We start from the raw sequence: 70,027 nt of genomic DNA, 5'->3' as shown, positions 1-70,027 counted from the left end.
TCAGTTCGACAGGGACGTCCGCCAGGGCGGCGAGTGTCCCGGAGCCGGACCGGGCCTCGAGGGCGAGGGACACGGCTGCAGCCACGGGGCTCCCACCAGCAAGTGCAGGACGGCGGCGCCGGGGGCTTGGGCGGTGTCTGACCCAAGGCGGGGGGTGGGGGGTGCTGGCAACTGTCAACCTGCTCCTAAGATCTCTCGGAGCCGAGCCGCAGACCGGTTCTGAGCGGGCGCCCGGGGAGGCCGCCCGAAGGCTGAGCAGCTAGAGGCCACCTGCAGGCATGCGGGCCCGAGCGCGGTGGGGGCGCTCAGGAATTCCCGCAGCGAGGTCTGGGGTGGGGGGCGGAGGCGGGGGCGAGGGTCCCGGGCCTCACGCGTGCAGAGTGCGCGCTTTACCACAGAGCCACATCCTGGGCCTCCTGCTTTCTTTAAACAGCCCAGAGGGGAGAGAAAGCCCTGGAAATGCCCGAAGTCTAAAGAGGGAGCGGTCAATGTCATTGGGACTCCCGGGGGCGCATGGGGTCGGCGCTGCCGCCCGCCGGCCGACTCGAGCGTGCCCCCTGGCGGCGGTGCTGATAGCCCGGCGTCAAGTCCGCTGGCTGGCGGGCAGTCAGCGCCGCGCTGCGGGGGGCGCGCAGTTCTTGAGCGAACGGCCTTGATCTGCTTTGCAGTCCTCCAGTTTCGCCCCGCTAGGAGGTGGAAGGGGGCGGGCCCCAGGAGGGGGTCAGAATGAGCGATCCCCGAGTCCTATAAGAAGGTGAAAGAAGGGGACCCGCAGGGCTCTTAGAGCCGCTTCTGCCTGGGCCCAGGTGCACCTGCATCGCACCTTCAAGGGGATCCCCGCTGTGATGCCGGGAGCGGTTGACAGGGCAAACCTCTAATCCTGCATTTTCTTCTCTTAGTGACTCAGATCCAAGGGGAGGGTCCAGGGTCTCTTAGCCTCTAAGAACCCATCTCAAAACCTCTTCTGTGGCCACCCCGCAGGCCACTAGATGCCCCCCCACCCTCCCCTCTTGGCCTCGTCATCCTTAGCACCTTAGATTAGCAAAGGTGCCTGTGAAGTCGCCTCCCTCTGCTGCACACAGTGGGTGCTCTGTGTGCACGGGAGGTCGGGGGGGGGGTGTCATTCATTCACCTTCAGGGCATTCCAGGGAGCACTGCCGACTGAGCCCAGTTCAGGGAGCCATCTCAGATCGTTGGAGACAGGCTTTGCCTGAACGACCCTCGGGATACATCTGCAGCACCTCAGGGTCCCCAGAGCTGGGAGCAGCACCTCAGCACTGCTGGCCATGCCCTGTCTCTAAAACAAACAAAAAAAAAATTTTTAAATCAACCAACAAAATAAAACCCAAACCCACTTTGAATTTTGTCATTGCTGTCATCTGACCAGCCAATCATATTTCCTTTTGTTCTGTTTGGGGGGCCACACCCGGCAATGCTCAGGAGTTACTCCTTAATCTGTGCTCAGGGATTACTCCTGACTCTGTGCTCAAGGAACCAGATAGGGTGCCAGGGATCAAGCCTGAGTTGCCTGCAAAAGCCTTAACCTGCTGTACTATTATTCCAGCCCCAATCTATGTTTCCTTTATATCTCAGCTAAGCAGCATGAAAGTTCTTAGGTATTTTGGGGGTGTGTGTGAAGGGGTGCTGGTGTTGTGTGAGGTCACACTAGGAAGATGGGCCTAACCCCGCCTAAGGGTACCCATAGAGACATCGCAGAAATTCCTGGTGAGTCACAGGTGTGCCCGCCCCAAGTCTGCTTGCTAATCATCTCCACACTGACCAGGGCAGCCTGCTTCAGCTACAGTGCCATGCAGGGATGTCCAGCCCCGGGTCCAGGAGCCTGGACATCTGAACAGGGGCAAGGAGGGGTGCAGAGCAGCTGGTTGGGGTGGCACTGATGTTGTGGCTGGGGCACCTGCCTGGCATCGGCACTCCCAGAAGATCCCCTCTCCTTCAACCCCCCCCACCCTGGGCTCCAGGAATGCCCACCTGACGACTCTCTGGGCCTAGATGTCCTACCACCTGTTGGGTGGAGCGACATCTGCAGTAGGTTGTGTTTGTTTTGTTTTTATGTCTTTGGTTGTTGGGCCACACCCGGCGATGTTCAGGGATCACTTCTGGTGGGCTCAGGGAACCACATGGGGTGCCAGAGAGAGAACCGGGTCAGTTGTGGGCAAGGCAAGTGCCTGGCCCATTCTACCATCACCCCAGACCAGTGTCCACAGTGTCTGACCTGGCCCGTGGCGAGCATGTGGTCAGGGTCCCTTTCTTTCCTTGGGGCTGTTCTCTCAGCCCAGCAATGACTCAGGCTTGTCTGTCAGAGGCCCAAAGTGTCCTGGTAGCTCAGAAATGGCTTCAGATTGGTCCCCATAAACATGAGAGCCGCCCTGCCTAGGAGACGGCTGAGGGGAGTTTGTAGGGTGCAAAAAGAGTTCTGGAGGGACCAAAGTGATAGATCAGTGGGTAGAGCACTTGCCTTGCACACGGCTAACCTGGGTTCAATCCCTCATGCCTCGTGCCCCTCAGGGTTCCCTGAGCCCTGCCAGGAGTGACCCCTGAGTGCAGAGCTAAGAGCACAGCCAAGTGTGGCCAAAAGAAAGACACACACACACACACACACACACACACTCACACACTAAACAAAAACAAAAAGAGTTCTGGGAAGCAGTGTTTGGATTTTGAAAATGAAGCCTGTTCTCTTCCTTTTTCCTGTTTTTTGGACCAGGTGGTGCCTGGGCTTGATGCCTGGAGCTGCCTGGATCGCGATCATGTGTTCGAGGCTGCCCAAAGACCAGCTGAGGGGAGAAAAAGCCAAGAGAGAAGGAAGCTGAGTTGGTACCTCAGCGTCTTTGTTGACTCCAGAAGAGCCAGGTGTGGCTCTTGGAATCAACTTCTCCCCCGTTGCCTAGGCAACTCCAGGCTGTTCCCTGTGGCCACAGGCTCCCCCAGGCGAGCTGTTCCTCCAGCTCAGACTCCGGTCAAGGGCAGTTGGATTGAAGGCCTCTGATGGATTCACACCTTAGAGCATGGGCTGCTGTGCTTTAGGGCTTCCTCCAAAAGATTGTAGTTGGAGCCAGGCGCTAAGACTCTGGCTCCAAGGTAGTTTTTGAGGAGAAGAAGCAGCCAAAGGCAGTGGAGCAGAAGCTGAAAATGAGCCCCAACTAGAATTCCACCTGGTGCTGCCTCTGTCTGTGCCTCGAGCCCGCATCTCGGCCACTATGGGCCCCAAGAGAATCTTCTGGGCCCACGGGCAGCTTTGAAATCAGGCAGAGGTGAGGGTTGCCGAGTTTCCCCTCTGCAACACTTTGAAGATACTGGAAGTCTCTGAAGGAGCTACACAGTACAGGACAGTGGGGAAGGCATTTGCCTTGCACATAATCGGCCCTGGTCCCATCACCAATAGTGCATATGGTTCCCTCAAGACTGATTCCAGAACACAAGCCAGGAGTCAGCCCTGAGCACCGTTGGGTGTGGACCCCCCCCCCAACCAAACACAAAACCAAAATTGCCCAAAGGATGCCAGGGAGAGCGTTTACAGAGAACACGTGGGCGGTCTGAGGTCCAAACCCAGGAAGGCTCTGCTGCTGGGAGTAGCCCCTGATCACTGCTGGGTGTGACCCAAACAAAACAACAAACCTGGGCAAGTGACTCCCCTGGGCTGCTTCCTCCTCAGACCCTGAGGATCCTCAAGGCACTGAGATCCTCAAGAGCCCAAAGGCTGCTGCTCCTCCGGACGCTTGCAAATGGGCCTTTTGCCGATTTATGGGATTTACAAGCACCGCTGGGCCCCCACCTGTGTCTCAGCTTCTGGTGCCCGGACCCGAACCGTGTCCCGTTCCCCCGTTGCACACATCTCCTCTCCAGCACCCAGGACTCGTGTCTGCCCTAGTCTCCCACTCTCTTTGCTTTAGGCATTTATATTCCACACATGGAGAAGCCTCTCAGCCGTTGTCTTTCCATTAGGGGCTTCCCTGGTTTCACATCAGCTTCTAAAGTTCCAGCCATGTTGCCTCAGACTATTGTGAGAAAAAAGGGTCTAGGTCTTGGCAGACACCTGTGGTCAGAGGCCCGGTGGCCACTCTCCTGCTTTATCCTCCCCTGACCCCTTCGTGGACTCCAACCTGGACCTCCCCAGCTACCTACGCATCTGTTCTGCACATGGAAGATGTGGAAGATAAGAGGAAGTAAGTAGTTTGGCCCAAACCATTTTTCTGCCTTTTTTTTTTCTTTTTGGGTCATATCCAGTGATACACAGGAGTTACTCCTGGCTCTGCACTCAGGAATTATTCCTGGCAGTGCTCAGGGGACCACATGGGATGCTGGGAATCGAGCTTGGGTCGGCTGTGTACAAGGCAAACGCCCTATTCGCTGTGCTATCGCTCCAGCCGCCCCCCCACAAACCTTTTTTCTTAATTTTTTTTCTATAGAAGATGTAAAGAGGGAGGGGCTGGGCAAAGCCCTGAATCAGGCTCAACCTCCACCCTCATCCCCAATCCAGGGTCCACTGTTGCTTTGGGGATGAGGCAGGAGAAGGGTTGGACAAAGCCCAGATCTGAAGACAGAAGCATAAGGGGGTGCCCTCCTGTGCCTGCCTCTGCCAGGGGCTCTTGGGTGATCAGACTTCCTGCTTGGCAGAATAGGCCAGCACCAGCCTTGGGCCTGGAAACCACTGTGGCCGTGATCCACTGGGATTCCTTGCACCACCCAGGCCCGGAGGAAGCAGACGGGAGATTTGGGGTTCCTGATCACCTGCGAAGGTGATGGATGACGGGGTGGCCCCGCAACAGTCGTGGGAGTCGTGGACACCAGCGTGGGACAGAGGGGTTGAGAAGAAGCTTAGGTGCTAGGAGAGTTCTGGCAGGCAGGTCAGGGCAGGTCAGAGATTAAGGGGTCCTTTTTTCAAGGGGAGGAGCCACTCCCTGCAGTGCTCAGGACTGACTTCTGGCTCTGTGGTCAGGGATCACTCCTGGTAGTGCTTGGGGGACCGTATGGGGTTCCAGGGATTGGCCGTGTACAAGGCAAACGCCCTCCCCAATGTCCTCTTGCTCTGACCACTCAAGTGCTCCTTCCCAGCACAGTGCGTAGAGAGCCCCAGAGGACAGAGCCAAGTGCCCACCCGTCTTTCCTGTGTGTCTCCAGGTCAAGCACTCACCCTCTCTGGGTCCCTCTTAGATGGAAGAAGAGGCCAGATGCATCTGATGGCAATATTTCGAGTACTGCCGCCCTCCCTTCATTCATGTGGCCACTGGACCCTGCCATCAGCAGGAATTCGCCCCCTAGGAGAGAGGCGGACAGAGGGTTGGCAGTGCCCCTTCCCTGGTGCTCCCTGCAGACCAAACCTGGGGGTGGGGGGCGGGGAGAGGAGAGGGATGCCGGGGAGGAGCCAGCGTGGCCCTGGCGAAAGTGCAAAAGTGCCAAGCGTTGCCAAGCGGAGTTTAAGCCTTGCTTCGGCGCACAAAGCCTCCTCGCGTCGGGGGGCTTGACCCCGCCAGCCTCCTGAGCCCGGGCCTGGCGGGAGGAGCTGCCCCCGAGGGCCGGCCGAGCGGCCGGCTGCGAAGTGGCTGGGAGGGGAGTTTCAGTGATCCCCAGCCCGGGACGCAGGGGGGCGGGGAGGGGGGCGCGGCGGAGGGGAGCGGGAGGTGGGGGGCCCCCGAGAGAAAGGCCTCCCGCCAGGCGTGTTGCCGGGAGCCCGGCTGGGCGGCGGGAATCAGCCCTGCTCTTTTCACAGTGGCCTTTGAGCGCGGCAGAAAGCCGGCCCACAAAGGGGGACATGTGTTGCTGGGCGTGTAAGGCGCCGCCCCCGCCCGCCGCCGCTCGCAGAGAGCCCCTCCCGCCCCAGCCCTGCCCCCACCCCCCACCTGGGGGTTCCGGGGGAAGGAGAGTGGGGGCCCGCATCGGGAAAGGACTCAGGGCACGAGCTGGGCTGGCCCCTGCCACCACCGCGGGGCTCAGTCAGAGAGAGCAGCAGGGGGGCCCGGGAACCAGGCAGGAGCCCCTGGGGGTGGGGGGCGGTGACGCCCCCTGAAGTCCTCAGGGATGCTCTGCAGGCTGACTTGGGGCTGCTGCGGGTCCTCGCAGGCCTCAGGAGGGCGAGGCCTCTGGTCTTCTCAGGAAGCCGCGGTCGCCCTATCCTCCTAGCCGCTGACCCAGAGAGGAAGCGGAGAGCCAGGCCCAGACCCCTCGGGACTGCTGGCTGCTGTGGATCCCAGACGCAGGCACACACCACAGCAGCTTTGGGTGGGGCGTGCGGGCGCCTGGGAGCTGGGGCGAGCACCCCGGGTTTTATTGGACCACCCATCCTCCCTTTCCCTGCATCTGTCTGCCCTGGAGAAAACAAACTGCCAAACAGGAGCCAGCGCAGGGCAGCCCTGCAGGGGGTCGGGGTGGGGCCTTGGTGGAGGATGCCAAAGCCCCAAGATCCATCCTCAGCTCCGCAGGGACCCCGAGAGGCGGTAGGAGCCTCCAGCACCAGCAGGTATGGGGCCCCCTACCCCCAAAGAGATAGCGGGTCAACCCTCCTCCGACTTCTCAGACAGACAGACAGATGGACTGGACGGTGGTCAGAGGCACGGGCTACCCACTGCACACTGGCTGCTGAGGATACAAGCTTAGAACCAAAGGAGTCATGGGCTTCCCTGAGACCCTTCCGCCCCTCTGTCCCTGCATAGAGATGTTTTCTGTGGGTCCTGGTGGGATGAGAGGGCTCCTCTGGGAACACCCCCCCTCCTCGCTGGAATCAACTAACTGGGGCCATGGGAAGGGAGGGGGGACTTTTCCTCCCATTCCTGCTGCAGTAACTCTTGGGGTCACAGTGATGGTGTTCAGGGGGACCATACTCCTGGCTCTGCACTCAGAAATTACTCCTGGTGGTGCTCAGGGGACCATACAGGATGCTGGGACTCGAACTCGGCTCTGCCGTGTGCAAGGCAAGCGCCCTGCTCTGCTGTGCTATCTCTGGCCCCTCTCAAGTCTTTTCTTGACCCCTTTTGAGGCCAGGGACAAGCTCGATTCTAGGTGGTAACTCTCAGACACATCTCCAGCTCGAGGCGGGGTGGCTGGAATGGGGTGTTGAGGCAGTGCAGGAGTGGGGTGGTGACAGAGAAGGGGAGCGGCAGGCTGGGAGTTAGAGAGTCTCTGGAAGCCCACCCGACCTCAACTGTATCCTCCAAAATCATCCAGGAATTTGCTTCCCGGCATGCCCCTCTCCCCCAGGCTGTACTGACCCACAGGTTAGCCCATCTCCCCTGTTCTTCATAAGAAACAGAGCCATGAAGGAATTAATCTTCTGGGACCACACTCACCTCCGGCAGAAGCCTCCCTGATTACAACTCCCTTTGGGTTTTCTGGCTCACTCGTGGATTCCTGAAACAGAGGAGCCCTTAGTCTTCACCCAAATTGATACCCAGGACGGAGGAATGACGGTCAGCGAAAGAAACCGAGACACAGGAAGGAGATGAGGCCAGAGAGAGAGGACAGAGGGCAGGGTGCTTGCCTTGTGCACAGACAACCCATTTTTCATCGCCAGTATCCCATATGGTCCCCCAAGCACCACCAGGAGTAAGACCTGCGCACCATTAGGTGTGGCCCCAAATAAAACAAACAAAAGAGCGCAGGGAAAGGAACAAACAGGATAACTTCTCGGTATCTGTACTGCAAACCATAATGCCCAAACCAACCGAGAAAGTGCCTGCCATAGAGGCAGACTGAGGGGGGAGGAGAGGTGGCGGGAGGGAACCTGGGGACATTGGTGATGGAAAATGTTCACTGGTGGAGGGATGGGTGTTGGGACACTGTATGACTGAAACCCAACCATGAACAGCTTTGTAACTGTAATGATAATTCATGAACTTTGTAACTCTCACAGTAACTCAATAACAAAAGAGGTGGGGGGATGGGGAGGAGATGGTTAAGATGGAGAGAGGAAGAGAGGAGGAGAGGGAGAGAGAGGAAAGAGAGAGGGAGGGAAAGAGGGAGGGAAAGGAAGAGAGGGAGGGAGAGAGAGGGGAGAGAGGGAAGGAGAGGAAGGGAGGGAGAGAGAGGGAAGAAGGGAGGGAGGGAGGGAGGGAGAAAGAGAAAAGGGAGGGAGGGAGAGGGAGAAAGGGTAGGAGGGAGAGGGAGGGAGGGAGGGAGAGAAAGAGGGAGGGCAGGAGGGAAAGAGGAAGGGAGAGAGGGAGAGAGGGAGGGAGGGGGAGAACCCTCTGGTTGGAGGAACAGAAGCAAACTTCAGCTTGTCCAGCCCCTATAACTCCTAACCTTGCCCTTGGGCCTTTGCTAACCACAGCTCTTCACTAAAATGGACCCAGAAATAATGGGTGGAGCCGGACACGGGGTTCGCCCCTCACTTGCCCCCTTCTTGTGCAGGGGGATGGGCGGGAGGGGGGTGGCCCTTGGAAAGTGAGATCCCGCCTCTGGGCGTTCCCTTGTTCCAAAGGTGTGTCCGCAGGCTGCGAGCAGGAGCCCAGGAGGATGATCGGGGCGCAGCGACACCTGCTGGATGTTCTCGGCGTGGCAGCAGGGAGGCGCTGAGCGCGTGCTGAGCGGGCCAGGGTCCTCAAACTCACGCCATCCGCGTCCCTAGGGAGAAGCGCCCAGTGTGCTGGGAGTAGAGGCATTGGGCTTCCAATTAGGGTTCGTAGAGATGACGGGGCCCCAGGGGCATGAGCAGCAGTGCGCCAAACGGGCTCTATAAATTTTTGGGTTTGTTCTCAGTGTTTGTTCCCAAAGAGGAATAGAAAGAGCTATGCTTGGAATAACCTGCTTCACTCAAATGAGAGAAAGAATCCGAAGTTCTGACGTCCCTCGATGATCAAGAATCAGGGACGCTGTCTCATTTGCCAAAGCGTCAAAAATCAGATGGGCTGGACACGCAATGAGATTTGGAGACGACCGCTGGACTAGAGCCATTACCGACTGGATTCCACAGGTCGTCAAAGATCGTGTGGCCGCCCACCTGCGAGATGGTCAGACTTCGTCAAGACCCTGAATGATTGGTTTGAGGCTGTTTGTGTTCCTAGAACGAGCAGATGGCATTGGGCTACACTGGCACGTAACAGGGACCGATGGAGACATTACTGGTGCCTGCTTGAGCAAATGAGTAAGGATGTTAAGTGATCAAGTTCTCAGGTGTTTGGGCCACACCCCTTGTTGCTCCAACCCAGGGCCAGCTGCAGGCAAGACCAGCACTTTAACCCCAGCTGTCTGTGGGGCCCTGTTCTTTTCATCTTTCTTATCTCCATTCCCTTCCCCCCTCCCCACCCCATCAGAGTCACACCCCTTGCTTGCAGGCTAATCGGGGCCTACATTTTCCCTGTCATGCTCACATTCAGGGCTATGGACCCAGAGTGTCTCACTCCCAGCCAGCAGGAGTATGAGGGAAGGCAGTGGCAACCCCACGGGGAAGGGTGAGAAGGATAAAAATGCTCCCTGAGACTCTGTGACCCACCCAAAACACAGAGGACCGACTGAGCCTTTAAGAATGCCAGACCTGGGATGGCAGGGATAGTACAGCAGTGGGGAGGACATTTGCTTGCACACGGCCGACATGGGTTCGATTCTGGCATCCTATATGGTCTCTCAAGCACCTCCAGGAGTAATTCCTGAGTGCAGAGTCAGGAGTAACCCCTGAGCATCGCTGGGTGTGACCCAAAAAGCCAAAAAAATAAAAAATAAAAAGGCCAGGCCTAGTTGTGTAGGTTGCCCACTGCTAATGTGACCTCTGCCCTCAGAGGTGCCCTTCACATCATAGGCAAATCTGCATATACTTCTTGGAGGAGAAGAGATATTTATTTATTTTTCTTTTTTTCTTTTTAATTTTTATTAGTGAAACACCATGAGGTGCAGTTGTAGATTTGCAAAGTTTTGTGCTTGGGTTTCGATTATACAATGATCAAGTACCCATCCCTCTACCAGTGCCCATTTTCCACCACCATGGATCCCAGTATCCCTCCCACACCCATCCCCCCCATCCCACCCTGCCTCTGTGGCAGGGTATTCCCTTTTGTTAGGAGAAGAGATATTTCAAGGCCACTCGGAGGGCCTGTATGGGCAGCAGAGCCCTGCCAGCTTCCTACATCTGCCCCATGTCTTCACCCAGATCTTTGCCCAAGGGGCTGAGCAGGGGTGCCCTGGAAGTGGCTGGGTGTGTGGGTGAAAAAGATCCCTCTTTTTCTCACCTCAGAGACGGAGGATGTGGGACTCCGATGGTACTCAGGACTTACTCCTGGCTCTATGCTCAGGAGTCAGTCCCGGCAGCATTTGGGGTATGTTACTTAGTGCCAAATCAAACCCGGGTCAACTGCATGCAAGCAGCCTGTCCCCTCTACTACCATCTCCAGCCCCTGTAGATTATTTTTTCATTAAAATAATTTTGTTGCTGTTTTTGTTTGTTTGTTTGGGTGTGTGTTGTGTGTGTGTGTTCAGCTGTCTTAGTTTTGGTCTACACCCAAGGATATTTAGGGCTTACTCCGGTATCTGCACTCAGAAATCACTCCTGATGGTGCAGGGGGGACCATGGGGATCCATTGCACCCTCACCACAGAGATTTTTTTTAAGTAGCATCTTTTTTGCATTTGTTTTTTGAGTCATACCTGGCAATGCTCAGGGACTACTCCTGACTCTGCACTCAGGAATTACTACTGGCAGTGCTCGGGGACCATATGGGATGCAGGGGATCAAATCTGGGTCAGCCGTGTGGAGGGCAAACGCCCTCCCCGCTGTACTATGGCCCTGGCCCTTAAAGTAGCATCTTAACTCATTAGAGAAAAGCTCTCTGCCAGTACCATGGAGGGCCTGCAGGAAGCTCAGGAATGTGGGAGGGAGGATGGAGAGCAGGAGGGCTCTGCAGGAAGGGGCAGGAGGAACTGGAGACCCAAATCCCCAGCTCTCTGAACGCCTTTTTTGTTTCTTTGTTTGTTTGTTGGGGCACACCCTGCGGTGCTCAGGGCTTACCCCTGACTCTGTGCTAAGGAAGCACACTGGTGAGCTTGGGGACCATATGGAATGCCGGGGTAGGCAAGTGCCCTGCCTGCTGTACTGTCGCCCCAGCCCCCCACTCTGGAAGCCTCTGCGAACCACTTCATCTTCTGAGCTCCGGATTTGCCAAGTGCAAAGTAAATGGGCTGGAGGGACCCCTCCCGGCGCCTCCCGCTCCACTGTCAGAGTGCAAAATGCAAAGTAAAGGGGGTTCCCATCAGGAGCCCCAAGGTTGCGCCACAGTCCGCAGCAGCTCTGGAAACCAGCAGGGGGCGCTCCTGCTGAAGGCTGGTGACCCGGAGGCCCGCCGCTCTGCCTGGCCCCGGTGTGGGGACCTCACTGTCCTCCCTTCTCCGTCCTTCCCAGTCCATTCCGGTCACTTGCCTTCCCACACTTCCCCTGCCCACCTCATGTGCTGAATTGACAGACTGGGACGATCCTGGAATGCAGGACAAGTCACGGTGCATCTCCGTACCTCAGTTTCCCCGAGCACTAGGTTGAGTGACGGGAGCTGTTGGGTGGAAGGAGGTGTAGGGCCACTTCCCAGCCCTGGTGGCTTTTTCAGTCCTCTCAGTGCGGGGCTGAGGCTTAGGGAGAGCCAGAGCCTGTCCTCACTGTCAGGGTTAAACTCTTCCCAGAGTAAAAGAATTTCTGGGTTCTACACGGCCCTGCCACAAGTGCTGCTCAAACAGAGAGGGGGCAATGATGAGTTTGAGTCAGTCTCCTGGAGTGACCTCCCTCCGCCTCCTGCTTCTCTTCCTCCTCTTCCTCCTCCACCTCCACCTTCTCCTCTTCACCTCCTCCTCCTCCTCCTCCTCCTCCTCTTCCTCCTCTTCCTCCTCCTCCTCTTCCTCTTCCTCCTCCTCCTCCTTCTCCTCCTCCTCCTTCTCCTTTTCTTTACCCCCTCTTCCTCCTTCTCCTCCTCTTCCTCCTTCTCAACCTCTCCTCCTCCTCCTCCTCCTCATTCATCTCCACCTCCTCCTCTGCCACTCAGATCTTATTCCTGGCTCTGTGTTCAGGATTCACTCTTGGCAGGCAGGGCTTCGAGATGTGTGTGTGTGGGGGGGAGGGGTTTGCATATGGGATTGAACCCAGGTCAGCAGTGTGCAAGGCAAGCTGTCCTATCTCTCCAGCCTCTCACACATCCAGTTGCGGCCTCCTCCTTCTTCTCTTCCTCTTCCTCCTCCTCCTCCTCTCCTCCTCCTCGCTCTCTTCTTCTCCTTCTCCTTCTCCTTCTTCTTCCTCCTCTTCCTCCTCCGCCTCCTATTGTTTTTCCTCCTCCTTCTCCCCCACAAATTAAAAAATTACAAATTATTAATGATTAAGTTTCAGGGGTACAATGCTCCAACACCAATTCCTTCACCGGTGTCCACTCCATTAATGTTCCCAGTTTCACTTCCCTCACCCCCACCTTCAAGCTGCCTCTACAGGCAGCTTTTTCTTTTCTTATTCTTCTTTGTTTTTCTTTCTTCACTTATTTTTTTCCCCTTTTAGGCACTGTGACTTGCCCTTCTGTTACTGATAGGGCATCGTGCTGATCACTTTCCCTCCTTTGAGACTCTGTCCTGGTCCCGAGTGGCCACTTCCCTCTGTCACTGTCCTAGTGGTCCCTTCCCTGACCTATCACTCATCCTGCTCCCTGTGGCGAGCTTCCTACTAAGGATCAGTCTCCTGCTCTTCATTCTATTGCCTTTGGCATGTTATTCCACTCCTATGTTTCTTTATACCCCACATATGAGTGAGATCATTCTGTGTCTGTCTCCCTGTGACTCATTTAACTCAGTTTGACACTCTCCAAATCCATCCACGTAGCAGCAAATTCATGACTTCATCTTTTTTTTTTCTCTTTGGGTCATGCCCAGAAATGCTCAGGGGTTACTCCTGACTCATGCACTCAGGAATTACTCCTGGCAGTGCTGGGAGACCATATGGGATGCTGGGAATCTAACCTGGGTTGGCCTCATGCAAGGCAAACCCCCTACCCGCTGTGCTATCACTCCAGCCCCCATGACTTCATCTTTTCTTACAGCTGAGTAACATTCCATTGTGCAGATGTGCCATAGCTTTTCTTTTACTCAGTCATCTGTTTTGGGCACTTGGGTTGTTCTGTTTTCGGCTATTGTGAATAGTGCTGCCATGAACATTGCAGTGCAGATGGCTTTTCTGTATTGCGTTTTGCGACCCTTGGGTTATATTCCCAGAAATGGAATTGCTGGTAGTATGGAAGCTCAATTCCTAGTTTGTTGGTTTTTGGTTTGTCTTTTGGAAGACTTGTTTGGAGGTTCTAGCAGGGGAGCGCAGCTACTCGTATACCCTCGACCAAAGACCGGTCCGTCTCTATCGGGGAAGGCCGTCCTCTTCGACGGAGTGCGCAGCTTTGGGAGGGACGCACATGGAGCGGTGAGGGAGGAAGGGGACACCCGCCTAGCCAGCCAGATGAGCCGAATCAACCCTGGCGATCAATGGGGTGACAGATGTCGCAGCCAGATCGCCCTCACATCCTTGGAAGACTAGATGTGGTGCCAGGGGTCAAACCCCGGCCTGCTGTGTGCAAAGCAAGTACTCTGCCTGCTGTACCAGCTCTCTGGCTCTGTAAATTCTAGTTTCTTTCTTTCTTTTTTTTTTTCCTTTTTGGTTCACACCCCGAGATGCTCAGGGGTTACTCCTGGCTCTGCACTCAGGAATCGCTCCTGGCGGTGCTTGGGGGAACCATATGGAAAGCTGGGAATTGAACCCGGGTCAGCCGCGTGCAAGGCAAATGCCCTACCTTCTGTGCTATCGCTCCAGCCCCCATCCTGGTTTCTTGAGGAGTGTTCATATTGTCTCCAAAAAGGCTAGAGCAGTCAGCAGTCGACATTCACCAGCAGTGAATGAGGGTCCCTCCCCCGTCCCATCCCCATCCACACCAACACTGGTTGTTGTTCTTTGGATGAGTGCCAGTCTCTGTAGTGTGAAGTGGTATGTCATTGTTGTTTTGGCTTGCATTTCCCTGATGACTAGTGATATAGAACATTTTTTTCATATGTCTTTTATCCATGTGTATTTCTTTTTTGTTGTTGTTGAGAAAATTTCTGTCCATCTCTTCTCCCCATTTTTCAATAGGGTTGGATTGTTTTTTTCTTGTAAAGTTTACCAGTATTTTATATAACTTAGATGTTAACCCTTTATTAGACGAGTGGTGGCAAATAATTTCTCCCAGTCTGTAGGCTGTCTTTGCATTCTAGTCATCATTTACTCTGGGGTCAGAAGCTTCTTCATTAAATGTTCCACTTAATTTATCTTTTCTTCCACGTTCACCTCTATTTCTTTTGTTTGTTTGTTTAGGGCCCATACCTGGCAGTGCTCAGGACCTGCTCCTGGCTCTGGCTCAGGGATCACTCCAGGCAGGGCTCAGGGGACCATATGGGGTTCTAGGGATTGAACCTGGAGTGGCCATGTGCAAGGCAAGTGCCCTATCCACTCTTCTAACCACTCTGCCCCATACGTCTATTTCTTAAGAAAGTTGCGTCCTTGTCCTCCTCCTTCCTTTCCTTCCCGGGTTTTTCTTTGACTAAGCTTTCACAGCTGCGTCTCTGTGGAACATTCTTCCATTAGAGAACATCAAAGCGGAGACTCTGGTTAGCTCTTCCCCTCGGGCAGGCCAGCAAGAAACCCAGGCTGGGCTAGGAGAGAGGAAAGCCGTTGCGTACTCCTTGGCCACGATGAGCCAACGCTTCTAGAAGCTTCCCTGGGAGGGACCATGCCTATGGGAGCTGGGAGCCCAGGCCAAGCTAGCACTGCCTCCTGGTGTTCAGGAGTTGACTGGGGCACAGTGAGCAGCCCTTTGAATTTGGGGTTGCACACCCAGTCTTATCCATCCCCCTGACTCTGAGACAGAACTGGCCCACTCACAACTTCCTCCTGTTCCAACCAGAGTACACATCTTTCCCCTCTTAAAGTTGATCAACTCAAGACACTTTGTGGCCATCAATACATAGGCTCCTTGAGCTTCCATATGATTCTGCAATACCACTTCTGGGAATATATCCCGAGGATGCAAAGAAGCACAGTAGAAATGACATCTGTACCTATATGTTCATTGCACTGTTCACAATAGCCAAAATCTGGAAACAACCCAAGAGCCCTATAACAGATGACTGATTAAAGAAACTTTGGTACATCTACACAATGGAATACTATGCAGCTGTCAGGAGAGATGACGTCATGAACTTTGCTTATAAATGGATAGACATGGAGAGTATCACGCTAAGTGAAATGAGTCAGAAAGAGAGGGACAGACATAGAAGGACTGCACTCATTTGTGGAGTATAAAATAACATAACATAAGGCTGACACCTAAGGATAGTAGATACATGGGACAGATAGATTGCTCCATAGCTGGAAGCCTGCCCCATGAGCAAAGGGGAGAAGGCAGCTGGAATAGAGAAGGGATCACTAAGAAAAAGATGTCTGGAAGAATCCGTAGGGATGGGAAATGTGTGCAGAAAGTAGACATAGAACCAAACATGATAACCTCTCAGGGTCTGTATTGCAAACCATAATGCTCAAAAGTACAGAGAGATTATGGGGAATCATGTCTGCCATGGAGGCAGGGGGAGGGTGGGAAAGGGGGGTATACCGGGGACATTGGTGGTGGGGAATGTGCACTGGTGGAGGGATGGGTGTTTGATCATTATGCGATTGTTACCCAAACATGAAAGCTTGTAACTATCTCACGGTGATTCAATAAATTTTTTTAAAAAATCATCTATTAAAGAGAATAGTGTAAGTCTACAGACAAAAAATAAAAAAATACATCGGCTCCAACTGTTCTCTCATCTGTCCCTTCACCTACTGACTGATCTGTCCTGTGCAGGGAAGCGCAACCCCATTACAGGGCCAGATAGGAAAGAAAAGAACATGGGAACAGGGACTCGGTCCATGAGCTAGGTGGACTGTCCATCGCCCATGCACACTCAGGGGACAGTCCCCGGCACTGAATGAAGCAGAGCCACTGAAGTCTGAAACCCAGGGAGGGAGGGAGCACTTCAGTTGCAGTCAGGTCCATCAAAGCGGGTTTCCAGGTAGCAGTGGTGGCCGTGACCCAGGGCAGGTGGTATAGCCTTGCAGGGCAAATGGACAGATACCATGGGAGAGGTGCTTGAAGTTATACCTCCACCCCAGCCAAGATCTTTCCAGCCAAGTCTTCAAGTGCTAGCTAGCACTGGAGATTTCTTTTTGTGCATCTGTTCCCTCCCTGCTCTTTCCTCTCTTTTGGGGGCCAATGGGGTTTGAAGGGGCCCATATCTGGCAGGCTCAGGGACTACTCCTGGCTTGGTGCTCAGGGAATCATGTGGTACTAAAGATCCAACCCGGGCTTCCCACATGCAAAGCACACGCTCCTCCTTAATGAACCATCTCCAGCATATCTATCTCAAATGTTAAACACACTCCCATAATTTTTTATGGGAGATAGAAAAAAGGATATAAACAAAATCCCCCACATTCCCAAACTCCAAGACATCCCTGTTTAATAGGATGTTCTCTTTCTTACTTTTTTGGTTTTTGGGTCACACCCAGAAGTGCTCAGGGCTTGCTCCTGGCTCTGAACTCAGGGATCACTCCTGGGAGGCTCAGGAAACCATATGGGATGCCAGGGATCAAACCCGGATTAGCGCATGCAAGGTTAGTGCCCTCCCTGCTGTATGAGCTCCAGCCCTGAAACCCCCCCCCCCCCTTTTCCCTATGTTTTGGGTCACACCCGGCAACGCACTAGGGTTACCTCCTGGCTTTGCACTCAGGAATTACTCTTGGTGTTGCTTGGGGAACCATATGGGATGCTGGGAATTGAACCTGGGTCGGCCACATGCAAGGCAAATGCCCTACCTGCTGTACTATCACTCCAGCCCCCCCCCTTTTTTTTTAAAAAAAGAAAATGTTTTGGTGTATTTCTTTGTCATCTTTTGTTGCAGTTTTCAGTGGGTTTGCATCCACTTGTGTGGTAGCTGGATATGGGCTTTCTCCACTTTGCTCCAGTCTCTTCTCGGTGTGATGTGCCAAGTGCCACTGAGTTCCAGGGGGAAGTCGCTCACCTTTCTGGAATTCACTGTCCTGTGTGTGGAACAGGGACAGTGTGGCTTCATGTGCTACCTCACACAACATCCTTCAGAGCCCAACAACACACAAGTGACTTCCCAGTTCAAAGGTGGGGTCAGGGAGCCCGACATCTGGCAGGCCAAGGGCGACTCCTGGCTTGGTACTCAGGGAACCATGTGGTACTGGGGATCAAACCTGGGTGGCCGCCCATGATGGGGACAGAAGCAGTTATGAGGCCGCAGCTGGAAGAGGGGAAGGGAGGCCAGTGAGTGGACAGGAGCGCACCGGCCCCACCCCGTCCTGCCAGCTCTCTTCCAGCCTGCTTTCCCGGGCAGCCTGACCTGGACACTGACCCTCCATGGAGCCCACACAGGCATCCTGCCCACTTCCCATTGGGCCTGTGCATTCCCAGCAAGGAACTATAAGTAGGCCCAGAATTCCTTGGTTCTGCCAGCTCACGGACTGGGTGGAGTGCTGTGGGGCTGTGATTGTGGGCTTAACTGGGGATAGCGTCCTCCGTGTCCTGGGGATAGTGTGGATGTCCTGAAGCTTTGGAGCGTGGTTTGGTCTGGGGACAAGGTGGGGGACAGGGAGCAAGAAGTGTGGAGGTGACCTACAGCTGGATTCTGTGCATCAAGTCAGCCTTTCAGTCACATCCTCAAGTCCCTCAAAGTATGAGTGTGTATGCATGGTATGTGCACATCCATGTGTGTGGTATACAAGCATGTGTGTGCGCCTGTGGTGTGTGCGCCTGTGGTGTGTGTGACCCACATGTGTGGTGTGCAAGGATTTGTGTGTGTATGTGGTGTGTCTGACCCATGAGTGTGGTGTGCAGACACATGTATGTGGTGTGTGTGACCTATGTGTGTGGCGTGCACGCATGTGTATGTGTGCATGTGGTGTGACCCAGGTGTGTGCTGCAGATGCACCTGGGGGCCTGGTAGTCTCCATCCCCAGCCCCGGCCGCCTTGGACTGGCTCACGGAGGCAGGTAGCTGCATGCGGAGGCCTAAGAATGCTTCTTGTGCATACCTGTGTGGACGTGTGGGTCCGGGAGCAGCTGCCGGGCTGCCCAGGAATCTCGGCATCCATGGGGGTGGAGCGGGGGAGCCTGGACTTGTATGGCAGAGTCAGTGCATGTGGCGGAGGGTGGGTGAGCGGGGGCAGGTGCTCTGGAGTGTGCACCGTGCAAGATCTTAGGACACTTTCGAGCTCCACCCCCTTAGAAGGCCACAGACCCAACCTCCAAGCTGGTGCAGGCAGTTTCCAGAGTGCCAAGTAGGTGCTGACCCTTGGCAGGAAGTAAAATTCAAACCCTCAAGGGGCTCAAGGGCATACACTATTTATGACTGAAATCTTTGGTTCCCGAGGGCTGCCCCTCCAAATCTAGTCTCAGGCATGGTGTGGAGACCCCTGCTCCCATTGCTGTGCCCACACTCAGTCTGGGTGCTGGAGAGATGCTCAAGTGCCAGGGGTGAATTCTACCAAGGCTGCTGGGCATGGGCACGGGCTGCTAGGGCCTATCCTAAGCCACGAGCAGTGTGTGGTAGTCCCGAGGGAACTGGGCTCTGCTCCCATCTCTGCTCCTTAGACGTTCCAGTTCCCTCAACTCTCAGAGTCTCAGTTTCCTTCTCAAGGCAATAGGGCGAGGAGGCATGAGGCTTGGGTGAGACCATGTGCTGGGTCTGGCACGTGCGCGCGCGCACACACACACACACACAACCTACACTCACACACATTCATAGTACACATTGTTGTATTCACACGCAAACTCATTCACACACTCACGCACTCATACACACATCCATGCATGCTTACACGCTCTCACACTCTTGCACACTCACACTCACACACGCTCATACACACATGCTCACTCACACTTACACACTCATTCACATACTCTTGCACTCAGACAGACTCAGCCTGGCTCCCAGGAGCTGCTGTGGGGGTGGGATAGCATCCCAAGGGGCTGCCCCTGTGGCTATCCTGTGGATGATTGCCCAAGAGGACAGGAGCCCAAGGCACCACACAGGCAAGAGTCACCCCTGCAGACAGAGGCCTGGGAGAGCACTGAATCCTGAGCCTGTGGAGGTCAGGAACATGCCTGGGGGGTACTTGCTATGCGTGTCCCACTGTCAGGCCACCTCTGTCCAACCTGCAGATCTCTGCTGCGTCTTTGACTTTTTGGCAACCTGGGCCTAATGGTCAGAGGTTGGTAAAGACTGAAAAACTTTTGCTTTGGGAAGCTGTAGTGACATTGGGTAGGGCATTTGCCTTGGACACAGCTGATCCAGGCTCGATCTCTGGCATCCCATATGGTCCCCTGAGCATCTCCTGGAGTAATTTCTGAGTCAGAGCCAGGAGTTATGCCCTGAGCATTGCCAGGTGTGATGCTCAGTTTCACTTTGTTTCTTTGGGAGGTGCTCCCCGCAGCCCTCACCCCCTAAGCAGGTACATACTTGTGCATGTGACCTGGGAAATAGGACCAGGGGGGTCCATGCTCCTGTCTTGGGGAGCTTCTCCTCCTCTCTGACTCACACTGGGGCAGCTAAGTGGCCTTCTCCGAGCTGCCTAGAGCTTCACTCAAGGTCTTAGCTCCGCCTAGCTGGCAGCACCAGTGAGCAAATCTCTCCTTTCTGTGATAACTCCAGGAAGTCATGTAACAGTAGTGGAGCGGGGATATCCACAGGACAGAAATAGACAGATTCCCAGAACCTCCCCCACTCCAGCCCCCAGGAGCTATGGACCCTTATCAACACACCACAGCTTCTGCCTGCAGCTGTACCCATCCCATACCCAGTGCCAGCACCAGCTAGCCAGTGGCATCTGTGCACAACCCCCTGAGATGATCTGTCATCACCCCCATTTATGTCATATCAGGGCTCATCATTTACATGGCTTCACTCCAGGTCTGAGATTTTTTTTTCTTTCTTGTGTTTGATTTTTGAGCCACACCCAGCTGTTCTCAGGGCTTACTCCTCATTCTGCACTCAGGGATCTCTCCTGGCTGGCTCAGGGGACAATACGTAGTGTTGGGGATCGAACCCAGGTTGGCTGCATGCAAAAAAAGCACCGTACCCCCTGTATAATCACTCCAGCCCTGAGATTTAACTGGCAGAGCAGTTAAAACTCCTTGATCATCATTGTTCATTTGGCAGAGAAGTGGAGCTCGGCATCTGGGGGCTCCCTCTGCTAAGCCTGGCACAAAGTTCCCTCATTTCTCCCCTCTCTGATCTCTCAGCTGGCATCCTGCTGGTGCCCAAGAGAAGCCGGGTCACTGTCATCTTATGCACTGCACTCCCGGCTGGGTATTCGGAAATGCTGGAGTCAGATCTGGACTTCTCGTGCCCCTCAGTTTGCTTTGCTTGACTTGGGGCAGTATTGGAGACTCACTTCCCATCCTGCTCGCTTGTGCGGCTTGTTCTGTCTCCCTCAGAGATAGGAGCCTCCAAGCCATGTCCATGATCCCTGTACCTTCTTGGCTGCAATCGGACTCAAACTTGGGAATTAGCCAGACATTAGCTACGAGATCTTCCACTGAACGCCCCCAGGCGTGTGACAGAGATTCTGGAATCCACACACTCCCTGTTCCCCTCCCCACCCCAGAATGTGGATTTGTTTTGGGGTGCAACGCTGGTGTTCGTCAGGGTTTGCTCCTCGAAGTGCTAGGGATTTAGCCCCAACTTCCTGCAAGCCAGGCAGGCGATAACAGCGCATTACACGCTCACCTATTACCCCGGGACTCCCACCCCAAGAATCTGGATTTTCATCCCGAGGGCGGCAGCAGCAGCAACAGCAGCAACAGAACCGAGCGGCGACGCAGCACGGTGCGCCTGTCCCTCGACGGACGCCCGACTTAGGAACAGGGCGCTCCTTTCCTCCTCCACTCGACAAAGGACACCCTCGAGGGGTAGACGAGTTCGAGCTCTCCGCGCTGCGTGGTCAGCCCCAGAAGTGCGACTCGGCATCAGGACGCCGCAGTGCCGTCGGGGTCTCAAGGCTAGGGCGGAGGCGCGCACCAACGCCCCGCGCTCCTCCTCCGCCGACCACCTCTCTGACCCTCACTCTCGGACCCACGGGCGAGAAAATCCTACGCCTCCTCCATCTGGCTCCAAGAAGCACAGACTCCCAGTCCCCACCTGACTGCCCCACCTCCACTCCTCCAGATCCACAGGGGGTGAGTGGGGCGGGGGGGGGGGGGAGACGCTCACCTGGTAGGGGCCGGCAGGCGGGTGTACGGGGCGTGCCGCGCAGGGGATCAGCCACACCCACAAGAGGGCGGGGATATAGCGGCGAGAGCCAATAGGGTGGGGGGCTCGCCACAACCCCCGCCCCTCCCGGTGTCCCGCCCCTCCCCGAGCCCCGCCCCTCTGGCTTTAAGGCCCTGCTGGCGGCTGGTGGCGGCGCTGAGCGCGCGAGCGCCGCGAGGAGCTGCGAGACGGTGCCCACCGCACCATGCGCCCCCCGCCGGCCCTGGCCGCGCTCTGCCTGCTGGCGCTGCCCGCCGCCGCCGCCGCCGCCTACTTCGGGTTAGTGCGCGCCCGCGCCCCTCTTCCGGCCGCCGCCGGGTTTCTCCCGCTGGCCGACCCGGGTGGAACCTGCAGCTCAGCCCTGCGCCTCGGGGGGCGGGGAGGGGGGGCCTCCGCTCACCGTGGAAGTTCGCACCCCATCACCGGCCACGGCTGCTCTGGGGGGCGCGTCCGATGCTCTGGTTCCCTCCCCGCCGCCTCGGTCCCCGACACCCCCCTGACCAAGCTCTCCTTGCGCCCCGTGTGCATCTCAGAACCTGGTCGCGTCTGTCTACTGGAGCACCGGGTCCCTGCACCTCCAGAGGTCTCTCCTTGTCTCTCTTACCTCCCGGGGTCCAGTGGCGGTGCCCGCAACCTAAGTTCTGTCCAGCCAACAGTCCTCGACTTTCAGCGATTCCCTCCCCACTTGCTGCTCAGCGGAGCCCCGGAGGTGGTTGGGTGCGCGCACGCGGAGTGTAACCTAGGAGGCCAGGGCAGGTGATCACGCACGTCCAAAGGGAAAGGGGAGAGGGGACCCTGAGCATGGGAAGTAACAACCCCAGTCGCCGGAGGAGAGTGACCCCTCGTTTGCTGGGGAAACCCGACAGATCTCAGCCCTGGAGTGGGGTTCCTTCTCAGGCTTGGGACGCAGGGAGAGGGGTGAGGGTGTTCGAGCCGGGAGGTGAAGTGAGGCGGGTCCCTGCTGGGCAACTGTGGGCCAGGAGCAGGGAATGTTTTAGGGCGAGCTTTTCCTTCTTCTGGGCGTCTGAACTGCAGGAACTCGGGGTGAGAAACGGGCCCTGGTACTTCAACACTTTCCTTCCTAATCCCGCACCTAAAACGGCTCCAGGCACCTACAGTGCAGATCAATCTTGCCACTTCTTGTGGTTTTCACCCTGAATCCAGGTGAGGGAGGTCTAACTGCCTGGGAGGCAAAGGTATGAGAAGGTAATTAAGGGCCTCGGACACTGTGACCTGCCCTCCAGGGCTGGTGGTTCAGAGAGGGGACAGGAGAGCCACTCCCTCTGGGCAGTTGGGCCTGGTTTCCAGGTGCCCCCCTGACGACCCCCTCTTTGGCAGTTGACAGTGGCTTCTCTCTAGATCCTGGCTTTGCACTCTGATTTCTGGTGGTTTGAGAAGACCACTCTATCTCTAGCCTCAGTTTCCCTTTCTGCCTTTTGTAGAAAGAAGGGGCTGAACTTGATCTGGGTGACTCAGACTGGGGTGCAGGAGCTACTTGGGCGGAGTCTGGGTTTCAGCCCTCAGCCCTGACACTTGCTAGCTCTGTGTTCTTGGCCATTTCACTTCGCTCCTCTGTGCCTCAGTTTCTCCTCCGTGGAATGAGAATAGTGCCTAGTTTATAGGAGAACTGTCTACATCAGAGCAGTGAGACACCCTGTCTGGTATGCACTCAACTATATTATTATCATTGTTGTTGTTGTGGGGGACTCCCAGGAGGTGTTCAGGAGCCCAGGGGACCCCACCAGCAACTCTCAGGTAACAGCAGTTCAATGCGAGAGCCAGCAGGCCTCCATGCTGGAGTAAAACTGGGAGTAAACATCCCTTTCTCTTTCCAGGTCATTTGCATTTGAAGTCCTTGGTCCAATTATCAGATGAAGTCTGTCAGCATCTTGACAGAAAATCCAAACCCGAGAGTGTGTCTTCTTGGGGCCTTTGAAATCAAAGAAGCAGAGACTGAGAGTCGCTACGCGGGGGTTGGAGATAGTACAGGACTAAGGTGCTGGCCTTGCACACGGCCGACCTGGGTTCCACCTCCCGTACTCCATGTACCACCAGGAGTGGTCTCTGAGCACAGAGCCAGGAGTAAACCCCGAGCACTGCCAAATGTGGCTCCCCGACCCCCGCAAACAGAGCAGCTACCAAAAGAGTACCTGGTCCAAAGCCTGTATTATTGTTCCCATTTTTCAAAGGAAGCGATCCTCATCTCTAAACCATCGTGCCTGGCATCTGTTTGGCTCTGGGTGATAACACGGTCCCTAGTATCACAGCTGACAAATCCCTTTCTGCTGTGGTTTCTCTCTTGCCTGATCAGCAGGGCCACTTGTGTGGTGTGTCAGATGGGTCAAAGTAGCTCTGAAAGGAAGCTGGGAATCAGAGAGGTCTGTGACTCAGTGAGTTGGTGTGGGGAGGAGGGTGAGTCGAGGACAGCCTCTGGCTGTAGAGGGTGGGCCAGGGCAGTGTCTGGTCTGTAGTGCCTAGAGAGGACACCCTCATCCACCCACCCATTTTCCTTCCTGTCCTCAGCAGTGATGGAGGCTCTGAGTCCTTCCGGGGTGTCTGGTGCACCACAGAAAAAGACCCTGAAAGTGGGTGGCAGACAGATGATGAAGAAGCGCCCTGGGTTTGTCCTGGCCCTGGACACTCTTGTGTTCTTTTTATTTTCTTTTTGGGTCACACCCAGTGATGCACAGGGGTTACTCCTGCCTCTGCACTCAGGAATTACCCCTGGTGGTGCTCAGGGGACCATATGGGATGCTGGGAATCAAACCCAGGCGGGCTGCGTGCAAGGCAAATGCCCTACCTGCTGTGCTATCACTCCAGCTCCCACTCTGTGTTCTTAGTTCAGTGACTTGCCTCTGAGGTTGTTCCCGCACAGACTGGAGTTAGCTGAGAAGCTCATCGTTGGGCTCAGTTGCCTTAGGGATTCAAAGATAAACTTCAGTGGCCCCCTTTTTTTTTGGCCACACCCAGTGGTGCTCAGGACTAACTCCTGGCTCTGCACTCAGGAACTACTCCCAGCAGACTCAAGGACCATATGCAGTGCTGGAGATAAAACCCGGTTGGCCCCATGTGAGGCAAGTGCCCTTCCCACTGTCCTATTGGTCTGACCCTTCACGCATGAAATGGCCTTTTATGCATGAAGATGCACTGGGACAAGGCAGGCACAGAGCCGCCTCCTAGCCTTGTCCAGCCTTGAAGTCATCCCAGTAACTCCATAACTAGAAATAGATCCCGGGAAAGCAACTTGTATTGTTTTAAGTTATTATGTGGATGCAACTTTTAAAAGCATGCTTCCCTTTGCTGGTGTTTAATGTATGACCTCTGCACAGGCCAGGTTTCATTCCTGAGACAGAACTGAAGCATTTATAGACCCACGGGCTTCTGAGTCAGCTGGCCCTGGGTTTGAATCCCGGTCTTCTCTCTCAAAAGCTTTGTAATTTTGGTCAAACATCTTAACCTTGTTGGACTTTGGCTGATAATCTACATCTTGTATGTTCACTTGTGTTTTTCTTTGGGACTAAACCCAGCCATGCTTGGAGAGCTGGATTTGGTGCTCAGGAGTCATTCTCATCAGTACTTGGGGACCCTGTGGTGGCGTGGATCAAACCCAGGCCTCCCACATGCGAAGCCTGCCACTGAACAGTCTCTCCAGGTTTAACATGCCTTAACGCTGGTGTGAGGGGCCAGAGACATAACAGAGGGGTTAAGGCACCTGTCTTGCATGCAACCAACCCCAGTTCAACTGAGATGAAGTGAGACTAGGATGCCTGGTGCAAACAAGTGTTCAGGAGAGACTCATTATTGGGGGAGGGAGTTCTTGGACTGTGGGGGGGTCATCTTGTGGAGAAATAAAACATACAAAAAATTCACTTCACCTACAATTCTATGTTCTGTGTGCACCAGTAAGCATTTCTGTCAGCCCAAAGGGTCTCCCTCAGCTCTCTGCAGGTAACAGCTCCCACCCTGCCCCCACCCCCAGTCCCATTCTGTGGTTCCTGTCACTCTAGGTGGGTTTTGGCCAACATAGAAGTTCTTATAAATGGAGTTGTGAGGTATGTAGCCTTTGAATCTGCATTCCATTGCTCAAAATCATGTTTGGGGGATGGTTCCATGTTTGTGCACGGATCAGTTCACCTTCCTCTTTATTGCTTGGTAGTAGTCCACGCGTGAATGTGCTGGGACTTGTTGATTCACTAACTCAAGTTGATGGACTTGACGATTGCTTCCAATTAAGGTTTATTCCCAGTAAAGCTGCTACTCTTTTTTAGATGAAAGTGCGTGTCCTTTTGTGAACCTGTTTATTTGTTTAAAGCAAATTTCCCTTGGACAGATTTTCAGGACTGTATTTCTGGGTCCTCTGGTACCATGTTTAACTTTGTAAGGAAGTTCTGAATCATATTTCAAAGTGGTTGTACTGTTTCACACGGTCCTGTAGTCTGGACAACTAATATGAGTCTTAATACCCATTTCAGTGAGTGTGTGTTTGTATCACATTGTGGTTTTGGTTTGCATTTTACCATTGATCAGTGGTGTGGAGAACATTTTTTTTCATGTGCTTATTAATTACCTCAATGTATTTTTCAATGGGTTGCCTTCTTATTGAGTTATAAGAATATATGTATATAGATAGATTTTTTTGATAAAAATTCTTGGTCAGGAACGCTTGGCAATCCCTTATCCCTCTCTGTGGCCAGCCTTTTCCTTTTTTTTATTGGCATGTTATGAAGAACAGATGTTTTAATTTTTGTTTGTTGATTGTTTGTTTTTGTACTAGGGATAGAACTCAGGGCTTCATACATTCAAAGCATGTCTTCTGTCACTGAGCTATTTCTGCAGCCAAAAGCTTTAATTTTGAAGTAGAATATTTCAACTTTTTGGGGTATGGTTTGTAGTTTTTGTCTCTTGTCCAAGAAATCTCTGCCTACCAGAGTTTTCAAAGGCTTCTTCCAGTGTTTTCTAGAAGCCTTATGATTTCATGTTTTTTTTTTAATTGAATCACTATGAGATACACAGTTACAAAGTTGTTGTGATTGGGTTTCAGCTATACAAGGTTCCAGAACCCGTCTTGTATACGTGGATCTTGTAATCAGCTTATATGTGTGAACCTATGATTCATATGAAGTAGTTTGTATGTCTAGTAGGAATTAATATGACATCAGGGTTTCTTGTTTTCCATGTGGATAGTTATGTGTTCCAGCACTCTGCTGAAAATATTGTTTTTTTCCTATTTTCCTAGGAAACTTTTTTTTTAACTTCTAAGTCACACCCAGCGATGCTCAGGGGTTACTCCTAGTTCTGTACTCAGGAATTACTTCTGGCATTGCTTAGGGGATCACATGGGATGCCGGGGATTGAACCCAGGTAAGCTGAGTGCAAGGCAAATGTCCTACCCGCCGTACTCTCACTCCAGTCCCTCTACTCTCCTTATTGCTAGTTGATACAAGTCATGAGGGCCTTTTTCTGGACTCTCTCTTTTGTTGCATCCATCTATATGCTAATCTCAATGCCAATACCATACTTGCTTATTGTGGCTCTACTGTAAGTCCTAATACTAAATTTTATAAGTTCTCTAACTGTCCTCTATTCACAAACTTTGGCTATTAGAGGTCCTTTCCATATATACATCAGAAAAATTGTTGGGGGAAGATTTGGGCCATGTGCAGTGGTGCTAGGAGCTTACTCTGGCTCTATGCTCATGGATCACTCCTGGCAGTGCTTGAGAGACCATATGTGGTGCCAGGGATTGAATCTGGTCCAGCCACCTGTAAGGCAAGGGCCTTACATGTTGTTATATCTTTACATAAATCTTAATATCATCTTGTCAAAATGTATAGGAAAGAGTGCTGTACTTTTTTGGGCTTATTTTGTGCCACCCAGAGATGCTCGGGGGTCACTTCTGGCTCTGCACTCAGGAATTATTCCTGGCAGTGCTTGGGGGACCATATGGGATGCCGAGGATCAAATTTGGGTCAGCTGTGTGCAAGGCAAACACCCTACCCACTGAGGTATCGTTCTGGCCACAAGAGTGTTATATTTTGAGGGGGGTAGCATTGACGCTGTAACTCATTTCTAGGAGATTAACTCTCTAACACTGTTAAGTACTGATTTAGCAACTGTCCTTATCTCTCCATTAAAGGCTTTTAATTCTTTCTTCCAGCATTTGGGATAATTTTCAGGGTACAGGTCTTGCAAATATTTAAAAAATGATTTCTAAGTATTTTATGTAGTGTTTAGAAATTAATTGGGTTCCAAGAAAAAACAGGGTTGGAGGGAAGAAAGTGTAAAAGAAAGTTATTGCTTTGGGTGGTAGATGGAAAGCCAAAAAATGATAAGAATCATTGTGTTTGGGGAAGGAATTCAGGCCGGCGTGTCCCTGGCTGAGCTGTAAGCCCCGAGGAATTGAGCTCCAGAACTGCACTCAGGGTCAAGCCAGCGTCCTCAGGGATAGCGGTGGAGTTTCTGGGACTGGAGAGGGGGAAATGCTGCAGGACAGAGGGGTCCCCTGGCTGGAATCTCCTGAGAAGGGGCAGAAGTTCTGGTGCCACGGGGCTTGAGTGCTCAGGACAAAAGTCAGGTTCAGGGAGGAAGTGAGGGTGATTTTCAATGTACAGGTCTAACAAATATATATTTTTTAAGGCTTCTAATTATTTTATGTATTGGATAGTACATTTTTTTATGAAATGACAAACAAATAATACTACCCACTTTAGGGAGTATATATTGGTATCACGTTGTGGTTTTTTTGGGGGGAGGTGGGGGCCACACCCAGCGATGCTCAGGGGTTACTCCTGGCTCTTCACTCAGGAATTACTCCTGGCAGTGCTCGGGGGACCATATGGGATGCTGGGAATCGAACCCGGGCTGGCTGTGTGCAAGGCAAACGGCCTACCTGCTGTTCTATTGCTCCAGCCCCACGTTGTGGTTTTAATGTGCATTTTACCATGAGCCCGCCCAGTCCTGCATCTGTCTGGCGCTCACGGAGCACTGGGCTTGGAGACACACAAATCCTCCAGCCAACCACTCCCCAGTTGGAACCCGGTGCCAGCAGTGCTGTTCTGCCCCGGAGTCCCCCCTCTGTGAAGTGTGCTGATCCCTTCCCCACAGGTGGTGGTGCAGATGCAGTGACTGGATGTCAGGAGTCTGGGAAGGCTGGTGGGGCAGGGGCTGGAGAGAAGGTTCAGGACAGATTCCCCACCACCAGGCATGGGTTTCTGGGTGACAGCAGGGCGGCCTGCTCACATGACTCTCCAAGGTCAGACATGAGGAGTTTTTGAAAGAGAAGCCGATGCATCTAACAATGCATACTATGTGCAAGGCCTGCGCCTGGCCCAGATTCCATCCCTGGCACCACTCAAGTGGCCACATGGACGGCTGGAGCAGCACCGCACCCTTGGGCCCAAACACTGAACCTCAAGATCACTGGGAGTGGTTCCGAGCCCCTCTGGGCACCATTTAGAACCCCACCCCCCCCACACACATACACACAAGAAATCTAGTGGCATATCTTAGCTAAGCAGTAGCTTTGGTGACATCTGTACCTTGGCTTCATCTATGCTACCGTCACCACTCCATGTCAGGCCAATCCTTTTCAGCTTTGCACGTCACATGCACGATGTCACTTAGCCTCTGAGACCACCCTGGTGGCAGGTGCTGGCATGATGATCCTCAACGCCAGGTGAGTGGGGGAGAAAGTTCAGAGAGGCTAAGTCCCTCGGCCAAAGTCACAAAGCTTGGGCCCGAGCAGTTCTACAATGGGTAGGGCATTTGCTTTGCACGTGGTCAGCCTCGATTCAGTCCCTGCCATCCCATATGGTCCCCTGAGCACTGCTAGGAATAATTCCTGAGGGCAGAGCCAGGAGTAACCCTTAGGGACTGCCAGATATGGCCCCCCAAAACAAAAACAAAAACAAAAAGGTGCAGGGATGCTGGAGAGATATCACAGCAGTTAGGGCATTTGCCTTGCATATGACTGACCCAGGTTCAATCCCTGATATCCCATATGGTCCCCCAAGCACCACCAGGAGTAACTCCCAAGTGAACCAGGAGTAACCTCTGAGCATTTCTGCACTTGGCCCCAAACCAAAAATAACCCCCCACCTCAAAAAAAAAAAAACCTAACAAACAAAAACACAAAGTGACAGATCTCGTGGCTCACAGCACTGCCCCTGGGCCAACCCCTTCATCTGTGCCCACCACAGGCTGCCAGGTAAGCCCTGGTTCAGGCCCCTCTCCTGGGGCAGCTCTGACCTTGGTCCCTCCCTTTGCTCCCCACGCCCAACCCCATCACCTCTACCCTCAGTTTGCTGCATGGCATTTCACACACTGCATCTTAAACTCCCATCTCGCTGCCCAGTTTCTCAGTGCTCAGGCCTCCAGTTCAGGCCAAGCACCCTGTAGGCCTGCTGGCGGCATCCCCTTCCCTGTCCCTGGTCTTGTTCACCCCCTGAAGTATGCGTCTGGGGGTGGGCAGCTCCCTCTCCCTGTTCCTGGCCCTTCCTCCCTGTCCTGCTCCATCAGTGCTGTCGGCAGAGAGAGGAAGGCAGCAGGGCAGAAAGGGGGAGACTCCACATTTTGCCCAGTCCTGGAATTGCCAGAGACAACGGCAGGACAGCCTGCATCCCTGCGGACACGGTCCTCAGGCGGCCAGCGGTGCATGCAGAGAAAGACGAGCTAACGCAGCTAACGGTGCACACGAGAACTTTCCTAGCAAGGGCCAAGCTGCTGCCCATAACCAGACACTTGAGACGAGCGCTTCTGCAGAAAAACATACACGCTGAGATAAACAGAGACCAGCTAGATTCTCCAGCCTGGCTCCGGTCAGGACTTGCTTGTCCTGAGAGTTCCCATATCTGGACCCAAACTGCACAGTGGCCGGAGCTTTCTAGAGCTTGTGCTTGCAGAGGGTGGGGTGGGGGTGGACCCGCAGAAGAGCTTAGGCACGCTTGCCAGAGGAGCTTCGGGAAGGAGCAACCTTCCAGCCAGGTCCTGGGATGGTCAGAGCAAGGCACTGCCTGCCCGGTGCACTCATCGCCAGGAACCGAGGGGCAGAGCGAACTGGCCTGGCTCTCCTTGTCCCCACATTGCTGCGTCCCGCGGGGGCTGAGCAAGCCAGTGATCCTGGGGTCTCACCATCCGTGGCAGGGTGAGACTTGACATTGGGGTGAGCACAGGCCAGCAATCCCCGACTGAGCACCAGGAGGCTTCTTGAGCACCCTTTCTTCCCTCCCTTTCTCCCTCCCCCTCTTCCTTCCTCTCCTTCCTTCCTTTCCTACCTTTGCTCCCTCCCTCCTCCCTCCTTCCCTCCTTCCTTCCTCCCTCCCTCCCTCCTTCCCTCCCTCCCTTCCTTCCTTCCTTCCTTCCTTCCTTCCTTCCTTCCTCCCTCCCTCCCTCCCTCCTTCCCTCCTTCCTTCCTCCCTCCTCCCTCCTTCCCTTCCTTCCTTCCTTCCTTCCTTCCTTCCTTCCTTCCTTCCTTCCTTCTTTCCTTCCTTCCTTCCTCCCTCCCTCCTTCCCTCCCTCCTTCCCTCCCTCCCTCCCTCCCTCCCTTCCTTCCTTTCTTCTCTCTTTCCTTCCCTTTTTTTGGGAGGGGCATATGTGATGGTGCTCAAGGGTTCCTCCTGGCTCTACACTCAGGAATTACTCCTGGAAGTGCTTGGGGGGAACTTGGGGAACCATGTGGGGTGCCAGGGATCAAGCCCAAGTTGACTGCATGCAAGGCAAGAGCCTTCCCTGTTGTACTATCGCTTTGTCTTTCCTTTTTTTGGGGGGGGTGGCGCTCGGGGTTACAACCAGTGGTGCTCAGGCCTACCTCCTGTCTCTCTGCTCAGGGATCGCTACTGGCTAGACTTAGGGGACCATATGGGATGCTTGAACCCAGCTTGGCCATATGCAAGGCAAGCGCCCTACCCATGGTACTATGTCTCCAGCCCACTTCCCCTGCAGTCTCCCCATCCTCAGTTAGACATGTGCGGTGAGGGCCATGTTGCCTCCCTGATGTGTTACATTGAATCTATAAGCAGGAAGCCACATTCTTAATAGAAGCAGTGAGGACAAGGGGTGCAGGCCCAGCCCCATCACGCACCCTGGGTCACCTGGTACATAGGTGAACTCCTGCTGGAACTCCAGACAGGTCAGAGCACAGCCCTGCACCTTGGCAGGCCATGGGCCCCGTGCTGCAAGAGCCTCTGGGACAGCTCCCAGGAGCCCGCGGGGCAGAGCCTCTGGACTGAGTGTTCTGGAAGGAGTTCTCAGCCCTCAGCAGGCGCAGAGGTTCCAAGGATGTGCACTTGAACCCAGCCCAGGAAGATGGGGGCAAAGTTCACAGGCCCAGAGGCGAGGGTCCTTCTGCACAGAAGGCATCCTGCCTTTGGGGGCTCTGTCGCCTTTCTCTAGGGATGGCAGCTGTGCCAGCTGGTGTGTGCTCAGGGGTGAAGGCTTCCTCCTGCTCTCCCGCCCGTGCTTGGGCGCCTGTGTGGGGAACAGGAGGAGGATGGGAGACACTTTCCACACAGATGTGGCGCGTGTGTGCTGTGGGGACCATGCTGCCTGCTTCACTCCTGGCATGTGGCTAATCGATCCGTGCCATCCTCAGCGGGCGGCCCTGTGCGGGACCCATCTGGGCTTTGCTCAGAGACATAAAGCTGCCGGCAGGACTGGCTTTCCCTCCGTGCTAGTCAGATGGGAACCCGACTCAGTCCTCCAGGGGGTTATGAAGTCCAGGGGTTCCGAGCTGGGGAGGACACTGGCTGACCCCAGGAGAGGTGGAGGGACCAAGCACGGAGGCAGTGAGTGCTGGGTATGATTCCAGGTCATTGTGGATACTGGGCCCTGAAGCTGGCATCCAATAAAGTCCTTTAGTCCTTTCGATTATTCACACACACACACACACACACACACACACACACACACACACACACAAAATTTTTTTGTGTTACTGGGAATTGAACCCAGGGCCTCACCCATACAAAGCAATGCCCCAGCTTCTGTTACATTAATATTTAAGTGAGTAATTAGCAGGGATGGAAGGAGTAGACGAGGTGGGGGAAGCTGGGGGCTATCTTGGGGACCCCTACTCTGGAGGTGCCCCGTGACAGGAAGCCTGCAGAGGAGAAGGGCTGTATGAGCAGAGGGAGGGGCAGGACTGCCCGGGCAGGAAAAGTGGCTCTGGGGGCACCCTCTGGAGAATGACTGCCCAGAAGCTGGCCAGGCTCTGGGAAATGTGGGGAGTGGAGAGGCGGGAGGGGTGGGCTGGGGTGTGTGTGCTTATGTATATTGCATATGGATGCACATGTGCATATCGCTTGTGCATGTGGGCATATTGTCGTGTATGTGCATGTGTCTATGTGTGTAGGTGCAGGTATATAGCCACATTATATATTGTGCACGCATATGCCCGTGCATGTGTGTGCGTTTGCAAGTCTAGATATGTGTATGTGCGTGTGTGTGTGTGTGTGTGTGTGTGTGTGCGTGCACTGCCGGCATGTTTGTGCACATGAGTATATGTGTGTGTGTGTGCACAGGCTGCCAGGGACCAGCGGGGCCTGCAGGGGTGGACGAGAGGTCTGAGATGAAAGCACAAAGGGGGCACTCACCATGCAAACGGGCCGCAGCGGAAGTCTGTTATCAGGGGCATCTAACAAGGCTTCACGGGGCCAGGCCAATGCTCCAGGCAGGGCAAAGCTTTCCTGGTTCCCAGGCATCTGCCTGAAGTTGGCATGGACCCTGGTGCCAGGCACTGCTCCTAACCCCTCCTGCTCAGGGTCTAGTCATGCTGGCATTACTTGGTGCCCTGGGAACCTCGTCCTGTGCCACCCACCCACATCCTGGGGTCGCTTCCTCTGGAGCCCTCGGACCCTCTGGAGCAGAAACAAAGCTGAGGAGGCGGGGTGGGAGAGAACAAAGACTGGGGCACCCCCAGCTGATGGGAAAGGCTCCCCCCGGCCAGCTTCTTTCCAGCCAGCTGAGGCTTCTCTCTAGGTGCTCCTCCTGCCCTCTACCTCCCAGGATCCCCCAAACAGGTAGGTAGGACTTGTGGAAGTCAAGTGTTCCTCAGACAGTGCTCCTCCAGATCTTGCTGTCTGCACAGCTATGGATCATTCCTGAATTGGTGCGAAACTTTCTTCTCCTTCCCTGCTCCTGGGGCCAAAAGGGGGTTATGAATTGTATTTGTTTTTGTTTGGGGGCCATGCCTGGCAGTGCTCAGGGATTAGTCCTGGCTCTGTGCTCAGAGATCTCTCCTGGAAGAGTTCATGGGATACTATGTGGGGCTGGGGGTTGAACCTAGATTGTCCACATGCAAGGCTAGTGCCCTACCCGTTGTTCTATCTCTCCAGCCCTCAGAATCTTACTGATGTCAGTCAAGTCCCCTCCAGGCTATGTGCTCCCCAGGACAGGAGCACGTCCCAGCAGCTGGCACATAGCAGCTGCATAAGAGTAATGCTTTGGATCAGAGACATAGCACAAGGGTCAGGGCACCTGTCTTGCATGTGGCAGACCCTGGTTTGATCCCAGACACTGCATATACTTCCCCAAGCACCTCCAAGAGAAACCCCTAAGCACAAACAGGTGTGCTCCCTCACCCCCCCCCCCCATGAATGGCTCTTCCCTGAAGCTTACCACATGCAGGCATGAGTGGGCAATGCTCATAGTTTAGCACATCTGACGTGTGCAGCGAGCCAGCAGGAGGGGCAGTGGCCGGCCCCTGCAGTGTGGACCCCTGTATACTGCCACTGCTACTGCTTATGTCTGCTTGTGAGGTGGGATGCACTCAGGAGCCAGGTGGCAGCCCCAAGGACACTACACTCTGAAGGTCAACAAATCCTGAGGGCTGGAAATTGGGAGGGTAGTGGAGCCCAGGCTACAGGGGTGAGTGAGTTTCTGGGTGAGCTCCAGCTCTTCTCGGGAAGGAGGGTCCCTGGAACTTGCTAACAAAGCCAGTCTCCTGGGGAGCCATCCCATCTGGGAGAACCATCTTTTGCTTCCTTTAAGGTCACCCAGGTGAGACCACTTTAGCTAAAACTGCACACAGGGTGAGTGATGGCGAGTGTGGGAGGAAATCCAGGGGGACTCCTCAAATTTCCTTACTTGAGGGGAGATAAGGTGGCCGGGGAACTTGTCAAGGGCCTTTGGGTTAAGAGGCAGCTCCGTGTGGGGTGGGGGCTCCTGATCTTGTTGCCAGTTTGACATGGGCCCAGGGGCAGAAAGCAGAAGGCACAGATTGGAGGCAGAGGAAGGATAACAAGCTGATCACATCCAGGAGCGGGGGGTTGGGGGAACCGGAACAATAACATAGTGGGTAAGGAGCTTGCCTTGCATGCAGCCGACCCAGGTTCCATCCCCGGCACCCAATACGGTCCCCCAAGCCTACCAACAGTGAGCCTGGAGCACAGAGCCACGAGTAAGCCCTGGGCACTGCCGGGTGTGGCCCCCAAACGAAAACAAAAACAGGACTGGGGACTGGGGGGGCTGGAAGTCAGCTTGAACGGGTGGGGCCCAACTGCAGGCAGGAACTGAGGACAGCACCAGGGCCAAAGGCAAGGGAGGCTCGAGGGGGGCTCAGGGACGCTGAGTTACCCAGAAACCCAGAGGTGGGAAAGGATCAGCAAATTCTCAGATCTGCCACCTACTGGTCAGCTCAGAGCCTGTCACTGACCAGAAGGGTGGGAGTTAGAGGTCCGTCCGTGTTGCACCCCCTACCTCACGCACTTTCTGCTCTGGCTGCATGCACTCCCAGCACAGCCAGAGGCAAGCTCATGCCTGAGGCTCTAAGGGCAGTGGGTGACGGGCGCTGACAGAGGGGTGCAGCAGACTGGCTCATCGGGTCAGGGCCAGAAACTGTGACTTGGGGAGGGAAGGGGCCTGTGCCTGCTGACCCCAGCACAGACTGCACTGGGTGCTCCTGCAATTCTTTGGGTGTCAAGGAGAGGCCATGGGATGGGCCCACACAGGCTTCAGCAGCAGGTCAGGGAAACGGGCTGAGAGGTTCATAAATATGACGGCTCTATTTCTTCAAAGGAAATAGGACTTGAGCCTTGGGGATGGGAGAGAGAACTCAGTGCTAGAACAAAGAGCACAGGCTTTGCATGCAGGAGGTTTGGGTTTGATCCCCTGAGTCACCTGGTCCCCAGGCACCACCAGAAGTGACCAATGAGCACTGAACTAAGAGTAGCTCCTGAGTACTACCAGATGTAACCCAAAATCCAAAAAAGAAGAAAAGGAGGAGGAGGAGGAGGAGGAGGAGGAGGAGGAGGAGGAGGAGGAGGAGGAGGAGGAGGAGGAGGAGGAGGAAGACGAGAAGAAAATATCACCAAAAGGGAAACGGAACAAGGGAGATTTCTCTGACTTCCGCTGGCCAGCCCCAGGCGCTAAGCACAGCCTTGGGCAGAGCAGGGCCCAGCCTGGCCCGAGGCTCCTGTGCGCTTGGCTGCCTTTCCTGACCATTAATCGCTACTAAGTGTCATTACCACTAATAAAATTAACCGACTTTATACTGGACTCCTGGGGCCATCAATCACAGGGTCCATTACACGAAATTATAATAACCAGGTTCCTGTTGATGGGGGTGAGGGTGTTCTCTGGGCCGGCTGGCCTGTGCAGCTGAGGGCATGCTGGTGTCCTACCGCTGGCACTCAGGGCACCATAGGGTTACTTAGCCCAACCCCGAGCCTGGAACCTGGACTTCAGGAAGGACTGGCCTGGAGCAGGAGTACAGCACACTCCAGGAAGACCCCAGACTGCCTCTCTCTCTCCAAATTCTCTCCCCCACACCCTTTCCCTCTGTGCATTCGATTCTTCTGCTTTGCGCCAGCTTCCTCTGCCGACCTTCCGAGTTGCAAGCCCAGTCACCCGAAGAAGGGGAGAGAAAGCAGTGGTGAGTTGTAGGAACTCTAATTCCCAACTCTCGGAGGAAGTCCTGATTGGCCCACTGCGGGCCACGTGACCCTCACTGGTCCAATCAGTAGGCCAGAGCAAAAGCTCAGGTGACTGAAAAGGGCCAATAGGGATGACCTGGTACTGTTGCCTTGGAAGTGGCAGCCTTGGAGGTATCAGTAATAATTGAAAGGGCCTAGAAACACACATTCATAAAGTGGTGGGTTAGCATAGGTGACAATAAATCTAACAGCACGTACACTGTAGCACTGTAGCACCTTCCCATTGTTCATCGATTTGCTGGAGCGGGCACCAGTAACATCTCTATTGTGAGACTTGTTGTTACTGTTTTTGGCATATTGAATACTCCATGGGCGCTTGCCAGGCTTTGCCCTGCAGGTGGGATACTTTCCGTAGCCCGCTGGGCTCTCCTAGAGGGACAAGAGGAGTCGAACCGGGCTCAGCTGCGTGCAAGGCAAACGCCCTACCCGCTGTGCTATGGCTCCAGCCCACGTGCACAGTATGTAAAATGTACTTTGCAAACTGTAACTTATAATGTAGTGGCTATCACACCAGAGCTGACCATGCACTTTAAATGTTCAGCTTTCTTTTCATTTATTATTTATTTTAGTTTTGGATCACACCTGGCGATGCTCAGGAGTTACTCCTGGCGGTGCTGGGGGCCCATAAGGGATACCAGGGATGGAACCCGGATCAGCCGCGTGCAAGGCAGACGCCCTACCCACTCTGCTATCGCTCCGGACCCTCTTTGCTCAGAGTTCTCATCCCCCCGCCTTGTTCTCTCATTTGTGCTCTGTCAACTGTGACAAGGAGCCCTTAATTTTTGAAACATGGGAGCCGTGTGGGCAGGGGTTCAATGCCAAGTTCCTGGTACAGAGAGGAGGGTGTTTGAGGGTTGGGCAAGCTGGACGCAGCCGGGGTGAGACTCCACAGTTGGAGTGGACGCGGGGTTCTGCACGGGACCACAGGGGTCAGGCTCAGGGGTTTCCTGCGAGGCTGTGGGGAGGAGTTTTGGGTGCAGAGCCAGTAGACTGGAAATTTACCCATTTTCCGCCAGATTAATGATTAACGGGCCCCTACTCTCACCCTGTCTGAGAGGGAAGCCCAGGGCCAGGCTGGGCTCGGGAACGTGATAGCATCAGTCTCTCCGCTCTGAGCTTTCGAAGATAAGCGTAGCGGCTGCACCCAAGGAGCTGGAACCCAGAGGCACTTTCTGGGCCCTGGCCCCAGGAGGGGCAAACAGGCGGTGTGGCCTCCGGCCAGCTGTCCTCACGGGCGGGTGGATGTAAACAGGAGCGCTCTGCCCCCGCTCTGTAGAGCGTGGCCTCTGCCTCTACCTCCCTGTCGTCTGCAAGTGGAGGTGGCAAGCGCCCCGCCCCAGCAACTCCTGGAGACTTGCTCATGGTTCCACCTGACATGTTCTAGAAAAGCAGCTGCTTCTTTCAGCCGGGGTCATGCCCATGCCAGGGTGCGGGGTGCAGGGCAGAGAACATTCAGCGCTAGGAGACGCATCTCACCCATGGCCTCAGAGCAACGGGCAGGCAAGTTCTAACCCTCGTCCACCAATCTGCACCTCACCCTGCGATCTTGGAAGCCTGCCCACGTGAGAGAGACAGCCTCTTGCAGGAGGAAAGGGCTTTGAGACCCTGCAGCTGGCAGGAAGGGGGGTGGGGGCCAGCAGGTTCCAGGTACTGTGGCTGGTGCAATTCAGGTGTTCCTCTCGCAGCCCGAAGGGGTAAGGGTGGCAGATGAGGAAACCGAGGCCTCCTGCGGGCTCACAGCTGGGAAGAGGCAGCCAGGCTTCGAGCTGGGCGGCTAGACTCCCGCCCTTGACTCTGGCTAGAGTAGAGCAAGCAGTCTGGAATGGATGCGGGTGGACACTCCGCCCCCACCTTCCCTTCCGTCCTTCTTTCTGTCCCTCCACGTGTCCTTGCTTCTCTCACTAGGCGGCCTGTGATTCACTTGCTCTTGGGCATTCTGAAACGAGTTAGGTGTGGGGTTGCTCGGGCTGCAGTGCCACGGGTGGCAAAGACGGTGCCAGGCAAGGCAGCAGCCCGTGTTCCACACGCCTCCTCCCCACTCTCCCAAAGGCGGGAGCCGCACAGGAAGGTGGTGAGCGAATATGCAGGTTCCCAGGGCTCAGGCCTGACCCAAAGAATCCTAATGGCCACATGTGGAGGCTGGGAATCTGTATTTGGGAGAGGTTGGGTCACACCTGGCAGTGCTCAGGGCTTACACTCCTGGTCGGTGCTCAGGGATCACTCCTGGTGGTGCCGGGGATCACTGCTGGCTCAGGGGACCAGATGGGGTGCTGTGATTCAAGTCAGGGTTCACGTGTGCCAGGGAAGAGCCTTAACTCCTGCAGTCTCTCTCCCCTGGAATCTGTATATATATATATATAATTTTTTTTAGTAGGATCCCAGGTGAGTTTTGAAGATGAGATGTGCAGAGCAGGGGAGGGGGAGGAGCGTGGTTTGGTGTCCAGCTTGTGTCTGGATGCTCTCTGGCCTTTAATCAGCACCTTGATGACCCTCTTCAGAAAACAGGGACCTTCTTCCTGGGGCTGCAGGGCACTAGGGAGCCCTGGGCGCCCCCTCACCCTTCCTGCCTCATGTTCCTGGATTGTCCCCGGGTCCTGCCCCATCACCGCCTCTCAAGCTCACCCCTGTTCCTCTCCGCCCTCCTCTAGCCTGACTGGACGGGAGGTGCTGACACCCTTCCCAGGCCCCGGGACAGCGGCCGCCTCGGCGCAGAGTGGGGCCCACCTCAGACAGTGCGACCTGCTGCAGCTGTCCCGCCGCCAGAAGCAGCTGTGCCGCCGGGAGCCGGGTCTGGCCGAGACACTGCAGGACGCGGCCCACCTCAGCCTGCTCGAGTGCCAGTTCCAGTTCCGGCATGAGCGCTGGAACTGCAGCCTGGAGGGGAGGACAGGCTTGCTCAAGAGAGGTGGGAACAGGGTTGTGGGGTGGGCGGGGGAGGAGGGTTGGGGAGGAGGATTGGGGTAGAGGGCTGGGGAGGAGGGTGGAGCAGGAGGGTTAGGAGGAGGGTGCTGGGGAGGAGGGTTGGCAGGAGGATGGGGAAGAGGGTGCTGGGGAGGAAGGTTGGGGAGGGGGGCCCTGGAGAGGAGTAGCTAGGAAGAGCAGGGTGCTGGGGAGGAGTCAGTGAGCGGGAGACAGCCTGGGAGGAGGGGAGGAGGGAGCTGGGAGGAGGCTGGCCTGCTCACTTCCTTGGTCCCTGTGTCCTGGGCACTTGGTAGTGAGGAGACAGCTGAGAGGAGGGTCAGCTTGTTCCCAGAGCAGCGGGGTGAGATGGGTGGGTGCCTCCATCCTGCCTTCATCCTCCTCTACCTACATGCGCTCCTGTGCATGCTTGGGTACACACACACACACGCGCGCGTGCACGCACACACGCACATGCACCTGTGTACACACACATGCACACACATGTGCACACACATCAGAGCGTATGCGTGGCGGTAGAAAGTATCAGCAGTTGGCTGTATGTCATGTTCCCTGAGCCCTCGTTGCTGCCCCTACCTTCCCACCCTGGTCCGGTCCCTCTGTGCCTCACGTCAGGGCAGCTGGCAGTGGCTCACAGTGGTTTGTCATGAGCCAGACCCATCACCGTACTTCCAGGCCTGCTCACCCTTCGAGGCTAGCTTACCTCAGTGGCTTGGGGCACAGGGAACAGTGTCCCAGGTCCTCTGAGGAGCAGGTGGGAGGGAGGGAAGCAAAAATTGTGGTGGCCTCCAGGAGGGCAGCTGGTCAGTGTGGGACTAGTCCGGCAGGAGGCCATGGCACCCCGTCCTGGTTTCCACTCCAGAGCAGCAACATGGGGCTGGGGGCCCGAGAAGCACAGAGCCCCATGGGGGCAGATTTCAAGGCCTCAGAAATGGGCTAGTCCTGGGGCCAGAGAGTTAGGTCAGCGGGTAGGGCGTTAGCCTTGCACTCAGCCAACCTGGGTTCATCCCCAGCCTCCCATCTGGTCCCCCAGGAGTGATTCCTGAGTGCAGCACCAGGAGTAAGCCTTGAGCATTGCCAGGTGTGGCCCCCAAACAAACGGAAAAACAAGTGGGCGGGTCCACTTGCTTTCAGTGAAGATCAGGTTGGGGAAGGGGCATGGGAACACCCTTGTCTCTGGCCTTTGCATGTCTCTGTCCTCATTGAAGTGGAGGCAGGCACTCTCGGGACCAGGAAGTCCCATTCCCACACCCCTGTGTCCAACAGCAGGAAGCCATTTATCTCCCTTGTGTGAGGCCTCAAATTCCACCCCTGGCTCCGGCACTGCTGGGCATGGCCTGTCTGCAAATGGACCCCCAAAGAGCCCCTTGAGGCTTCATAGGGTTTCAATGGGCACAGGAGGCTGCCCTGAGCCGGCTGCTCGGGGTCCCGTGCCCCCCACACCTACTCAGCGGCGCCGCTCCCCATTCTGACACAGGTTTCAAGGAGACGGCCTTCCTGTATGCGGTGTCCTCAGCCGCGCTGGCGCACACGCTGGCCCGGGCCTGCAGCGCCGGCCGGCTGGAGCGCTGCACCTGTGACGACTCCCCCGGGCTGCAGAGCCCGCAGGCCTGGCAGTGGGGCGTGTGCGGGGACAACCTCAAGTACAGCACCAAGTTCCTCAGCCAATTCCTGGGGCCCAAGCGTGGAAGCAAAGACCTGCGGGCACGAGCGGATGCCCACAACACCCACGTGGGCATCAAGGTACGATGGGCCCCCAGCAGCCCCTGCATGTGCCACAGCCCCCACGACCCCCTTCAAACCAGCACCCCTGGACCTGTGTGTGCTCGGGATCACCAGGGTGCATGGGCGGCAGGTGGAACCCAGCCCCCTGTCCGGAATCGGGTCCCCCACCTCAGCGCTCCTAGAGGCTGAAGGGGTGAGGAAACTGTTTCTGCAGCTCCTGGGAAAGCAGGGCCCTGAGATGGGGGACACTTAGCAGAGCCACACAGCCGTGGGTAGGGCAGAGCAGCAACTCTCCCGGGCAGACAAGCGGGGAGTGGCGAGGTCTCCCACCCTTGGGAAATCAAGGGCTGCTCCTGAGTTGGTGAGAGCCAGCATTTCTGGGCCCCGTGGTGCCAGCTGTGCCCCCTCTGGGATGTGGGGGACAGGCCCACGGTGTTGTTCCTGGGCTACTTGGCTACAAAGGCACCTGGGAGGCGTCTTGAGTCCCACCTGCACTGGTCAGGTGCTCCCCCGTCCTTGCCCCCTGCAGCATTGACCATGAAAGTGGGGGGGTGGGGAGGAGAGCGATGTCGGGCCCCCAAATGACTGCACTCCCCTCGCAGGCTGTGAAGAGTGGCGTCAGGACCACGTGCAAGTGCCATGGAGTGTCGGGCTCCTGTGCCGTGCGCACCTGCTGGAAGCAGCTCTCCCCATTCCGCGAGACGGGCCAGGCGCTGAAGCTGCGCTACGAGGCCGCCGTGAAGGTGTCCAGCGCCACCAATGAGGCCCTGGGCCGTCTGGAGCTGTGGGCCCCCGCTCGGCCTGGCAGCCCCGCCAAAGAACTGGCGCCCCGGCCAGGGGACCTGGTCTACATGGAGGACTCGCCCAGCTTCTGCCGGCCCAGCAAGTACTCGCCAGGCACGGCGGGCAGGGCGTGTTCGCGGGAGGCCAGCTGCAGCAGCCTGTGCTGTGGCCGCGGCTACGACACCCAGAGCCGCCTGGTGGCCTTCTCCTGCCACTGTCGTGTGCAGTGGTGCTGCTACGTGGAGTGCCAGCAGTGTGTGCAGGAGGAGACGCTCTACACCTGCAAGCACTAGGCCGCTGGCCGCCACGGGCTGCGCACGGTCACGCTCTCCCTCGGGCGGCCTCCCAGACACCACCCAGCCCATGTCCTGACGCCCCTCGACACTCAGCCAGGAGTTGCGGCTAAACACCAAGACCCAAGGTCCCCACCCTTGTCAAGGACTCAGGGCAGCGGGGCAGAATGGGTGTTGGGAGTGGACAGCGAGCCCCGAAGTTCTGGGATGAGTGTGGAGTCCATGGAGACCGAGAGAGGGAGGCCAGGGCCACCTTTGGTCTGTCCTGGGGGTCAGCTCAGCCCCTGAGCCTGGCTCAGGCTCCAGGGAGCCACTGGGTCAACCCCGTGGCTTTGTTGTGCTTAGGATGGAAGAGGAGATGGTGGGATGGAACAGAAAGTTCTCCAGACTCGACCCGCCCACTAGTGGCACTGGGGTCCCACGTCCTTGATTCAGGCTTCCAAACCTGCCTGGGGGGAGGAGGCCTCTGTGCTGGGGACACCGAGTGACCCAGACCCACCCGCCAGGCTAGGTCACACCCCACGGGGACAAGACAACGGGGAGAGCCAGTCCCGAGGGGCTCAGCTGGGGCAGCGAGTCCACCCAGGGACATAGTGACCCCTTCTGCTTTCCCTGTTCTGTGGAACTTTTGCTCGGGGGGCAGAAGGGAGTGACAGGCCCCACATTGGGGACACAGCAAGCTTGGTTTCTGGATGAGATGGTGCCTGCTTGGCTCAATTCCCCTGAAGGCCCAGCAGCACTCAGAAGAGCTGGGTTGAGTTTGAGCTCACTTCCTGCCCTGTCCTGGGGCTCAAGTCTCTGCCCTGGGACCCTTTACTTCCTTCACTTCCTCCCACCAGCTCTCCCTGCTGGTCTCCACTGTGGGACAGAAGTGACATAAGAGTCCTCAGATCCCATGCTAGTATGAGAGGCAAGAGCCTGGTGCTTACACACACATACATATGTACATACGCACACACACACATGCACAGACACATGCACACACACCACACACAGATACACACACGTGCATGCATGCACACACACGCACACACATACACACACACACACACACACACATGCATGCATGCCCCCTTGGATCTACTGGGCAGGGAGGGGTCTGACTGAGCAGCTGCGTGGGCCTCTCCCCTTCCCAGAGCAGCGCATGAGGCCCACTGGGAGGAGGAGGAGGAGGCTTCTTTCTGTGCCCTTAGCCACTGGATGCCCACCAGCCTGCTCTCTCTGTCAACTTTCTTTCTCCCGAAGCCTAGGGTAGCTGATCCTCCACTGAACGCCTAGAACCTTCCAAGCTCATCACCGGGAGAAGCCTGGACTCCTGGAGTGAGGTGGAGGCAGCAGGACCCCTAGGGAGAAGGGTCCTGATTGCATCTCAGCCCTGGGCCCAGGGCAGCATTCTCCCTGGCAGGAACAGGGGCCCAATCCACCAGCACCCCGTCTCGTGGCATCAGGAAGAGGGAGAAAGAGCAGAGTAGGAGGAAGTGGCCATGGTCCGGAGCACCAAGGCCACGAGCACCCGCGGGCGCTGTTCCCTTTCCTCCTGCTCACTCCCTTTCCCTCCCTCCCCAAAGTCACCTCAGCCTTCTGCCCCCCCCCCGCAGGCCAGCAGCTGCACCCCCCGCTCAAGCCCTCCTGCCACAGCTTCGGGAGGAGGCGACCCACAGGGTATTTTCCGTCTACCTCACATATCTAGTTGTTAGGGCAAAGGAGAATAATTTATATAGCTAAGATATATGAGAAAATATTTATGGTATTTATATAGTTTCTATATTCCCTCCCCCAACAACAGTATCTGGGGGTTCTGCTCTGCTGGGCGCCACCTGTGGGGAGCAGGTGGCGCCTGGCAGGACTGGAAGGAGATCCTGGCTCCTGCACACCCTCCCATCAACGCCCCTCCCCAGACTGGGGAACACCCAGCCCCACTGTGCATGAGCCTGGGGCTCCATCAGGACCCCCTGGAGCCACGTGTTGAGACTCTGCTCTTGGGGGCCCTGGGCCTGCTCCTCTGTCCTGTTCCTGCTTCTTGTCCGAATGACCACAAGGATAAGTCACCCCACCCCACCCCACCCCTGCATTTGTAAAGCACTTTTGAGCTTCCGAAACACTTTTGTCCTTTATTCTCACTGGATTTCCTGGGTCTGCTGGAAGTGGAGCACGGGGGTGGGCTGCAGGGGGGCGGGAGTGAGGGACACCTGACCTCGCCGTGTGGATTCTTTGAACCCAGAACTGGAGGGAACGCACCTGAAGCCACGCAGAGATCGGAGCCCCGCCCAGACAGGACGAAGCACAGTTGCTGGGCGGCCCTGAGCCTGGGTGGAAGCTTCCTGAGTCCCTGGACCTAGGCACGGCCACCTCACTGGCTGGACGTGATCCCCCGGCCTGTCAGGTCTGCACGGCACGTCGGTATTTCTGCTGGTGGACTCGTGCATCTTGGAGCACTGAGGGTCCTGGGGTGGACATTCAGGGTTCCCCCCCCCCCCATCAGACCCTCCCCTCCACCTGTCAATGGGTTTTGTTTGCTCTGGTGTATGTTTTTTTTTGCAAATGAATTAATTATTTCCCCCTGGATTTCTGACTTCTCTTGGGAAATCAGCCTCGCTCGCAAATAGCCCGTCTTCCCACTTGGCTACAGCTAGCTAGAGAAGGAGAGCCTTCTCAGACAGGATGAGGGGTCCTCCAGTGTGCCGAGAACCCCCAAAGACATGCATACTGACAGATGTGCTCCCCCGCCCCTGCGCTGGTGGACAGACCCACAGACAGACCTGCGAGAACCCTCGAGGTTGCCACATTCCAGAGCATCTTTCCTCGACAGCCCTAAACCTCACATGCTTTTTGTCTCAGCACTTTCATTTGTTTGTATTTGGGACACACCCTGGAGTGCTCAGGGTCACTCCTGCCAGTGCTCTGGGGACCGTGCAGTGCCAGGAATAGAATCTGGGGCTCCCACATGCAAAGCATGCCCTCCAGCCCTCTGAACATCTCCGTTCAGAGAACGTTTTAAGAACACAACAGAGGGCTGGGGAGTACAGTGGGTAGGACGGTGGCCAAGCATGTGGCTGAGGTGGGTTTGATCCCCACGTTCCATATGTTCTCCTGAACCTGCCAGGAGTGACCTGACCCCTTGAGTGCAGAGCCAGGAGGAATCATACCTGAGCATAGCTGGGTGTGGCTCAGAAACAGACACACAAAAAGATGACAAAGGAGTGTACACGGAACCCCTGTTTGCATCCATCAAGAAGTCATCCAGCTATCCATTGACGGTTGCTCAGGGAGAGCTTTCAAGGGCCAGAGACCAAGTCCCTGCCTGGCGGGGCTGCCGTTCTTCCTACCTTGCCCTTCCTACCACGTGGCCTCCACTCACTGCACTAGGCCAGCGCTTTCACACCGGCTTCCCTTGGAGAGGGTGTGAGGCGAAGGGTCCCAGAAGCCATGAGCAAAGGGCGGTTAAGGCCTGGCCTCGGAAGGTGCACTCTCTCCTCCTGCTGCTGAGAAAGGCGGGGTGGGTGTAGGCTCTGGGCAGTCGGAAGCCGGTCCCCTAGTCCTTCCCTTGACCATGCTGCCTTGGCAAGTGTGTGACCACAGCCTGCTCCAGCTCCTGGGCAGAACTGAGGCAGGAGGAAGACCCTCTCTGTGCAAAAGACAGCAAGGCAGCCTTGCAGCCCCCCTGAGACCTGCATGGGTCCCAGGGAGGGAGGCCAGGGGAGCATCCACATTCATCTGTACTCTGAGGCCAGCTGACTCAGGCTGGGGCAGAGCTGCACACAGTGGCAGGCTGGAGCTGGGGGCATGGGGTTTGCAGGGTCCGTCACTGACTTTCTCTCTCTAAAAAAAAAATTGTTGTGGGGGCAGGGGGGGACCCAGCAGTACTCTGGGGTTACTTCGGCTCTGCACTCGGGATTGCTCCTGGCAAGTTCAGGGGACCAGATGTGATGTCAAACCCAGCTTGTCTGCATGCAAGACAAGAGCCCTAGCCCCTGTTCGATGGCTCTGGGCTTGCCTTTCTCTTACGAGCCCCTCCAAATGACTCCCGCCCCCTCTTTCTTTTTTTAATTCTTTTTCTTTTTGGCGGTAGGGCGTTTGCCTTGCACGCAGCCAACATGGCCAACCCGAGTTCGATTCCTCCACCCCTCTCGGAGAGCCCGGCAAGCTACCAAGAGTATCTCGCCCGCCCGGCAGAGCCTGGCAAGCTCCCCGTGATGTATTCGATATGCCAAACAGAGTAACAACAAAGTCTCCAATGGAGACGTTACTGGGCCCGCTCGAGCAAATCGATGATCAACGGGAGGGCCTTTACCTTTACCTTTACCTTTGGATTATCTAGTGATGCACAGGAGTTACTCCTGGTTCATGCACTCAGGAATTACTCTTGGTGGTACCCGGGGGACCATCTGGGATGCTGGGAATTGAACCCAGGTTGGCCGTGTGCAAGGCAAACGCCCTACTCGCTGTGATATGGCTCCAGCTCCTCCCTCCCCCTCTTTCTTAGATAGGGAAATTGAGGCAAAAGAGTTAGTTAGCACCTCTGGAGAGTAGGGCTCAAACCCTCTGTCCTTCCTGTCCCAGGTGAAACCTCCCCTTGCCCTGGACCCCCGGAGTTGCTGGCGGCAATCGCTCTTCTTGAGGGCTGGTACTTGTGCTTGCTGAGATGTTTCCTTGGTGCCACCTTGCTCAGGACATACTCCACCCCACCCCACCCCACCCCATCCCTACCCCTGCCATAAAAGGATTTTCTACCCATTCATGTGTCCATTGATATATTCATTCAGTCATGCGTTTGTTTGTGTGTCCATTCATTTATTCATTCCAGGCACCGAGATAAGTTTGAGCAGCAGGCCTGTTACCTGGCAGTGCTAAGACACCAAACTCGGGGTCACTCCTGGGGGCACTCAGGAGGGACCCAGGTCTCCTGCACACACACACAGAATCTGTGTCCGGCCCACCTCCTGCTTCGGAGGCTAAGTAGCACCCCAGCACCCCACCCCCATCAGCCCTGCTCTGACCCTGGCAGGTGTCCCTGCTCTATGCCCCAGGACTGGGCTGTCCCCAAGGTTTGAAGCTTCTGGAACTGGCCTGAAGTCACTTGCTCTGGCCCACTGCCGCCTAAGGATAATGTTGGGGTGAGCTCGGTTGCCTGGTTTCCAGCGTGGGGGAAGACAGACGGTCACCTCTAGATGGCCAACAACAGCCAGCCCCTGCGGGTGGATGTGGGGGCTGGGGCGCCTTGGAGAGTGATTGCCCCACCCTTCACTCCCCCTCGCTCATCTCCCCCCTCACGTGACTCTGCAAATGCAGGTTTGCTGGTGGGTGGTGCTGGGCAGGTACAGGGAGACCAGGTGCCCAAACCTAGGCCTGGTCCTTGGCACATCTCACGACGGTGCCCGAGGACTGGATCCAACCAGGAAGCCTGTTTATTTGTCGGAGGTGGGGGGCGTAGTGGGCGATGCTCAGACGATCGTGCTGTGCCAGAGATCAAACCTGGGGCTCCCTCATGCCGAGATTGCACTCCAGTCAACTTAGCATCTCCCCCACACCTGCTCCGGCAAGGCCTGTTGCACAGAAGAGATTGCAGCTCACAGAGGTTCCTCACGTGCTCCGAGGTCCCACGAGAAGCGGCGAGAGCCAGGCCTGGGGAGGGCCTCAGTGGCTGAATCCACACCTCACTGCTGTGTGGTCTGGAGTCCCTGTCTGGCCCCATGGAACGAATGATAGTTCAGCGGTACCAGAAGCGTAGGGCAAGGCCTGCGTGAAGCCCTGGACCCAGGGAAGCTGGTCTGGGGCATCAAAGGGATTGTGTGGCCTCTGTTATCTTCCTCCCTCTTGCTTGGTTTCCCTCCTCCTCCTCCTCCTCCTCCTCCTCCTCCTCCTCCTCCTTCCCCTCTTCTTCCTCCTCCTTTTCCTCTTCCTCCTCCTCTACCTCCTCTTCTTCCTCCGCTTCCTCCTCCTTCTCTTCCTCCTCCTCTTCCTCTTCCTCCTCTTCCTCCTTCTCTCTTCCTCCTCTTCTTCTTCCTCCTCCTTTACCTCCTTCTCCTTCTCCTCCTCCTCCTCCTTTACCTCCTCCTCCTCCTCATCCTTTACCTCCTCCTCCTCCTCCTCTTCCTCCTTTACCTCCTCTTCCTCGTCCTCCTCCTCCTTTACCTCCTCCTCCTCCTCCTCCTCCTTCCCCTCTTCTTCCTCCTCCTTTTCCTCTTCCTCCTCCTCTACCTCCTCTTCCTCCTCCTTCTCTTCCTCCTCCTCTTCCTCCTCCTCCTCTTCCTCCTTCTCTTCTTCCTCCTCCTCCTCTTCCTCCTCCTCCTCTTCCTCCTTCTCGTCCTCCTCTTCTCCCTCCTTCTCCTCCTCTTCCTCCTCCTCTTCCTCCTTTTCCTCTTCCTCCTCCTCCTCCTTTACCTCCTTCTCCTCCTCCTCCTTTACCTCCTCCTCCTCCTCCTCCTCCTCCTCCTCCTCCTCCTCGCCTTGCTGCACCCTCCTTCCTTGCATACCTGCCTCTGGGGTGTCTACAGGAGTCTCCACCGTTCCCAGGGGCTGTGGGGCCCACATTCCTCGCTGCCTCTCTCAGGCCCATCAGCGTGTTGGTGCTGGAGTTGTTCAAGGGAAGGGGGGTGCCAAGCCCAGACCTCCCCAGTGGGCCCCCACCAAGGAGAGTGGACAGCTGAGGGCTGGAGCCAGTCGGAGCCCGCGGAGAAGCTGGCCCAGCCTTCGAATTCCTGCCCCCCTGTCTGAACAAGTCTGGGGCGGTTGAGGGGAGCCCCCCTCCCTGGATGCCCAAACCCCTTCCCGCACAGCCCCCTGCTGGGGCTGACAGGCCCTAATCTCAGCTGCCTCCCAGCCCGAGGTCACCTGATGCTGATGCGTTTGAATTCAGAATGATTTCTGCTCGTTGGCAACTTGTCATTCCTGAAATTGCTTTCTCTGCCCAGAGGCGGGAGATGTCGGGAGCCATGCAGGTGTTACGGGGGCTGCCCCCACCCCCACCCCCTCACCCCCAAGTTCAGGAAGGATTAAGGGGCGTGGGGGGCACACATTAGATCCTCAAGCTCTCACTTCTCATGTTTCCCTGGGGGGCTGAGGGCTGCTGGGAACTGCCTGGGCTCCCCCTCCTCCCCCAAGACAGAGGCCCAGAGCTGAGCCAATAGAATGGCTGCTGCTGCAGAGGCTGTTGGGGCTCCCAGCCCCCTCTCGGCAGGTGTTGGGCACCCTGCAAAGCACCTTGCAGGCCTTGCACCTGAAAAATCATCATCACCCCACCACACCTGGCTTCACAGGTGAGAACGCTGAGGCCCAGAGAGTGGAGGACACTTTCCTGAGGTCACACAGTGAAAGGGGTGGCAGAGTTCTGACTGAGCCCCAGAGAGAGCCCCAGCTGGGATTTGGGGATCTGGAAAAAGATGGGCTGCTGAGCAGGGAAGGCCCAGGAGGGGGTGAGGGGCAGGTGTCTCCTCTGTTTCCTTCTGGTTGAGCCTGAGCGCCTGGGGTGGAATCCGCCCGCTCCCCGCCTTGCCTGCTGCACTTGTGATTATTTGCTCCCACTGACATTTTCTTTTTTGTCTTTTTTTAGTTTGTTTTGGGGCCACACCCAGCTGTACTTAGGGCTTACTCTTGGCTCTACTCAGGGATCACTCCTGGTGAAGCTCGGAGGACCATCTGGGATGCTGGGGATCGAACCTAGGTTGGCCGTGCATCAGGCGAGTGCTTTGCCTGCTGTACTGTCTCTCTGGAACCCCCAGTTCCATTTATAAAATTAAATTAAAAATATAAAATATAGTCAATGGCTCTCTGCAATCAGACTTGCTCCTTTGCTCAGTTTGATGTCACGGCTCCTGGTTTAGCTTTTTTCTTCTTTTTTTTTTTCTTCCTAGACCACATCTGACATGCTCAGGGGTTACTCCTGGCCACGGACTCCCAGAAATCACTTTCTGGCAATGCTTGGGGGACCATATGGGATGCTGGGGATTAAACCCGGGTCGACCACGCTCAAGGCAAACACCCTCCCTGCTGTACTATCACTCCAGCCCCTACTCTTGGCTTAACATAAGCAGCACAGAACCAATTTCATGGTAACTCCAGAAGAGCAGATATAACTGGACGTTCTATAAAATCATTTTCAACCCTATTGTCTAGCACAGCTTGAGGTCATAGGTAGTGCCAGGGATTGAACATGGGAACCTGGGTGGGCTGAATGCAAGGCAGGCGCCCTACCCACTGTACTATCTCCCCGGCCCTTCCTGCTGACAGTTTCTCACCTTTGGTCTGGACACTGATTAGCCCTTGTCTCAATATTGGCATCCTTCCTTTCATTGGAGGAGGGCGAGAAAAGACCAAGGATGGAAGGATTTGTGCCTCGCTCTCTGTCTGGCTGGTCCATCCCTTCCCAGGCGGGCTTCCTGTTTAGCGGTCACCGCCTCCCCGATACATTGCCATGCCCCCTGCCCTTCTCTCTCCTCCCTTTCCTTCCCCATCGCTCCCTCTTGCCTCCTCTTTCTCACCGTCTGGAGTTTATGGCAGTGCCAGTCGCTAGAAGGAGGCTCTGCAGACACCAGGACCAGGGGCCCCAGGAGAGTTTTGTTTTTTTTTTTTGCTGCCAGCCCCCACAGGAAGTGAATTTATCCAGCTAGAAAGGTGTAGCCCACTGGTCCACCCTCCCAAAGAGGGGCCTCCACTCCCGCACCCCCTGCTCCCTCAGGATACGCTTCTTTATTTTGGGGGAAGGCATGCTTGAGCGGAGTCAGGGATCACTCTGGTGGAGCTTGGGGGGACTATCTGGGATGCCAGGGATCATATCTCACACCCAGTCTGGCCAGCTACGTGTCAGGCAAGTGCCCTGCCCACTGCAGTAGTGCTCCAGCCCCAGGATAAACTTCTCTCTCCCTCCAGCTCCTCAGAAGGAGCCCATGCATCCCTGAGCCTCGGCCTAGGTCAGGCCCCAAAACACGACCCCGGGCCATCAGGGAATCTGCACACCATCTGGCCCAGGACAAGTTTGCTTTGGCACTGAGTGTTGGTTTTAATTTAAATGCTTTTCCAAGGAGGGAGTGATCGTACAGTGAGTAGGGCATTTGCCTTGCACGTGACTGACCCAGGTTCAAGCCCTGGCATCCCATATAGCTCCCTGAGCCCTTGCAGGAGTGATCCCTGAGCGCAGCTGGATGTAACCCTGCCCCCGCGCCCCACATCCCCAGCCAGAAAAACAGACATTTCCAGCTTTTTTTGGTTTGTTTGTTTGTTTTTGCTTTTTGGGTCACACCTGGCAATGCACAGGGGTTACTCCTGACTCTGGACTTAAGAATTACTCCTGGTGGTGCTCAGGGGACCATACGGGATGCTGGGAATTGAACCCAGGTGGGCTGCGTGCAAGACAAACGCCCTACCCACTGTACTATCACTCCAGCCCCAGACTTTTCCAGTTTTCAGTTCACTTTACTGAGGGTTCAAAGCAACCCCAGTTGGAAGGGGCCAAATACAGAAGAGGGGTCAGAGAGCTAGTACCAAGGGTTGAGGCATTTGTCTTGCACACGACTAAGCCAGGTTCCATGCCCTGAGACCTACTGAATGCATCCCAACTCCCTCCTCCCCAGATAAATAAAATCAAATATCCATACAGGTAATCAGATCTAGCAAGGGCCCTTTCCATTTCATAGACGAGAAAACTGAGGCCCAAGGAGATCCACAGCCCATCACTGGCCTCCATAGCTGGTGGGCACTGACCGGCTCTGAGTGCAGAGGGCTTCTGAAGGATGCTGACTGTTCTCCACACTCGACCCTGAGCTTTGTAATGATTCACTCAGAGGGTACTAGGAATGTTCTAATGAAAAAGACTCAACATCAAAGAAAAGGCAGTCAGGAGGGTCCTGAGGAAGGACAGGCAGTGATGGACAGGAGAGTCCACGAGGAAGGACAGGAGGAGGACAGGGAGGACAGGACCTTACTCTGTCTTTACTCCTGGCTCTATGCTTAGGGATCACTCCTGGCAGGCATCAGGGGACCATATTGGGTGCTGGGGATCAACCTAGGCTGGCTGGGAGAGAAGGGTCCCACAGAGGGACAGGAAGAGGCTCATTTGTCCTGTGTGTGAGTGGCCCCAGGTTCCTCCCCAGCACAGTAAAACAAAACCAAAATTATCTCACAGCCTGGGGAATCTATAAAGAGTCCCACAAACAGCCGCTTGGGAGAGGAGAGCCCCATCCTTTGCCAAGCCTCATTAGATGTCCGGCAAAACTCTTGCAAGAGCTAACAGCTCTAGACAGACACACAGACACACAGACCCCATGCAAGCAGCCCTGCTACGTGCCCACACCCTGCGGCACCGAGGGACAAAGCAGTGAACGAGCAGGCATGGTCTCCACTCTCAGGGACCCAACCCCCACACAAATCATCACTCTCCGGTGGACAAGACCCGCGCTCCTCACAGCCGCATCCTGGAGCTGCTGAACAGGGTAAGACAGACGGGAGCTGGGTCCATTGGTCCACGGGGTCCATTGGTCTGGCTTGGGAACCATGTAATGCATTATTTGTAAGAGAAGGGTAAAGAATCAAAATAGAGAAAAGTCAAAGTGACCTTGAAGGACGATGGGAGGGTTGCGTGTGCTATGGTTAGTGTCTGGTATACCAGTGGGGTTTTTGTTTTATATTTTGTTTTCCTTTGGGGGCCATACCTTGTACTCCTGGCTCTCTGCTCAGGGATCACTCCTGGTGGGCATCAGGGGACCGTATTGGGTGCTGGAGATCAAACTCAGGTTGACTGTGTGCTAGGAAAATGCCTCCCCTGCTGTACTGTCACTACAGCCTTGAAAAAGACTTTAAATTAAAACCAACAGTCGGTGCACCAGGCCACCAAACTTCTAAACTGGTGATGGAGGTCAGTGGTAGATCACATCACTTGGCATGTTTGGGTACTGGGTTCCAATCTATGCACCACAAGATAAAAACAAAACAACCCACCAGCTTCTATCTAAAGACCCAGACATTTGTGCTATTAAGAACCATTTTCATGGCCAGAGAGATAGGTGAGGTATTCGTCTTACACTTGGCCAAACTGGGTTAGATTTCTGGCATCCCATATGGTTCCCTGAGTATTGCCAGAAAAGATTCCTGAGTGCAGAGGCAGGAGTAACCCCTGAGCATCGCCAGGTGTGACCTAAAAACAAAAAGCAGCAACAGCAAGAACGATTTGCATCCAGTCCGTCATCCCCCAGCCTGCCTGCTCGGACGATGAAGGCGGCTCATAGACAGTTCACTCTCCTCGTGGGGACAACACGGCCCACATTCATCATGTCAGAGACCCTCCTGCGAGAGAACCTGGAGTCCCTGGCCGACCCAGGCCAGTGGAGGGAATGCACCAGGCCTCCTAGATGGTCCCCGCCGGGGCCCCATGACTTTGTCCTCATCAGCACCACAAGGAAATCAGGACACGAAGAGAGTTCGCTGCCCCGTGTTACATGGGGACACATGACGTGGGGCCACTCTCTCAGTCATCCACTGACCCCAGGAGGTCTCAAAGCCACTTCCTGTCCCTCACACAGAGCTGCCCGCAGAGAGAGAAGCATTTCCCGTGGCCTGCACAGCCCCTGAGCACAGCCCACCCTCAGCAGGGTCTTGGACTTGGAGCCCATGGTGACCACAGTGACGTCAGGACCATGTATAGACCGTGTTCAGGGAGTGGGTGGCCCCGAGCTGAGCGTCTGCAAGCATGTGGGGCTTGGGTGGGAGGGTTCTACAGACCTGGAAGTTCCCTCTCCCTAGTGTCCAGCAGGGCTAGACCCCAGGGCCCTGGATCACCGGCTCAAAGTAGCTGCTGCCCCTCAGGTCTGAAGAGAGTCAGAGCCACCTAAACCCACAGTTTCACCGAGGCCTCAGCAGGGGGGACCGACCATCTGGGGCTCTGTGGGCCTCTGAGTTCCTGGCCTCATCGTCCGATCCAGGGGTCTCCTAGGCGGCAGGGACTCTGGGTGACCTTTGACCTTTCAAGAGCAGGGATGGTCTCAACTTGCTGTCAGGACGGCCTGGTTTCCCCAGTGGGCCTCCACCTGCAGGAGCTGCAAGGCCAGCCAGTGCCTTTGCCCCATGGCATCCAGCCTCTGCTCAGAACAGGTCCCTCTGATTAGAACAGGTCCCTCTGCTCAGAACAGGTCCCTACCCTGGACCCCGGGGCAGTCCACAGATGATCATCCTCGGGGCTTTTGGAGTTTTTCCCACTTGCAACCTCTTTTGCCTGATAAATGTTTACATGACCACAAATAGGCATATGAAGAAAACTCTCACTGAGAGTAAATCATGGAGAAACTTCTTTTTGAAAATTACATAGGGGGGCTGGAACAATAGCACAGTGGGTAGGGCATTTGCTTTGCATGTGGCCAACCCAGGATCGATTCCCAGCATCCCATGTGGTCCCCTGAGCACCGCTAGGCATAATTCCTGAGTGCAGAGCTAGGAGTAACCCCTGCGCATCGCCGGGTGTGACCCAAAATGCAAAAAAAGTGGGGGGGGGGACAAAACTACATAGGGGCCAGAGTGATGGTACAGTTCGAAGGGTGCTTGCCTTGCACACAGCAGACCTGGGTTCAATCCCAGCACCTAGAGCATCCTGAGCCTGCCAGGAGTAATTCCTGAGTATGGAGCCAGGAGTAAGCTCTGAGCACTGCCAGGTGTGGCCCCCAAGTCCCCCAGACAGAATGCTTAAAGCAGGGGCCATGTCTTTTGGAAACAAAGACATCCTGGGGTCTTTGAGCTCCCCTTGATCTGTGCCTCTGGCTCTCGTGAGCCGAGCAGGGGCCAGGGCCGGGACCTGGTGTGGGTGGCCAAGGCTGTGAGACCCAGCACAGGGGTGTGATGGATGTCTTTTTCTCTAGCATTTTCTTATTATTTCTTTTTATTTGGGGGGCACACCTGGTGATGCTCAGGGCTGACTCCCCACTCAGGAATCACTTCTGTTCGGCTCAGAGGACTGTATGGGACGCCAGGGATCAAACCCAGGTCTACTGTGTGCAAGGCAAGAGCTCTACCCACTGTACTATCTCTCTGACCCCTCTCCCTGGCATTTTCTCCAGGCCAACTGACCCCCTCCGGAAGTAACTGGTAGACGGAAAGGGTTGAGGGGCCCAGAGAAGAGCCCCCTCAGCCTTCCCACTGTAAGCCCCTTAGCTCTGGGAGAGAGAGCTGATTTCTATCCCTGGGAAACTGGCACCCAACTGGCCTCCTCGGGACCCCAAGACACTTTGACTTCTGGCTCAGCCCTTCCCCTCATGGCCTGGCTTTGCTCCTCAGGCCTCGGTTCCCTCCTCTGCCCAAGGTCTAGGCTTGCTGGAAGTCAGAGGGGTGCTCACAGCACTGGTGGCTGGGATGGTGCCACTTCTGCAGGAGTACCTGCAGCCACGCTGGGCCAATTCTGATCTCCCCATGCCTAGTTCCAGAACCAGGAGGCCCAGCCCTGCCTCAAGAGCCCAGCTTCAAGGGGTCCCCCTCTCCCTGCCAGATGCTTTGCAGCCCGATTTCAAATCCTTCCTGGCTTCCCAGCTGTGGGAGCACCAGGCCTCAGTTTGTCCTCAGTGCAGTGGTGATAGGAGGAACATGAGGCCATCAAAGGGCTCTACTAGGCACAGACTCCTGCCTCTTTTGGCACCCCACTTCTCCCATGCCCCCGCACCTACTTTTTTTTACTTTTTGGGTCACTCCTGGCTCTGCACTCAGGAATTACTCCTGGCGGTGCTCAGGGGACCATATGGGATGCTAGGAATCGAACCTGGGTCAGCTGCGTGCAAGGCAAATGCCCTATCTGCTGTGCTATCGCTCCAGCCCCACCCCATACCTACTTTTTATCTCCTCCTGAGAGCCTTCCTGGGGTTCCTGCAGGCCCCCATCGCCATGGCTCGGGTCTAAAAATGGCATCTCGCGGCGAGGTCTGAGAAGAGCTATGATTGGGAGAAAGCCCCCTGAGGTCAGTGAGCCCCCACCCCGGGTTGTGCCCCTCAGTTTCTGGGTTTGCCAGGACCCTCCTGGCCGCAGAACCATGACTTGAGGATTCTCTTTTCTGTGGGGCCCAGACCAAGTCCCCCCAGGAGGCCCTTGTTGGGGGCCCCAGGGCCCCAAGACTGAGGGGATCAGACCTCTGTCACCCAGACTGGGCAGTGTGGTCCCAGGCGGGGTCCCTGGGCCGAGCCGGCAGGAGATCAGGAAAGGCCATCTGGGAACCCCCGGGTTGCATTCCTCTCCTGCTTCTTCCAGCTGGGCTGTCCTGCCCCTCGCCGAGCACTTTAGGCAGAGCTGGGAAACCACAAAAATGTTAAGCTGAGATGAAGGAACGTAATGGGCTGTAATCTGAAGTGACAGCAGCGTTATTAGGTGGCTGGGGGCTGCGGGAGCAGAGGCAGAGGCCGGGAGGGGGCCAGAGAGAGGCAGCACGGCTGCAGGAGGAGGCGGGACCTGAGCAGGGGCCTCAGGCAGGACCTCGCAGTATCAAAGGGGGGTCAGGGGCAGGGGAGCAGGGGGAGCAGAATGGTGCCAGCACAGCAGCGGGGCTCACGATGTTGGGAGGATGGGCTTACTCTGAACGGGCAAGGAGCGAGGTACAGGCTAAGCTCTTGGCCAGTAGAATCCAAAGGCACAGAGAGGTGCTGGACCCTCAAACCCCATCTTACAGAGGAGCCCAGCTGGCCCATAGGGGCCCCTGCTTTCAGGGTTTCCAGGCCACTACATCTCTGAAGACCAGCCCAGCAGGACTGACAGGGTTGGCCGACTGGATACCACCAGCTTGCCATCGGTCAGCCCTGGGCACTCAGCCACCCAGACTCTCATGCTTTGATTTGTCTCAAGAACTGGAGACAGAGGGGCTGGAGCGATAACACAGCAAGTAGGGCATTTGCCTTGCACACGGCTGACCCGGGTTTGATTCCCAGCATCCCATATGGTCCCCTGAGTACCACCAAGAGTAATTCCTGAGTGCAGAGCCAGGAGTAACCCCTGTGCATCTCCAGGTGTGACCCAAAGAGCAAAAAAAAAAAAAAAAAAAAAAAACCACCTGGAGATAGGGCTGGAGTGATAGCACAGCAGATAGGGCATTTGCCTTGCATGCAACTGACCCAGGTTCTATTCCCAGTATCCCATATGGTCCCATATGGTCCCATATGAGCACTGCCAAGAGTAATTCCTGAGTGCATGAGCCAGGTGTGACCCTCCCCCCCCCCAAAAAAAGAACTAGAGATGCTAACAACTGACATGCCTCCACCCTCACCTCCTGTCCCTGGCAGCCACAGAAGCAGCACCCCACTTTGGGGTGCACTTTGGGGGCCAAGCACACCTGCGCCCTAAGACGTGCCACTCTCTGCTGGCCACTTGTGGACCATGTCCAGGTCCACGCGTGTTTGACTGCAGTGGGCTGGGGAGGGAAGCCTGGTCCCGCACTATTCTTCACCCGTGCTGCGTGAGCACGAAGGACTGAGACGCAGCCCCAGCCTGCGGGACTCGGAGCCCCACGGGATGGGCCCATGACAGGCACAGGTGGCTGCTCCAGGGACTCCCTCTGCTCTGCATAAAAAGGAGCCTCTGATCCTGGCTGGGGGTCTGCCAGGGACCCGTCACTCCAGCGGAGGTTCTGCCTAGAAGGTCACTAGGTGAAGTACAGGAACCGGGTCAGACAGGTGCCAGGAAACCGACCAATTGGATAATTAGGCATGCCCGACCCCTCATCCCTGGAGGGGCAGACACGGACCTCCGCTGCCTTCTCCACAGCTGGGACGGAAGCGCAGGGCGCCAAGGGGGTCCCCTGGTGGAATGCGCCAGCCCGTGGTGGGCGCTGGGACAGAGTGCGGCTGACAGATCTAAGGCTGCCGCCTGCCACCAGGTCTCCACGGGGCAGCCAGCGGCCTCCCTCCTGTGGAATGACGAGCCCCAGTCCTCCCTACCTGGCGTTTAATCTTTAATGCAGCCCAGCTGCCCTCGGGCAGGACCCATCAACCCACCCGCCCTGATAAAAGCGATAATTAGCTCTTTTTCAACTTTTCACTTCTCTCCCCCCCTCTGCTCTGATGTGTGAGCGTTGGGAGAATTCCAGCTAATGGACCTGCCCTCAGCCAATTCCCGGCCCAGGCCGGCAGGCCGGAATGTGCGGGGTCATTAGCCAGGCCTCCCGGGCAGGGGCCTGTGCACGGGACACGCTCGCTTGCCTGATCTAGGGGTGTCTCAGCCACCCGGGGAGCGCGCCCACCCAGACCTGCTGGGGCCCACCTTCCTCAGAGGAGGCCCCTTCCCCCCTCACCGCCCCTACAGCAGAGCACCCTGAAAGTGGCCTTAGGCTCCCAGGGGCCAGGCTGAAAGGACATGAGGCCATCTGTCCCCAGGCATCACCCTGTGTCCAGGCTGGGGGCCCAGTCTGGGTTCAGGCACCGGTCAGTGGAGAGGCTGCTGGCTGGGATCCCCCCAGCTCCGCCCCATCGGGAACACGTGCTAACGATCCCATGGCTCTTCCCCAGTATGTCCAGTCCAGAGAGCTTGGGATGGAGCCTGGCAGGCTGGGAGCCGTGGCCACAGAGCAAGGGGCATTTCCAGCTAAATCCTTCTTCCCTTTGACCAGCCCCACCAGCATCCAGACACCCTGGCCAGCTGGCACCAGAGGCTGCCTGCATCTCCAGCCCCATCACTGAGGTCACAGGGTCCCCAGCACCCAATGGTTCAGGGCTTCTGACTGTGAGGGACAAGCACAATCCACTAGACGCCTCCTGCCAGAGGTCAGAGGTCCAGTGCTAGGACCACCCAACCCACCGGGACCCAGAGGAGTCTGCCAAGGCTGCCTGTGGTCACCATCTCTTTGCATCCTGTATCCCTAGGCCCGATGGTCCCCGAGGGGTGGTTTTCCTTGTACAGACTCAGATCTGCTTCCTTCACTGCTGAGCACGGGTATGACATGGATGGGGACCCAGGGCTGCTTTTCTTTTTCTTTCTGGATTTTTGGGTCCCGCTTGGTGATGCTCAAGGTCACTCCTGGCTCTGCAATCAGGAATCACTCCTGGTGGTGCTCTGGGGACCAATTGGGATGCCAGGGATTGAACATGGGTCACCTACTTGCAAGGCAAATGCCCTTCCTGCTGTACTATCGCTCCAAGCCCCTGCCCTGACTGCTTTTCTCATGCTCTAGCCAGGCCTGGGTTCTCACTGGGAATCTTCAGAAGAGCAACTGAGAAGGGGCCTGTGGTTGGGTCCAGCGTCCTTCCTGCCCAGCAGGGCCTTCTCAGTGGCTGCCTCTCTTTCTAGAAGGAACCATGGCAGCTAGGAGAGAGGGCTTCGCTACTCTCTCCAGCCACCCCACTGGATGGCCACAGGTAGGAACAGCGGAGATGGCAGGGTGGGAGATAGAGAGGGGGAGTGAGAAAGAGAACAAAAGCTAAGGTGATGCTGGGGGTTGTCAAAGGAGGGAGAGAGCTCACAATTCAAGGAGCCTCATGGATCCAGGGTGTCAATGGTGTGTCTACATTTCAACAACTGTGACAATAGTGCCAGCATTCCTCAGAACTTGAACCCTCAGACACTCAGGTGGAAAGGTAAAACGGGGCAGACACTTTGGAAAATAATTTGGCCATTTTTCCAAAATGTTAAGCATTAAGTTCCCGTGAGACTCTGCTTCCAGAGACCGGAAACCCTGGGCTGGAGCAATAGCACAACAGGTAGGGTGTTTGCCTTGCATGTGGCCGACCCAGGTTTGGGTCCTCAGCGTCCCATATATTCCACTCACTATGCCCTCTAGGAGGAATTCCTCGGTACAGAGCACGTGTACTGAGCACTACTGAGTGTACTAAGCACCACTCAGTGTGGCTAAACAACAACAACAACACAAAACCCCATGAAACCAAACACCAGAGAATGGAAACCTATCATACAGAAAACAGCTCATACTCATGCTCCGAGGGTGAGATGTGAAGGTGTCTGCTGAGATTCCAGTTGCAAAATATCACATGCTGTGAGGTGTCAGCTACCGGAAACACCAGGAGACTCAGAGAGAGAGAGAGAGAGAGAGAGAGAGAGAGAGAGAGAGAGAGAGAGAGAGAGAAATAGTTGCTGAGGATGTGGACAAGGGAGAGGAGGGAATAGGGAGATTGCTAATGGGTGTGGCTTGGGAGTGATGATGGAAATGCTCTGGGATTAGTCATAAGGTTGCACACTCATCGCCAGGTGAGGACATGAGCTGAGGTGTCAGCTGTCTCTCCCTGGGTTTCAAACCAAGCCCAGGCCTGGCTCTAAGATGTCTGTGAAGAAAAGGCGGTTCCTATAGGTCTACTTGTGCAAAGTGGTTGGAAACAGACCGTGTGTATTTGTGTGTGTGTGTGTATGTGTGTGTGTGTGTGTGTGTGTGTGTGTGTGTGTGTGTGTGTGTGTGTGGTGTATGTGAATGCTAGGAGGTAGGATAGACTGGAATAGGCATGTTCTTCTGTTCCTTACACAGAACACTCTGGGACCCAGAGTGACTCATGCCCCCTGGAGTATATGTGTGTGTGTCTAGGGTAATCTAGAGAGAAAATGAGCGAGAGAGAGAGAGAGAGAGAGAGAGAGAGAGAGAGAGAGAGAGAGAGAGAGAAAAGAAAGAGGGATGGAGGGAAAGAGGTAGAGAGAGAAGAGAGAGAACTATGACAGGAAGTTTTTACTTGGCCAAGTTTTAACAACAAACAAGGAAGAGTTTGTGGCCAAGCAATCTAGGGTAATCTAGAGAGAAAATGAGCGAGAGAGAGAGAGAGAGAGAGAGAGAGAGAGAGAGAGAGAAAAGAAAGAGGGATGGAGGGAAAGAGGTAGAGAGAGAAGAGAGAGAACTATGACAGGAAGTTTTTACTTGGCCAAGTTTTAACAACAAACAAGGAAGAGTTTGTGGCCAAGCAATCTAGAGAAAAACAAACAGAGCTGGGGACTGAGAGGGACAGGGATGGGTTTATCAGCAGCTCCAGGGAAAGAAACACAAAATGCTCAGGTCTGTCCTGCAGTCCCCAACAGACACTATTGAGTGGCCAGCTCCCCACATCTTCCTGACACAGAGAATCCCTATTTTGATGCAATGCCCATTCTTCTTGGTGGAAGGGATCGCCATTCTCAGCTCAGGGAGAAATACTGGAGGGATGGACGATAGTGGATGAATGGATGGGCGGGTGGATGTATGGATGGGTGGGTGGATGGGTGGATGGGTGGGTGGGTAGATGGGTGGATGGATGGATGGGTGGGTGGGTGGATAGGTGGATGGATGGATGGGTGGGTGTATGGTTGGGTAGATGGGTGGGTGTATGGGTGTATGGATGGGTGGATGGATGGATAGATGGATGGATGGATGGATGGATGGATGGATGGATGGATAGGTGGATGGATGGTTTGATGGATGGGTAGATGGGTGGGTGGATGGGTGGATGGATGGGTGAATAGGTGATGGGTGGATGGGTAGATGGGTGTGTGGATGGGTAGATGGGTATATAGGTGGATGGGTGGATGGATGGATGGGTGATGGGTGAATAAATGATGAATGGGTGGAAGGATGGAAGAAACTTGGATGGACAATACATACATAATGTCATCATCTCTCACCATAACTTTTAGGCATCTCACTCGTGCCTATTTTTCTAGTTTTCATTCTAGTCTTGATCAAAGTCAGAGTAGACTAAAGAAACACAAGAATCCCAAACTTGACCTTTGTCTGAAACCTTCTTGAGAGCCCTCTGCTGGGCGCTGGCAGGAAACAGGAACTGTCCCAGCAGGAGCTCAGAAGGCTGGGGGACCAGGCCCTCCTGCCTCTGCAGCTCTTTCCTGGCCACTACCCCCACCCTAGGGACAAGGAGCCCACCCTCATGATCCTGAAGCCAGACCTTCTCCTGTCCCACACCCTCCATTTTAAAATGTGTTTTTAGGGGCCGTGTGCACACCTGGTTGTGCTCTAGGCTCACTCCTGGATCTGTGCTGAGGGATCACTCAGGAGAACACATGCTGAGGACCGAACTGGGAAAACCCTTAGCCCCTGTGCTATGTCTCTGACCCCAAAGCCTTTGTTTTCACACAGGCGAGGGGGCCACATCCTGGAGCATTAAGGTGCCCCATGAAGGTGAAGGCACAACCACGCACACCCCACAGTAGGGCACCCAGAGGTGAAGTTTCATCCTTTTGCCGAGTCCTCCACTGATGCTTCTGTATTGCCTATGTTGGGCCTGCGAGCCCATCTGTGGTTCTAGAGAAGGAAATCACGACCCCTCGAAGCTGAGACTCAGGACCCTGACTCAAAGTGAACACAGGCAGCCAAGCCTCCCCTTCTTCCTACCCCTTGCAAGCAGACAGGGCGGCTTTGCTGGCAGCTAAGCCCACGACAGGCTGCTTCTGCGGGTGGAGGGGCCTGTGTGCCTGGGAGCCCAGCCCCGAGATCAGGGTCCTCCGATGGACCTGGCCCAGCGTGAAGGAAAAACCCCACCCAGCAATGACGAAGTGGCTAGGACATCTTTCCACAGCATCTGGGAGGAACAGGCAGGGCCGGATGTGGGCCGCTGACCTTCTCCCTTCCTCCTGGGGAGGAAGCTCCTCCTGCAGCCACCTTTGTGCTGACCACTGGGCGGTTCCAAATGTGCTGCCCGCCTGTCGCTCTCTTCCTGAGCAGGAGGTTCCCCTGCCGCCCCAGCCCAGCCCCCCACTCCCAAGAAGGCCAGGCTGGGGAGGGCGGGAAGCAGGGATCAGAGGCCAAGCTCAGGCCATCACCGGCCCCTTCTGGAGCCTGGCTCCCTCCTCCCCTGCCCCGCTATGAAAGTAGACCCCAGGTCAGAAAGAACTTCCCTAAAATAACAGGACAGGGCCTGCCAGCAGCCTGTGCTGGGCCCAGTGGGTGAATAATGAACTGCACTGGGCAGGAGAGCTAGTCAATCAGCTCTGTGGAAGGCCGGGATGTGAGCGCGGGCCTTTTTTTTTCTTTTTCTCTTTGGGCCCCACCTGGTGATGTACAGGGGTTACTCCTGGATCTGCACTCAGGTGCTTGGGGGAACCATATGGGATGCTGGGAATTGAACCTGCATTGGCTGCGTGCAAGACAAATGCCCAACCTACTGCACTATCTCTCCAGCCTGCATGGGCCTTTCTGCATGACTGAGGCCCTTGGTTTGATCCCTGTCACCAGAATCAGTAATGGTTTGGGGATGGGAGTGCTCAGAGCTTACTCCTGCCTCTGTGCCAAGGGTTCACTCTAGGGCCCCAATGTAGTGTTGGTCATACCAGATCAGTGCCTGAAGCCCCGTACCACCCCTCTCGTGGGGGAATACATTGAATGAAGTTCTCCTGTAGCCCACAGTCTGTGCCCTTTATAATCATGAATGTCATGTGATGATATTAATGTTATGATGTGATTAAAGTGATAACATAAGCCTTAAACCCAACAACAGCTCCCTTAGGGCGGGAGCAGCATCAAACCCATTTCACAGATGGGGAAGAAGAGGCACAGAGACATGAAGGGACTCGGCCAGAGAGTGCCTGTCGCATATGTGACAGAGCTGAGTGTAGACAGAGGCTGCAGAGTGGAGACACTCGTGGCTGACACCGTCTCAGCTCCCAGAGGCACAGAGTGAGAGAAGCATTGAGTGAGCCTGGGATGGACAGCGGGACACCAGCCTGTCCCCGGCCCAGCCACCCTGGGTGTGGGAGCCTGGGGGAGTTAAATGGTGGTAGTGCCTTGGGAGCGGGAGGACAGGGCAGCAGAGAGGGAGCATTCAGCTGGTGGCAGCACCCACCGACATCGTGTCAGCTGCTTTCAAACATGGGCTTTCACTGAATCCCATCAGACACTCATCAGGAAGCAAATGTCACCTCATCCCTTTCCACAGGGGCTCTGGCAGTCATGGGTCCAGTAGCATGGATGGGTTTGAGAGTTACAGCAGCCCACCAGGGACAAGCACAGGGTGCCAGGGTTCACCAGGGATGAGCAGGGGGTGCCGAAGTCACCACGGACAAGTGCGGGGTTCCAGGGTAACCAGGGACAAGTGCGGGTACTGGGGTCACCAGGGATGAGCACGAGGGTGCCGGGGTCACCACGAACAAGTGTGGGGTGCCAGGGTCACCAAAGACAAGTGCAGGGTGCTGGGGTCACCAGGAAAGAGCATGGTGTGCCAGGGTCACCAGGGACGAGTGCGGGGTGCCGGGGTCACCAGGACGAGCATAGGGTGCTGGGGTCACCAGGGGAGGCGGGGGGTGCTAGAGTTAGGATTTGAACTCAGGCCAATCTGTGGCTTCTGGAGCAGCTGCCCATGCTGCGAGGTCCTTCTCCAGCCCAGAGCAGGGCTCAGTTTGTGGTGAAGGAGCAGAGAAGCGTGTGCTGCCCGCTGCAGGGGAGGGAAGGTCAGGGGTGTCTGCACGCTTCCAGAAAGACGGTGCAGCTAACAGGACCCCTGGGGCAGGGGGACTACTGGGCCCACCGTCCAGTCTAGATCTGGCAGGGCTTTGAAGATCCTCAGCCCTCCCCCCCCCCCCCCCCCCCGCACAGTTCAGTTCTCGGAGTAACAAGAAAAAAAATGTGGAAAACTGAGGCCCTCAGGATCGCCCCTCTAACTGCACGCTGTTTCCTAGAAGCCTCGACCACCTCCTTCTGGCCCCAGGCCCCTAGCCCTGAGCTCCAGCTAGAGGACCGAAGCGGCGAGGTGGGAGTTCAGGCCCAGCTCTGTGGGGGAGCTGGGGGGCACCCCCACCCTAACCCCGCTGGAATGTGCTGGATTCCAGGAGCCGAAGGTTCTGGGGGTGGGGAGCTGCAGAGACCCCTTCGAGAAGCCCAATGTTCAGGCAGGCCTAGGGGCCACTGTTTGACGGTTCTTGATGGATGAGCCTCCAACTCTCCTCTTGAGCCCTCTAGCCGCCCCCTCCCCATGCACCCTGCACCCTGTGAGGTCTGTCAGTGTTGGGACATGTTGGCCTTCGGGGCCGCCCGCCCGGGACAGGCCCCGGGATTGCTGCCGTCAGCCTCTCTCCTCACAGGCCTCCTCCAGCCGCCTGGCCTGCCTCGGGGTCCTGCGCTTCCTTTCAAAGCTGCGACTTGGGAGATGCCATTAAGGGAGCTTGTTTCCCGGAGGCGCTGAAAGGAGAGAGGGCTTGGCGGAGGGGCTCTGACTCCTGGGGGTCCTGGCCCGGAGTGGGCTGGTTCAGGGCCAGCATTGCCATGGTCCGAGTGGGGCTCTTGCCTGTAAGAAGTGGGGGCTGTCAAGACTCCCCCGTTCTGTGTGGGCCAGGGCTGAGAGCAGAAACTCCTACTGTCTCATGGCCTTTAGAACTGAGCCTGATCCCACCCCCGAATCCCCGTTTGCTTCTGGCATAGCCCTGTGCTGATCCTAGAGACCCCAAAGGAGCCCATCTGGGGGCCTATTCAGGCTACAGAACAGGAGAGCCCATTTGCGCATTAGCAAGTGTTCCCTGAGGTGGCTGTGCTGGGAGAGGACAGGAGGAAGGACAGGGAGGACAAAGAGAAGGAGGTTCCATCAGAGGCAGCTCTGAGTCCGCAGAAAATCTGCTGCCTTACTGGGAGGCTGGGCAGAGAGACCTTCTGGGGGCCTCTGGGTCTGCACCCTGGCCCGGCCCACCTCCCACAGGCTGCAAGGGTACCTCCTGAACTTTGCTTCCCCAGTGCATTGGCACCTCCAGAATCCCTGTGGCTAGGCTCTGTGTGTGTGTGTGTGTGTGTGTGTGTGTGTGTGTGTGCGTGTGTGTGCGCGTGCGCGTGTGTATATGTGCATGTGTGTGTGCAGGTGAAGCATGCCCTTGACCCAAAAAGGCAGAGGCCTGGGCTAGAATCAGGACACAGCGAAGTATGTCAAGGCTTTGCACTCTGTGGCTCTGCAGCCTTAAGAAAAGATGGGCTTGGGGCTGAAGTGATAGCACAGTGGGTAAGGCATTTGCCTTGCATGCTGCCGACCCGGGTTTGATTCCCAGCATCCCGAATGGTTCCCTGAGCACCACCAGGAGGAATTCCTGAGTGTAGAACTAGGAGTAAACGCTGAGCACTGCCAGGTGTAACTCAAAAAGCAGAGAGAGAAAGAAAGAAAGAAAGAAAGAAAGAAAGAAAGAAAGAAAGAAGGAAAAGATAGACTTGGGGCCAGAGCAATATGGAAGGCATGGCTTGCATGGCTTGCATGGCTCCTGGCCAACCCAGGTTCGATTCCCAGCCTCCCATTTGGTTCCCCAAGCACTGTTAGGAGTGATCCTTGTGTGCAGAGCCAGGAGTAAGCCTTGAGCACTGCTTAGTGTAGAAAAGAAAAAAAAAATAAAGAAAAAAAAAGAAAAGAAAAGATGAAATTATGCAGTGGCTGCAGCTTGGATGGAACTGGAGAGTACCAAGTTAAGCAAAGTAAGTCAGAGGTGGGGCCAGAGAGATAGTCCAGTGTGTAAGCCTCTTGCCTTGGACTCAGCCCACCCAGGTTCAATCTCCAGCACCACCAGGAGTGATTCCGGAGCACAGAGCCAGGACTAAGCCCTGAGCATAGCTGGGTGTGGCCAAATCCCAAATCACACAGTCAAACAAAACACACACACACACACACACCCCAAAAAAGTGGGGAGAAAGACAAACACCAAATGCCTTTACTCATCTGTGGCATATAAAGAAACAAGACGAGGGTGTGACAATATCAGATGGTGGCAGACCTGGGCCCTGGATTCTGGAAGTGAAATGCCAGTTGGGACAGGGGTGATGTTGAGGTGGATTGGAGGTGACATAAAGACAATGGTCAAGAGTCTTGGACTGTTTTGCTGTATAGAGTGAGGTGACTGTATATCAAAGCTATATAAGCCAACACTACTTTGGGCCAGAGTGATAGTATAGCGGGTAGGGCGTTTGCCTTGCACACAGCCGACCCGGGTTCAATCCCTGGTATCCCATATGGTCCTCCAAGCACTGCCGGGAGTAACTCCAGAGTGCAGAGCCAGGAGTAACCCCTGGACATCAATGGGTGTGACCCAAAAAGAAAAAAAAATCAACACTATTTTAAGTACGTGTCCGAAGCAATAATAATAATTAGGGAAGGGGGGATTGGGCCTCACTTGGTGATGTTCAGGTCTGGTGATGTTCAGGGTTCAGGGTTCACTCCTGGAGGGACTCAGGGACAAATCCTGTGATGATCCCAGGATGATAGAGAGTAGGTACAACCAACTCTCACCGGTCAACAAATCCACAGGCATTTGTTGACTGGTCCAAAGGGACATGTTGGAAATTCAGACTCAGGCTCCCTGTGCTACAGCTCTTATCTCCATAAAATAAACGAGGACCCCAAAGGGGGGTGGTCAGAGATGACCAAGGAAGCTTCTCCTAAAGGGTGATCTAAGCATCCCTCAAAGTCTGCAGATTGCTAATACTGACCTGGGGCTGTGAGTCGGCCCTGCAGTGCCCAGGCTGGGGGGACAGACCTCAGGGCAGATATCCGGCCACCCACCCCTGTCCCCACCAGGTCTGCAGGAAGAAATCCATCCTGAGTGCAGAGACTGACCACAGTGCCCACCCCCTCACCCCCTCCCCAGGTATCCCCTAACCATCACCACTCTCATGGGACCATAACCTCCTGCACCCCCAGGACCCCCCTAATCACTCCACTCCCTCATGTCTCCCTCAGGGCCTTATCTCTCCCTCTCTACTACAGACTGTTCCTGGGACCCCGCAGACTGGGCTGGAAGATGTTTCTCCCACAGTTCAGAGTTAAGTCGAGTTCCCTGCACCTGGGGGCCCTGGGAGCCACTTAGCTAGAGGATGAGCTGGACCTTTGCCCCGGTTGCTGGGGGTCCAGACCCCCATGACCTGGGGCCACATTAGTCAGTGATAAGAGGGACTTTCCAGCCCCTTTTATCCTGTTTACAATACACGGGTCTCCTGGACAGACCCTGCCCCCATCTTGCTCCCGGCTGTTGTGGCTACGGAGACAATTTGCTGATAGGCTCTGACCAGAGCAGCTTCCTGAGGACCTATCCTCTGGGCCCTCTGCATCCCCTCCATCTGGTGGGTCCTGGAAGGAGCCCAGGGGCTTGTTTTTCTCAGCCCTCTGCATTCAGAGGTGTCATTCTTCCTGCCTGCTTTGCTTTTAGCTGAGGAGCTGGGGGACCATCCCCACCTACCTCTCAAGGCATTGAGATGGTTTCTCTGGCTTTGGGGGTGGGTGGAACGTAATGGAGGTTTGGTCACAGTTCCCAGCAGAATCTTTGGGTGTCTTGCTCAGCTGTGTCTAGGCCCACTTCTGATGGAAAAGGCAAAAAAAAAAAAAGACAAGGCTCTTGAGGGCCACCCCATGCTCCCCTTTCCCGCCACGATCTCTGTTGCCTTGGGCACATTCTTTCCCAAATCCACCAGGAGGGGACACGAGGTTTCCTTGTGCCACATGGTGAGAGCAGAGGAAGGACAGTTCCCTAGAGGTGCTGACTCAGAAGAACAGCTCCGCAGTCAGGGGCAGAAGACTCTGATGCTGAACTCACGTTTGGTTTGTGGAGGTTCCTGTTTTGACCCCTAGCATCACAGGGACCCCCAATCAGTCCTGGGAGTGACCTCCAGGATTGAGACCTCAACTCTCAGAAACAAAGAGTGTTTCTACCAATGCAGCCAGAATGGGTGGGAGTTAGGCCTGAAGAGAGGGAAAGATGCTTGAGGCACAGGGGTCAGAGAGACAGCAGAGCGGGAAGGGGGTTGCCTTGCATGCAGCCCATCCAGGTTCGATCCCCGACATCCCAAATGGTTCCCTGAGCTTGTGTGAAGTAATTCAGGACCACACACTCGTAACCCTTGAGCATCATCAGGTGATGAAAAACCTAAAAACTATATATATTTGAGGCACAGGCTTCCCTGTGTGCAAAGACCCCTCATGAACAGAGCTGCAAGTCCTTGCATGGTTGGAGAGGAAGCTGGGGACATGAGCAGGGAGGGCACCTGCTGCCCAGGGAGGAGGGCACTGCCTGCCCATTCCTGTCTGTGCTCTGTGGGCACCAGAGAGCTCTCAAAGGGCACCACATCTGCCCAATACAGAATTTCTGACTTAGAAATGTCTTCGGGGCAGCACTGCAGAGCCCGCTTGGAGAGTGGGCCATGGCTGGAGAATAATGAGGACCTTCCAATGGGCTCTTGCAGTCTAGTAGGGGAAGCAAAGAGAGAGAGTTGGTCCCAGTACAGGAAAGAGGTGCTTGGAAGATACTTCATTGCACATGGATAGGACCACATTCTGTTTTTTTTTTGTTTTGTTTTTTGCTTTTCTGGGTCATATCCAGCGATGCTCAGGGGTTCCTCCTGGCTCTGCACTCAGGAATTTCTCCTGGCGGTGCTTGGGGGACCATATGGGATGCCGGGGATCGAACCCAGGTCAGCCATATGCAAGGCAAATAAAAGCCCTACCTGCTGTACTATCTCTCCAACCCCAGGACTACATTCTGAACAGGGTCTCCTCTCATGCTGAAGCCCAGAAACAGACTTTCCCACAGGAAGGCAGTATCAGGAAGGAGTAAAGCATGTGTGGCACCACAGATACCATATAACAAGCACCAATGGGCATTAGGACAGATGGAGGGAAAAGTGCTATACAGATCTGTGGCCTCAGGGACTGGTGAGCCAAGTCGCTAACTGATAAGCATTGCTTTTCTTTCTCATGGTAGCCAGAAATAGGACATCGGACCATAAAGAACACAAGGAGACTGTTCTTGGACCTGGACAGGAAGCAATGGTGACTGGATATGGCAAGGAACTTTTGCATTAGAAAGCAAATGTGTAAGCACCGTTCTCTGCCAGGGATTTCCAACTCTGCCAAGAAGACATCATCATTTCTTCTAGGGGGCCAGGAATTCAGTCACTGTTGTCATGATTGGGCTGTGTCCCTGCTGGGGCTCACACATTTGGCTAAAGTGGCCCTAGGAGTTGCACATCTCTGTTTATCTGATCTGTGATGCTCACACCCATTCTGGTTGTGCTCACCAGGACTTGCTATGGTGCTCAGACACAGGTGCTCGCCGGGGGCCCCCTAGCTTCTGTGCTCACCCATCTTTAGTCATTGTCCTTGTCTGGGTTCATACCCTTTTCATTTGTGATATAATTGGGGAGGGGAGGCAATTCAGCAGTGCTCTGGGGTGACTCCCCATAGTGCTGGAGGACCATGCTAAGTATCAGGGAC

At 55.5% G+C, this 70,027-nt stretch overlaps 1 protein-coding gene across 1 annotated transcript; it reads left to right on the top strand.

The window, feature by feature from the left end:
- The first annotated feature begins 21,500 nt into the window (after positions 1-21,500).
- Positions 21,501-41,942, top strand: WNT9B (Wnt family member 9B). The gene is made up of 4 exons (XM_056126574.1): positions 21,501-21,574; positions 38,871-39,127; positions 40,619-40,884; positions 41,469-41,942. Exons 1-4 carry the CDS (start codon positions 21,501-21,503, stop codon positions 41,940-41,942), a joined length of 1,071 nt encoding a protein of 356 aa, XP_055982549.1.
- Positions 41,943-70,027: the final 28,085 nt, after the last annotated feature.

This window comes from Sorex fumeus, unplaced genomic scaffold (genome assembly GCF_029834395.1).
Source record: "Sorex fumeus unplaced genomic scaffold, SorFum_2.1 ptg000063l, whole genome shotgun sequence".
Classification (NCBI taxonomy): domain Eukaryota; kingdom Metazoa; phylum Chordata; class Mammalia; order Eulipotyphla; family Soricidae; genus Sorex; species Sorex fumeus.
Note: the sequence above shows the minus strand (reverse complement) of the source record. Positions and strands in the feature narration are given on the sequence as shown.

Bases quoted from the DNA above. Each gene is read 5' to 3' on its own strand.
- WNT9B (XM_056126574.1), top strand. From the start codon at position 21,501: ATGCGCCCCCCGCCGGCCCTGGCCGCGCTCTGCCTGCTGGCGCTGCCC. The intron at 21,575-38,870 runs GTTAGTGCGCGC...GCCCTCCTCTAG, and splicing joins GCCGCCGCCGCCTACTTCGG to CCTGACTGGACGGGAGGTGC. The intron at 40,885-41,468 runs GTACGATGGGCC...CTCCCCTCGCAG, and splicing joins ACACCCACGTGGGCATCAAG to GCTGTGAAGAGTGGCGTCAG.